The sequence below is a fragment of the Patiria miniata genome, unplaced genomic scaffold, assembly GCF_015706575.1.
Source record: "Patiria miniata isolate m_02_andy unplaced genomic scaffold, ASM1570657v1 HiC_scaffold_20, whole genome shotgun sequence".
In the NCBI taxonomy this organism is placed as follows: Eukaryota; Metazoa; Echinodermata; class Asteroidea; order Valvatida; family Asterinidae; genus Patiria; species Patiria miniata.
Genome location: NW_024037059.1, coordinates 30215296 through 30287384, shown reverse-complemented (window position 1 = coordinate 30287384; position 72089 = coordinate 30215296). Strand labels below are relative to the sequence as shown.

The 72089-nt window shown below is 40.9% G+C and overlaps 5 protein-coding genes and 1 pseudogene across 5 annotated transcripts in view; 4 read left to right on the top strand and 2 right to left on the bottom strand.

Annotated features, from left to right (window-relative positions):
* Positions 1-1079, top strand: part of LOC119728015 (tripartite motif-containing protein 3-like) — a 1920-nt gene extending 841 nt beyond the window's left edge. The window contains exon 1 of the mRNA XM_038200095.1: positions 1-1079. This exon is cut by the window's left edge and continues 841 nt beyond it. Coding sequence (XP_038056023.1) covers positions 1-1079 — 1079 coding nt within the window.
* A 7021-nt stretch (positions 1080-8100) lies between these two features.
* On the top strand, positions 8101-10026 carry LOC119728014 (tripartite motif-containing protein 2-like). The gene has a single exon (XM_038200094.1). The coding sequence runs from the start codon at positions 8101-8103 to the stop codon at positions 10024-10026; it is 1926 nt and encodes a 641-aa protein (XP_038056022.1).
* Positions 10027-13509: 3483 nt separating this feature from the next.
* LOC119728013 lies at positions 13510-24106 on the bottom strand (annotated as a pseudogene).
* Positions 24107-27447: 3341 nt separating this feature from the next.
* Positions 27448-29391, top strand: LOC119728012 (tripartite motif-containing protein 2-like). The gene has a single exon (XM_038200093.1). The coding sequence runs from the start codon at positions 27472-27474 to the stop codon at positions 29389-29391; it is 1920 nt and encodes a 639-aa protein (XP_038056021.1). The 5' UTR covers positions 27448-27471.
* Positions 29392-34198: 4807 nt separating this feature from the next.
* On the top strand, positions 34199-36193 carry LOC119728011 (E3 ubiquitin-protein ligase TRIM71-like). Its single transcript, XM_038200092.1, has one exon. The coding sequence runs from the start codon at positions 34271-34273 to the stop codon at positions 36191-36193; it is 1923 nt and encodes a 640-aa protein (XP_038056020.1). The 5' UTR covers positions 34199-34270.
* A 6349-nt stretch (positions 36194-42542) lies between these two features.
* Positions 42543-71255, bottom strand: LOC119728010 (speract receptor-like; the record flags this gene model as incomplete). Its single annotated transcript, XM_038200090.1, has 9 exons — positions 42543-42562; positions 42753-42821; positions 46689-46828; positions 49437-49522; positions 66255-66346; positions 67298-67396; positions 67897-68071; positions 68262-68330; positions 71160-71255. Coding segments are annotated over 7 exons (639 nt in total), but the record flags the coding sequence as incomplete, so codon positions are not given.
* Between the last annotated feature and the right edge of the window lie 834 nt (positions 71256-72089).

The window sequence follows — 72089 nt, the reverse complement described above, 5'->3', positions numbered from 1 at the left end:
TCGGTCAGGAGAGAGACAGTGAGTACGAAAAGGCACTCATGCACAACCGTGAACAGATGGAACGCGCAGATCAGACCATCGCGGCAGTAAATGAATTGATGAGTCAAGCCGATGATTTCGAGCTTTTAGAGCTCAAGCCGAAGGTGATGCACAACTTGGAATTCCAGAAGGAGCTCAAGTGTGAACCGGCATATCATGGGCTGTCATTCATTGGTGTCAGATGTCACGACGTTGTGAGTGATGCAGAGCTTGGGGAGGTCTGTGTCAGTGAGAAATGGCAGTTAAAGGGAGAGTTCAGCAAAGAAGGTACCGGTGACAAGGAATTCAAATTAGCCACAGCTGTTGCCTGTTTCAGAAACGGGGACATTGTAGTAACTGAAATATTTTTGAAACGGTTATCGTTGTTTAGCTCAACTGGTCAGTACAAAACATCCATTACTCAGGGAGATGCTAGGCAACAGTTGGAAGCTCCTTGGGGCGTTGCTGTGTCCCATGATGATCTGCTTTTCGTCACGGACAAAAAAAAAGTGAAGGTTTTTGATAATGAGCTCCAGTTTGTTCGCGAGTTTACACCTTCAGGTGACGATGCTGATGGGCAATCAGATAGTAACCTCCAATCTATTGTTGTTGACAATCAACGAGTAGCAGTCGCTGACAGGGGGAGAAAGGTCATCAGTGTCCACAACCTGGACGGATCATTGATTTCAAGCATCTCAAATAATATGGTCGACAATTTCTTAACAATAAGCAATTTTGGCTGTTTAGTCTTCACAAACTACGCGGGCCAAAGTGTGCAGTGTGTTAACTTAAAAGGTAAAGAGATGTTCAGGGTCAAGACATTCATAAAAGGCAAAGCTGCAAAGCCAACTGGTGTCCTGTGTGAAGATGATGAGACCATCTATGTCGCTGCTCATTCTGGCAAAACGGGCGGTGCTGAAGTGCAGCGTTACGATTCAAATGGTGCATTCGTAGCAACGGTAGCTCAAGGGTTGTACAATCCGTTAGAAATGGCATTCACCCCCGCAGGCGACGTAGTTGTCGCTGACCGACGCTCCGTTAAGATCTTTGAGCGTATGTGATTTGCTTGATTATGGCCCCTCCGAAAAACTAACCGCTGTACTTGAACCGAGGCTAACCTACTGGGATGATTTGCCTTACAAGGCCCTGCAGAACATAACCAACGTTGTAGTTGAACCAGGGCTATTTAGATCTGCTATACATTCCTGAAATTTTAATATTTATCCAGATTGTAAAATGTGTTCGAAATTGCATTAATTGGTTACGTTGGTGAGTTTTAGTTAGCCTCCCTCAACGTATTTCGGCATGCGCATTGGCGTACACCGCATTATGGGGAAGTTTTTCATTGTTAGGCAAATTAGGACCGAGTTATGGGGACTTTCTGCTATCCCCACAGCGTTTTCGGTCCCCACAACTGTGTGGGTAGGCCTATGGTGTACTCTCCAATAATAAAGTCGGCAAGAGAAATCCAATCATGAACAGTGGAGAAAGAGACAAAGCGTTGAATGTTTCTTGAACCTTGTAACAGTTTTTGCTGACAAACTATTTTGAGATTGAACTGGGACCGCAACTTCTTAACGTTCGACATTCAATTCACAAAATTGAATTTACTACTGCAATGTTGTAAAATAAGATCATCACTGTACGTAATGTTATAATAATAAAAAATCCATAAGTTTTATGATATGTCTTAAATCTTAATGAAGCGTATTTTGCCAATCTTCATTTTGTTCAAGTACATTGTATATGAAACACAATGGCACGTGACTATGTAAATATTCAATTCAAAGCTTTGTACATTTGGCATGTTTTGTTAATTCCTTGGATCGCAAAACTGACAAACTATATCACACAAATCATTTGTGCAATGTCCATTTTGTGCTTCCGTAGTCAACACGGATAGACTGCCTCATTGAACTCTAAACTTGAATCAATAGCGTTTGTATTGTTGGTACATGTCGCTGTTTTAGCGCATATATGTTCAGTGTACATGTACGTACCGGTTGTGTACAGTGAGATTTTTGCCATTAGCTATCTGAAACCAAGTATGCTTTCAAGCCAGACAGGGGAATATATTGCGATCGCGTATTCCTTCTGTGAGTCCAAGTTTGTTTGTGCGTTGAACAATAGAGGACAATAGGGTCCCCAATTCCCGAGAGGTCCCCAATTTGGATTCGTGTACAAAACATATGGGATGCCTTCCTAAAAAGTACAAACAAAAGAGGGACAAAAGGGGGTCCCTGATTACAGGCAAATACGCACTTATGCGTGTGTGTATGTTCCAGTTAACTGTATAAAGTTCAGTCATCAATTTTAACCAAACTTGAAAGGTGGTCTGTGGAGAGAAGGTTGATGTAAAACAAAGTCCTTTCCAATATGGAAGTTTACGAGGTCTCTTGGTAGCGCAGCTCAGATTCTTACTAACTGCCTGTACATGTACACAAACTGACTGACATATGTTAGATTCATTAGACCTCATAAATATCTGTGTCGGGAAAGGATTTTTTGACGTCGGCTTTCTCTTCACGGACTTGCAGTGATATTGTGGGCTTCAAGGAGATTTTGTTTTCCTTGTAGGATAATCCTGTGTGTATATAACCAAGGTTGAGTTTTGACTTATAGCTAGTGAATATTTTATCTATGTTTATGGTTTGATTCAATTTCATGCTGTAAGCACCTGTTTTACAAAAATGCTTTAGTCAGGCAGTTCTTCGCTTGTTCTTCAAGTCGTTTGTCTGTCTTGCTTGTAATATATGGACCACCTGTTGGTCGTTTCAGTTGACGCAAACATATGTACATGTGCCTATATATACACTTCTTCACAGCCCAATATTTTTGGTACCAAACACATGTACATGTACATCTTACTTGGATGACGGTCCTACATGACAGATGTCGCTAAAACAATTGACCTATCGCCGTTTGCGATTCCGCTGTGATAGGTCAATTGTCGAAACAAAATGGGCATCGCGCAAGTTTGACTTGCAGTACTTTTTTCTGTCAATCCATTTTTCAGTTACACTTTAATTTTCTCTTATTCTCCTAAAGTTTTATCCAATTGTTTATTTTACTCCTTGGCAAATTCCTTTTTGAGTTTTTTTATTCGTTGTTTGTTCCAGATTGAGATTTCTTTTGAAGTATTTGTTATTTAAATTTAGAACTGCCCATATTTCAGTACCCCACATTGTTTGAATACACCTTCTGGCTGAGGTGTGCACACACAAAATATTCTGTGTTGCTTGTGATTTTTTATTTGTCTGCTTATAAATGTAAAGGAGTTATACCAATGCATGCAGTGGTGATATTTGTGCAATGTCCGTTTTGTGCTTCAGTGAGCAGAGTTAGGTTTGAACTGTAACCAAGAATCAATAGCTTTTACAGCATTGTTCACATGTAGGTGTGTATTGAACTTGAATAAAGACCATTGTACCGTGTGACAAAAATAGCGACTGGTTTTTTCCAGTATTGAGTAAAGAGGTGAGCTGTTGTTGCACCATTCATTGCTTGAGGAAGTAGGCCTGACATGTACACGTACAAACCTAAGGCTTACAACTTACAAGTTGATGGTAGTTTTGCCATACTTTTTTTTTTTACATTTGACGGAAGTTTCACGTTTGTGGTGGAAAACTTTTGCTAACTGTTGATCCAGATAAAATAGGTGAGTTCTGGCATTTTGGCTGGATTTTAAATGGTCTTTGCTTTTTGTGTGTTTCGCTTTGTTTTTGAACATGTTAAATATAGCCTATGGGCCAACCAGGAAATTTATGCATGAGATTTGAAGGAATGTTTAGCATTTCACTGCATGTGATGCGCGAGTAGGTATGTTTGTCATAAACATGATGCTTTTAAAAAATATTGAATTCTCTTTTTGTAATCGAAGTCTGAAATCAGAGTCTATGGCTTTGGTCCTTTTTACATTATGCCAAAAAAAAAAAGTCTCCAGTTTCTGGTATGCGCACGCGTTGCCGTAGCCATGCGCGACGGCAAAATGTAAAAAGTTTTTTTTCAATGAAAGATGATGTCTCAAAACCGCCAAACTCACTGGTTTGACTGAAATTCTGCTACTGCACAATTTTAACATGTTTTTAGATTGGGTTATGGTAGAGAATAAGCTTGATGTGCACTCTTAAAAATACGTGGTTAAAAAGTAACCACGTCGTGGTCGTTTTTAACCACGTTCCCGTCGTCAAATATGCACCGACGACATCCGTGGTCAAAACGACCCCACCTGACGTGGTCAGTATAAATAACCACGTATTTTGGTCGATATTTGACCCCATTGTGGTCATATTTTTAACCCAATTCCGCGGTCAATTTAACCCCATTGCCGTGGTCAGCCATTTTGACCAATTCCCGTGGTTAAAATTTCGCAACCCGATTTCGTGTTCAAAATTAAAACAAAAAATAAAATTATGGACTAAAAAATTCTACAAGTAATCCCGAAATGGTGCACTTAAAATGAAACACCTAAAATTCAACGAAGGGAAACTTAGACATAAGAAAGAATGCTTTTAGAGTGCTTTATCTTCAATACACATTTTTCTTTAATAAATTCCGAATATCCTTATACATTTGTTAACTTTTTTTAAATGAATGCAGTTGACTCTCTTAGTACAAACAATTCTTTCATTTTTTTAGAGACAAATGAGCACCAAATGTTACAAGTACAATTTAACAGCACACAGATGTTTTTCATTAATAAATTGATGGTGTGAACAGTTAGTTTCACAAGTCTATTATATAGCTGATTATTTTAACCAACTTGCACAGGATACAGCATTCAGGTACATATACATGTATGTATTGTAATCATTGAAAATGAACTGTTAGGTTGTACATGTAGCTGCAATTATTTAATGATTGTGGTACTTTTTCAGTACATTTTAAAAATGTCAAGTATGCAAAAGCTAACACTTGTGTCACCTAATCCACATAATCAAAGGTAATGTCAGGATTAAACAAAAAATTGGTTTTCAGTTAATAAATAGAATTTCTTTAAGTATTTTCTGCTAATTTTTTTAAAAAATGAAACAAAATTTGTGAGGTCTATTTGCAGTAGAGAGTTTGGTTTGAACTGACTGAACACTGTAGGACCCGTCTATCCTTGGTTGGCATCCTCGTGTTGAAGGTTGTCGCTGACATTCACTCACTGTTTGGACACCTAAAGTAAAAAAAAAAAAAAGGGAACTTAATAAATACTTCTGGAAGTAAATTTAATGTTTTTGTTGCATCAGTTTGAAATTTGAGTTGCATGACTGATAGACAAAATTCTTTCACTCAGTAATTCACTTTCTTAATCTAAAAATTACATGTGCATTGTAAACATGTGTGTACATTTAATTTTCATATTTGTGATACAAAATTACTTAATTGATGTTCAGAATGTATCCACAGTCGTAAGACTAATTCGAAAACCTCATTGTTGTACACATGAAAAATAATTACCTTAAAGGGAATATACAACATTTGCAAACATCGAAAAATAAAACTACCAAGTTTTTGCGAAATACCTTAATAGGATGTTGGTAAATGACAGTCTAAAGCATCCTGTAAAATTATGGCACCTGGTATACTGTCATTTTCAAGAAAAGTGGTATTTTTGTATCAATTTCCAACGCTGATCGGCCGATCAGCGTTGGAAACAACTGGCTTTTTTTTCAAATACTGGCCCCAATTGACCATTGCACTTGTTTGCAATCGATTACAAACCAATGAACGGGTACGAGCCAGCTAGACTGGTTCCCTGACCTTACAATTCCCAAATGTATGTAAACTGCTCTGTTTCTTCTTATATGGAGTCAGGGAACCAGACTACAGGAAAATGATCGTTTTTCTTGGTTTTTATAGCATTTTCGAACCCAAAACCTCCAAAAAGTTAGTGTAACTATATTTGCTTTATATTTCAAACCCCCCAATTCCATCCATTTCTGAAAATTACAGCAAAAGCAAATGATGTATATTCCCTTTAAATTTAGTAGCATTAACACAAGCTGAACAGCATGCAATGGCCAGCATGACAGCTGGCCCTCTACAGGTTGTTTTCATGATGTTGGACGCATCTATCAGTCAATCATCCAGATCATTGCAGGAATGGTCACCAGTCAGCCAGGGCTGAAAATAAAAACAAACACAGTTTGTTTTTGTCAAAAATGTTATTCTTGGGACATTGGAAGACCATTTCACTGACTAAAATTACACATAAGCCTAGCCTGCATGTCCATTACTTGTGCCTGGCTCGCGTACGAGCTGGCTCGCGTACGAGCTGGCTCGCGTACGAGTACGAGCTGGCTCGCGTACGAGTACGAGCTGGCTCGCGTACGAGTACGAGCTGGCTCGCGTACGAGCTGGCTCGCGTACGAGCTGGCTCGCGTACGAGCTGGCTCGCGTACGAGTACGAGCTGGCTCGCGTACGAGCTGGCTCGCGTACGAGCTGGCTCGCGTACGAGCTGGCTCGCGTACGAGCTGGCTCGCGTACGAGCTGGCTCGCGTACGAGCTGGCTCGCGTACGAGCTGGCTCGCGTACGAGCTGGCTCGTGTACGTCAGGTCTGTGGCCAAGTAGGCTACGATGACAGTTCTTACACTTGAATTTACAACAAATTTCGGTAAACGAGGCACACCAAATGGAATAATTTGCCCGCTGATAACGTAAGTTCAACTGTCAATGCGGAGGCACATTATGCATGACGGTAACGTACGTTAAATTAATGACGAGCTAGGCCTATGTCATGTAGGCCTATGTCATGTATGTTAAATCGCTGTTGACATGGTTGACCATGATCATGAACATAGGCCTAGCCTACCCGCAGCAGCACAGAAGCGGAACTTTGAACGAATATATTTCACTTTTTTCGGTGGTACATTAAGACCTTAACGGCTCAGGCGTTTTTACTCAATGAAAAGTATTGTATTACTTCGAAATAAATATAAAAACTGACTTACATTGTTTGAAAAAGCTGATTCTGTTCCACGAAACATCGGCACATCGAGCAACAAAGATGGCGGACAATGAAGTGGAAATTTTCGCGCCGCGCACGGTGCGCATGCGTGAGTGTATGCTTTTTGACCACGGTTATATAACCCCGTTATTTCAGGGTTACTACATTGACCAAGTGGATGTCAAAATTTTGGCAAATCAACCACGAACGTGGTCAAATAAATTTGACCACGGAAAAAATAACCACGTATTTTTAAGAGTGTGGCCTCTCTTGACTTCCATATATTTGCACTAAGTTTAGTTGGGCACCATTTGCAGTCATCAGCCGACATTTGAAGCAAAAAAATCAGGTAAAAAAAAAAAAAAATATGCGTCGCCGCACCACTTTTTGGTCAAGCTCCATACCAGAAACCGGAGACTTTTTTTTTTGGTCTTAGGGCCTACTCCTATTTTATTATTTCTGCATAAAGGTATCGGCCATATATCAGTAAACTGAAGAACAGTAAACAGCCGCTGTTAAGTTTTAACTCCCAATGAGCATGCAGTCAACTAGTCAGTGTAAATAATAAATGTATCCCAGGCTGGTGTGCCATAAAAGAGATGGGTTAGGGCATAGGAGTGTACACTAACGGGTAGTAAAGGAACCGGGTACACCATTGAAAAACAACAAAGGTACCTGGGTACCCGTTAAAGAAACCCAAGCCAAACATTCAAATCTGGGAAGTTGCTGTTCAGATTGTTCATAAAGGTCTGCATGATCATACTACCACATCGGTGCAGCAATATGGCTAGATATGGTGTATACAGTGAGCTCTTTAGCTATGTGGTGAAAACTGCAACTTTTGAAAGCATCATAAAACGTGAAATTGGTTTTGGTTTTCCATGTTTCCTGTTTTACATTTGACATTTTTCCAATGACATTCGAAACATTTCTTTTTCATTGACTGAGGAGTTACCAAGTAATTTGCAAAGTTGGTTAGGAATACTCGATTGCATAATCTGGAACCGGTTCCTGACATTAACGGCCGGGTACTCGGGTACCCGGTTCTGATGCACAGCCCTATGGGGCAATCACCTATTTGTTATAATTTTGAACTTTTTTCAGACACGGAGGTTTGTTCTGTTTTGATTAGGTCACATTTGAAATATGGCGGAGGCTGCAGCCAAAACTGTGTGGAAGATCAGCAAGGGGCATCTGGAATGTCCGATCTGTTGCTGTCTTTTCAAAGATCCCAAGATGCTGGACTGTCTGCACAGCTTTTGCCTGAAGTGTCTGGAAGAGATGATGAGCAGACAGAAGCCAGAGGCAGAGAAGATAACATGTCCAGTCTGCAGGAGAGAGACACAAGTTCCTGATGGAGGATTGCAGAGTCTAGCTTCGTCTTTCTTTCTTAGTTCTGTTGTTGATGAGGTCAAACAACAGGAGGCGGTATTAGGAGAAGCATCGGCACCTACCACCACTTGTGACTGTAGAGAAGGCAAGGAGGCCACTTGGAGGTGTCTTGATTGTAGTGATAACCTCTGTCAGAAATGCCGGAAAGCCCATGGGAGGGTCAAGCCCACCAGAGACCATCAAATCATTTCATTGGGAGACTGGCAGGAATCAAAGATCCCTCCAGCAGAACATAGCAAGCCCATCACCCGAATGTGTACGATCCACCGGCACCATGACCATCCGCTGTGTTTCTTCTGTGACACCTGCAACACCTTAATCTGCTCAATGTGTGCCACATTATATCATCGGTCGGCAGAGCACAATTTGCTAAAGATTGATGATACTATCAGGTCCTTCCGCAGTGAGGTCGATAACATACTGCAGAAGTTCGAGAAGTGCAGGCAGCGCTTCAAATCTACTGAAAAGTCAATCGAACATGCACGAAATAGATTGCAAAAGAAACTGGCTCAGGCTCGTAGTGATATTGATGTAAAAGCGGAGGCAGAGATCACTAAAATCAGAAACAAAGCAAAGCTCCTCACCGACATAGTCAACAAAATCGGTCAGGAGAGAGACAGCGAGTACGAAAAGGCACTCACGCACAACCGTGACCAGATGGAACGCGCAGATCAGACCATCGCGGCAGTAAATGACTTGATGAGACAAGCCGATGATTTTGAGCTTTTGGAGCTCAAACCAAAGGTGATGCACAACTTGGAATTCCAAAAGGAGCTCAAGTTTGAACCGGCAAATCATGGTCCGTCATTCATTGGTGTCAGATGTCAAGACGTTGTGAGTGTCGCAGATCTTGGGGAGGTCTGTGTCAGCGAGAAATGCCAGTTAAAGAAAGAGTTCGGCAAAGAAGGTACCGGTGACGAGGAATTTGACTTCGCTGCGGCTGTTGCATGTTTCACAAATGGGGACATTGTAGTAGCTGACACAAGATTGAACCGGTTATCGTTGTTTAGCTCAACTGGGAGGTATAAAACATCGGTTGCCAAAGGAGATCTTAGACATCAGTTGGAAGCTCCTTTGGGTGTTGCCGGGACCCATGATGATCTGCTTTTCGTCACTGACAAAAAGAAAGTGAAGGTTTTTGACACTGAGCTCCAGATTGTTCGCGCGTTTACACCTTTGGCTGACGATGCTGATGGCCGATCAAAGAGTAAGCTCACTGCTGTTGCTGTTGACAGTCAGCGAGTAGCAGTCGCTGACACGGGGAGAAAGGTCATCAGTGTCCACAACCTGGACGGATCGTTAATTGCAAGCATCTCAAATAACATGGTTAGCGATTACTTGGCAATAAGCAATTTTGGCTGTTTAGTCTTCACAAACGGCGAGGGCCACAGTTTGCTTTGCATTAACTTTAAAGGTAAAGAGATGTTCAGTGTCAAGACATTAATGAATGGCAAAGCTGCTAAGCCAGCTGGTGTCCTGTGCGATGATGATGAGACCATCTATGTCGCTGTTCATTCTGGAATAAGGGGAGCCTCTGAAGTGCAGCGTTATGATTCAAATGGTGCATTCGTAGCAACAGTAGCTCAAGGGTTGTACAATCCGTTAGAAATGGCATTCACCCCCGCTGGCGACGTAGTTGTCGCTGACCTACACTCCGTTAAGATCTTTGAGCGGATGTGATTTGCCTGATTATGGCCCCTCTGAAAAACTAACCGCTGCACTTGAACCGGAGCTAACTTACATCCAATGATTTGCCTTACATGGCCCTGCAGAGCATTACCAACATTGCAGTTGAACCAGGACTATTAATATCTTGTACATTCCTGAAATAATAATATTTACCCAGATTGTAAAACCCATTTGAAATTGAATTAACTGGTAGTGTTGGTGTGTTAACAGTTAATCTCCCTCAATGCATTTTGGCATGTGCGTTGGCCTGGGTAGGCCTACATTGTGTTACGGGAAGTTTTTTATTGTTGGGCAAATTAGGACCGAATTATGGGGACTTTCTGCTGTCCCCACAAATGTGTGAGTAGGCCTATTGTGTACTCTCCAGTAATAAAGTCGGAAAGAGAAATCGTAGAAGAAATCGTGGCTACATAGTGGAGAAAAAGGAAAAGGGTTGAATGATTCTTGAACGTTAAACACTTTTTGCTGACAAACTTTTTTGGAGATTAAAGGGACCGTAACTTCTTAAATTTGGCATTCAATTCACAAAATTTAATTTACTACTGTAATGTTGTAAATATGGTCATCACCGTTTGTAATGTTATAATAAGAAAACTAGAGGTTCGCGTTTGTTGAGTTACAAACGCAGAGTGGTCGGGCAGGCAATAATTTCATTAAACACTGCCGAGATAAGTTATGACTATGTACGTTTATGTACGAACAAAAGATCATGAAATTAAATCCTTTCCAGTACAATCAATTAAATTGTATCTTTAAAGGTGGGATAAATTTCAGTAAACATTCCATGTACACATACAAGTTATTTCTCGCTTGATGACGTCATTATTCAAAAACGGGAAGTGATACTGATTTGTGGATAAATATTCATTGTGATGTTAAATAACTTGAATGCATGAAAATCTGGAAAATATAAGTGTATGTATTCATAACACCTAAGTTCCGGTTTGATGACGTCACAGCATTTGGAAGCAAAAGGTGAACATTGTAATGTACATGTATATCGTTATTTGGGCTACGAAGATATACAACATGGATCAAATGATAGAATTTAATTTATGATCATTTTCAAATTCTCATAGAATTAACTTCCGGTCTGATTACGTCATAAATTTGAAACCTTGCCAAGTTATCTGTGGTTAATCAGAGAATATCAATGGGCCATTTGGTAAAATTTGAACAGATGGTTTTCAAATTAAAGAAAGCAAACAATATTGTATGTGCCGCTAGGGGGCGCCCTTTTGAATGATGACGTCATCACACTGTTTTTTGTGACTGGCATTTCTCACTAAACACATTCATAATTTATATGTGTGTAGTAAAATGCTTCCGCTTTTGAGTTATATTCGGTTTTTATTGCACTTCCAGTAACACCGGAAGTGAAGGTCAAGCGGTTTTGTGTATGGACAAGAAATGTTTCTCACGGTATAGTCTACAACCTCACAAAAAAACGAACACGATACTCTATTGAGTTCAAAAGATATATCGCAAACTATTTTGTCAAAATTTGCCCTGAAATCGCTTGTAACTTGATATTTGATGACGTCATGATGACATAACAAAATTTATAACATCTCTGTAACATGGTACAAGTTCACACTAGGTTTTATGATCAGACCGTAAACCGTTCAGAAGAAATTTTGCTCTGTTTTGATTTCAGGCTAATATCTTCATTCTGAATTCGCCTAACTTTGATCTTCCGGTAGACCCGGAAGTATAGGTCAAGTGAGTTCACGTACAGGACAAAAACTGTTTAGCGATTAATGGTCTATCTGATTACAGAATACAAACATCATTGAAAGTTCAGTTCAAGAGTTATAGGTGAAAGTAATTGGTCACATTTTCAGATAAAATCACTGTAATTTGACACCCGATGATGCAATCATGACGTCAGAGTAATATGCACCACTTCGGATGAGGGTCGATATTTTTTTAAAGTTACAAGTTCATACCATATACCGTTTAAGAGAAAACCCGCGAATACGTGCCGTACGGAAAAAAAGGAAAGAAAGAAGATTTATGAGAACAAATCCAGACAGTGGTCGAGTTGTGCCCGACCACTCAAAAAATTCCATAAGTTTTATGTCAGGTAATATGAAATGTCTTAAATCTTAATGAAGCGTATTTTGCCATCTTCATTTTGTAAAAGTACACTGTATATGAAACACAATGGCACGTGACTATGTAAATATCTAATTCAAAGCTTTGTACATTTTGCATGTATAATTCCTTGGTTCACAAAACTGACGACCTATCACACAAACCATTTGTGCACTGTCCATTTTGTGCTTCCGTAGTTAACAGAGACAGACTGCCTCGTTGAACTCTAAACTTGAATTTATAGCGTTTGTATTGTTGGTACATGACGTTGGCTTAGTGCATATACATATTATATGGATATTTACGAGGTCTCTCAGGAGTACAGCTAAGATTCTTACTAACTGCCTGTACATGTACACAAACTGACTGACATGGGTTAGATTCATTAGACCTCGTAAATATCGGCCTTCTCTCCATGGACTTACGGTGATATTGTGGGTTTTCAAGGACATTCGTTTTCCTTGTACTTTATTCTGTATGTAAGGTTTAGTTTTGACTTGCTAATGAATATTTTATCTATGCTTTATGGTTTGATTTAATTTCCTTAGCACACGTTTTACAAAAATGCTTTAGTCAGGCAGTTCTTCGCTTGTTCTTCAAGTCGTTTGTCTGTGATTTCCTTGAAGTATCTGGACCACCTGGTGGTTGTTTCAGTTGACGAAAACATATGTACATGTGCCTATAAACACTTCTTCACAGCCCAATATTTTCAGTACCATACACATGTACATGTGACTTGGATGATGGTCCTACATGACAGATGTCACTAAAACAATTGTCAAAACAGCATGCCAGGGGGATCGCGCAAGTTTGACTTGCAGTATTTGTTTCTGTCAATCCACTTTTTAAACTTTAGTTGTTCTCTTATTCTCCTAAAATTGTATCCAATGTTTATTTTACTCCTTGGCAAATTCCTTTTTGTGTTTTTGTATTCGTTGTTTGATCCAGATTGAGTTTTCTTTTGAAGTATTTGAGAAAATTGTCTTTTATTCAAGGATTTTAAAAAAACAATTGGCATGTGAAGGATTATTTTTATGAGACTAAATTAAATTTTTGAGAAATTAATTTTGTTTCCTTGATTTTTTCTTTTTTGTCCAAGTTTCTAAACATAAATCACGACCTAATCATTTGAACCAGGATTTTTTTTTTGTAGTGAGCCATTTTTCGCCTTTACACACAGCCAAACAGACAATACAACAACTGAAAAGACTATTCAAGGCTGACAAAGTACTATGCATGTAGCAACCAACATAGAAACAGCAGCATATGCACATGCGTTTTGCATGTTGCGTGTTTTGTTCCCACGCGCTTCAAAGTTAAATTCAAACATTTCATGAAGGGGTAGTTCGGAAAAAGACAGTTTTCAATCACTTTCAATCACACTGAAAATGAAGAACATTTTTATGAGATTTCCGTTAAATTAATCAGTTATCCCTCAAAAGCAAGCGGTGGGGCTTTATAAAACAAATATTGACTGCTTTCAACTTGAAGTGAAACTAGCCTCCCTCGGTGATCCATGGAGCATTCTATTTCCCTGGGTGTCACTGCCGGAATATAGAACGCTGTATGGATCATCTCAGGAGGCTAGTTCTACCACACCAACCAAAGTAGTCACTACTTGTATAATATCTTCAAGTTTAGGGATTCAAACAATTATTGTTGGTCAATCAAATATAGGGTACGTTCGAGTAGCTCACCCGGATCAAGTCGGGTATATAAAAGGCAGACGGGTTAGCCACGAGAGCTGTGCTAATGAATCGCTCAAACCCAGGCCATCGAAAGCCTCACGTGATGTCCATAGCCACGGCCATTGCCACTGACAAAACACCCTTTTCAAACTAAGTTTTTTTCTTCAGATTTACTGCTTTTCCGTCAATCAAAATAAGTAAAAACGCTGGGTTGGAATTGTAGCCTCTAAAGTCGCAATGAGTTCAACAAATAATTACATCAAGACTTCAAATAAAGTTGATCTTTAGGTTCACTTGATCTTTACCACTGTCCGGCCCCATATTTGTCTGTTACTAGGGCTGAACAATGCATGCGAGTAACGTATTTCCACCACTGACTCCGCTCGACGAGCAGGGTCTGTGGTGGCTGACCCGGGTGAGCCATGAGAATGAGGTCAGAGCTAATCGAACGGCACGGGGCTAACCTGAGTCGACCCGGGTGAGCTAATCGAACGCACCCTAAGAAAGGAGCTACGCAAAGAAAATAACTGCCGTACCTTCATGGCAACGAGTCCTCTCTCTACTAGATTGTATCCTCCAAGTTCTTCCAGTACCTGTCTGCATTCGGGACTCACATGAATCTTGAGCGCTGTGAGATTGTAGGGGTGAGGGCAAAAACATTACTCAAAAGCGAAATGCCGAAGAAAATCAATTACGCTTTAATAGAAAATCAAATAAAAGCTTTTGCTCAGAAAATGTTTTTAAAAATCTTGAAAACTTTCGGTGAATAATTGAAGTTTGGTAATACATACCAGTGGCATAGCTAGGATTTTTTTAGTGGGGGGCACAGGGGGGGGGGGGGGCATCAGAATATCATATGAGGCACATATCACAAACGTTCTATTGCAGTTTTTCCCAGTTGGGCCCCATAAGGCCTCGCTATATCCACTGACATTAGAAACTGTAAAAAGTAAGCCTTTGGCTAACTGAAAAAATACAACTTACAATAACCCTTTTTGGTTGGGGAAGGAAAAGGGGCAGTATCAGTATTGTGGTGGGGTGGGGTAGGCACCCGGGGGGCACAGAAATTTTGTGGGGGGCACGTGCCCCCCTGTGGCTAGGCCACTGATACATACACCCTTTACACAGTGGAAGTGCGATGATGCATTATTTTATAGTGAATTGCGGGATAGTTTTGTGTGAAACTTCCCAGCTTTGGTGCTTGGTATTAGATGGTAGTGGAAATCACACTGTGGTACTCACTGCACAATGCCAATGCCAAACATTGACTTTAAACGACCCCCCCTCCTTTGGTGTGAAGGCGTGAGTGCTGGACACTGTTGGCAATAAGTTCAAGAGTCCCTCCGAGTGGTCTCCCCCAACCATCCATTTGTAACCATATACAGTAAGCTCCTGCCAAGTCGACATTGTACAACTCGTCAAATCGCTCAAGTCGGCCGTCTGACTAAAGTCCCGATTGTCTTAATGCATTTCCATTGAAGTTTTTATTTTCAAGTCAGCTATTATATAGTGCCATTTTGCTCAAGTCATCGTGTTACGCTTGTTCCCCTCCCCATAAAAAGCACAACAAAATCCTTTGCGTAAGTTGGCGTTAAAAAAAATCACACATTGCATCGATTCCTGTACTGTGGTGTCGAGTGAAAAGTGGTTTGGCGCGTCCTCTGATCGCTGCATTAGTACGCGGTATTGCTGCACAGCCAATCCTAGCGCAGTTTCCCACTTCATACATGCATCGCGAGCGTATCAATACCAGTACCCCCTCTAGGCCTGTACGCATGTGCTCTGTCCATTTTGGGGGTCGTTTTATTGAATGATGCAGTTAAAACCACGCACGCATTTAATTCATAAATGTACACGTACATGTGTTATTATTTTGTACACATGGTCTCCACTATCAATACCCCAGTCCGTGATGATAAAATTAAGGATTAATTCACTGGAATCAACTCAAGCATTAAGGAGATAAACGAGGGTAAATGAAAGCCAATTAGTGTAATGAATCATATGTACAAAAAGGCCATTCATGTAAGTCGGCAAAATGACGACTTTCAGCAGATGTCGGCATTCACGTAAGTCTTCACAAATTCTCGGGTCCCGAGAGTGCCGACTTAGCCGGAGTTTACTGTACATGTGCACAAAGTCCATAGTGCAAATGGAATGAAGTTTTCCAACATGAGCCGAGGCTGGTTCATACTTCATGCTTAATTACGGTTAGAAAACTTGGTTTGTTGGTGATATACACTTTTTCTCCAATAGGGCTCGCTCAATAACGGCCATCTCTGTATAGGAGAACTACAACTGCGTATCTTACGCAATAAAGCACGCATTACGCAGTGTTGAACATGTTCCAAACACGCGGGCTTGTTGCTCGAAATGTGTTCAAAATGCGACGCAGCTGATGCGCGTTATGCAAGTTGACGCTCAAAATGCCGATGCACGTGGATGGTCTGTAGGAAATGATGTCATTTGAACGAGACCCATTAATATGACAACATAATTTTAGCTGTCTTGTGTCACAAGATTCTACTTACGGAGTCCGTTAGACTCCATACGAGACGCTGTGTCATCAAAGAGGCAATACCGAGGCATGGTCAGGCTAACTACACACGCCACACAAGATCCTTGAAAAAAGTCCAAACAATGAAGAAATTATCATACATACACAACATTTTCAAGCACAAATAGCGTGAGCAGAGCTTGAAGTTGTGATTCACTTATGACCGGACTTGTGATGTACTTGTGACTGGACTTGTGATGTACTTGTGACCAGACTTGTGATGTACTTGTGACTGGACTTGTGATGTACTTGTGACTGGACTTGTGATGTACTTGTGACTGGACTTGTGATGTACTTGTGACCAGACTTGTGATGTACTTGTGACTGGACTTGTCATGTACTTGTGACTGGACTTGTGATGTACTTGTGACCAGACTTGTGATGTACTTGTGACTGGACTTGTCATGTACTTGTGACTGGACTTGTGATGTACTTGTGACCAGACTTGTGATGTACTTGTGACTGGACTTGTGATGTACTTGTGACTGGACTTGTGATGTACTTGTGACTGGACTTTTGATGTACTTGGGACTGGACTTGTGATGTACTTGCGATCCATATTGAGTACTTCGACCACAAACCAAGACAATGATCTTACCTGAGTGAATACCGATTCGGAGTTTGAGTTTCTCCTCTTGTTTTTTGCGGCATGATGAAACTACTAACACCTTCCAGCAGATGCCATGCAGCGGAGGCGATCATACCAGCATGACGGTTGCCATTACAGAGCGGTAGGCCGGAGACCAACATGTAGGCATCACCGATGGTTTCAACCTGAACAAGACATTGTTATTCATTATTGGTTAATTTTGCTTTCAGATATAATAGAAAACATGTTTGGCTTTCCTCTTTCCTGGGTTGATGAGTACATCTTTTTTTTTTTAGTCTTAATGTAACTTGGAACTATTAGCTAATAACACATTCTAACGTCCTGCGATTTAAATGTTGTTGCAAGTTTGGTTTTAAAACAATCTGGGTTATAAGGAATGTTTACCTTGTAGACGTCATAGTTGGAAATGATGGCGTCGAACAGCGTGTACAAGGCGTTCAACAAGTTAACGACCTGGCAAGTTGAGAACAAGACGTTAATGGTGAAAATGCAGGGATAGGTTTGGTTTGCAGTAATTTGAGATGACAATTTGAAAAAAATTTAAATAAATTTGAATACATTAAGCTGCTTTTCAATTTGGTTTGTATATCGGTACCTATAAAACTATACATACAACTAAATTTACGCAATGGACGATGAAAAGGCGTATATGAAAAGGCTGTTTAAGAATAAATTTAGACCTTTTAAGTCAAAACCTTAAATGAAATTGCCACACAATTGAAGCCCCAAATCTGACTGAAGAAATCTCATATGTTTCTCATACAAAAAGGCCTTAAGTGCATGCTGAGCCAGGCCTGATCATAAACCTATGGACTCCGTTCACGAACACAGAGGGTGCTTTTTGACAACTTTCGGGAGCCCTAGTTGGAGAGACGCATCACGTGCACGTAGTCTGGTGCACGCGCATATGGCGCAAAATACGCAAGATTAATTTTATTCTGGATTTGCACAAATCCATAGCTTCTTCGCGTGAGCGTCAGCTGCAATGCATTCAAATGTAAAAATAATAATGCGGTGCTTAGCACTTTATACCAAAGGTCTAAAAGCGCTTCACAATTATTACCCCTGTTCATCAGGCCATGAGACCAGTTTTTACAGCAGCTCGAGATCAGCGCCTTCTGGTCTCTACCCTCACAGGTACCCATTTATACTCCTGGGTGGAGAGAGGCAATAATTGTCTTACCCAAAAACACGAGCACCATGTTTCCTGTCAGGGTTCGAACCCAGTACCATGGCACACGAGTTGAACACTGTAACCATTGGCAGGGGCGTAGCAAAGTCATTTTTATTGGGGGGGGGGGGGGTAAAAATGTCTTGAAAAGGGCACTTGTACGTCCGTGCTAAAATGTAGACAGGTATTTGATCCCGACAATTGGCCTCTGTGAAATCACATGGGGGGGGGGGCCATGGTATGGGGGTGCTTGTCCAGAAAAAAACGGGCACTTGTTAACAAAAGAAGGGCACTCTTCACAAAAATGGGGGGGGGGGTAGGCGCTGGTGAAAAAATGGCATTTGGATGGAAAAGGGCAGTCTTTACAAAATATTGGGGGGTTTATATCCCCCTTACTCCCCCCCCCCACCCCACTGGCTACGCCTATGATTGGCCAACAGCTCTCCACAATGTCCCTCCCAGTGGTCTTCCCCAACTTTCCCTTTGTAACCGTCGAGGGGTACCTGTACACGAAGTATAGGCTGGGGCTGGCATGTGACGACAGCATATGTTTTGAATTTCTGCTGCAGCCAGGCTTTTTGTCAAACTTCATCATCGGGGTAAGATTTTGGTGGCACGGAGGTTGAAAACCTCACACAAATACAGGGTGAGTCCAAAAAAGTGGAACCCAAACCCAAAAAATTATATTTCATGCAGTGTCCGTCTAAAATGTGCATGTTCGGGAAGCGCAATTTGCTTTGCCGCTGGTATTGGTTGCATGCTTGCAGGGTTTTTGAGAACAGCTCGTGCGAACAAGGCACGCGATTCAATGGTGTTGTTTTGACAGGTTGAACGCAGTACACTCACGTCAAAGTTTGTGCCAAGTTTGAAGTTGTTTGGGCGATTGGTTCTCGAAAAAGCTGAAAAAAATAGCGCAGATATTCACCCCTACTGGACATTGGTATCGCCCTGCAGTAAGGCTACAATGGTCGCTCAGTCGACTGCAAAAACATAATGTGCCCGTGCAGCCACCACGTATGTGTACATACGGAAACATATGGTATGCAGTGCTATATACTGGACAATGGTATCGCCCTACAATGCATGTGCCCATAATGGACAATGGTATCGCCCTACAATGCATGTGCCCTTCCTTTTTCCAGTGTTGCATCATATTGAGCAAGCACGCTTTCACTTAACCCTAAAAGGGCCGGGGGGGGGGGGGGGCGGAATCCCCCTCAACTTTTTCTGTGATAACCTTGAAAAATATTTTTGTCGCGACCCTGTTATGACTTTTAGCCTCAAGCCTTGCGCATCTTTTGATATGAAAAACGTAAAAATTTGACCACAGGTTGCCGCGCAGCGAAAACTGAATTTTCCCATATACGTCGTGTACACAGAGTAGAATTGCCATTTGTACATAAGTACTATGAATAATTAATTAGCCATAAAACAAATTCAAACTTGGCACTGCACACTCTGGAGTCCCGAGCGATTTTCAACTTCATACGGTGTCCGTTTCTGAAGATAATCGAAATACAGACAGACAGACAGAGATTAATTATAGTTAGATATATACTTTTGCTGTAATTTTCAGAAATGGATGGATTTGGGGGTTAGTATTTTTAGCAAATATTGTTACACTGACCTGTTTAAAGTTTTTGTGTTCTTAGATACTGGGGGGAAAAACAAGAAAAAATGCTGTTCTTGTAGTCTGGTTGCCTGACCCTATTTATATGAAACGGACCAATTTATAGATGTCGAGGAATTGTCAGATCAGGGAACCAGACTAGCTGGCTTGTGGACTAACTAAATTTGGTGAATTAGGGGCAGTATTTAAAAAAATAAAAGTCATTTTTTCCCCAAGCCGACCATCGTTGGAAATGGATTCAAAAATTCCACTTTTCTTAAAAATGACATCACACCTAAATGGTTTCATAGGATGCTTGAGAAAATATTATTCACTTTCAGTCAAGTTAGGTATTTCATAATAATTTGGCAGTTTTGTTTTTGGATGTTTGCAAATGTTGTATATAATGAGCTAAGATATCATCACTTCATTTACAATAAGCCAATTATAGCACGCAGTGGTTCCGGAAGTCATGAATAATCATTTAGTTATCACCAGCGACCTGATTTAACCGCATTCAACAAATGACGATTAGCCAGTCAGCATGCAGGACTGTACGTGAAGAGCTAGCTAGCGGCGAGTTGCACGTGCGAGCGCCCCGCGTACACACAAGCCAAAATTGGGTCGTCAGTCGATTATACAGTCGATCAATCCTTCAGATTGATAAATGGTTCATGAATATTGCATAGGTACATACAGCAACATTTTGAGAATTTCATTATAAATTTGGTTTGAGTATTCACTAGAGTTGACAGCAACTAGCTGCGCAGTTACTTAATGAATAAGCTTCATGAGTGACAGGTAAATAGACCGCCCCGGAGGCCATCTGGCCGAGCGACTCAGCCGCCGCAAAAGCATGTATTGTTAATGGATGTCTGACATAGTCAGTGAGCCGAAATGCAAAAGTTGTCGCTGTTTTAATTTGTTGGGTACATACATCAAATTTTTCCACAATCGGAAATATTTGGTTTCTTCAGCAAGCAGACATACTAAATTTACATGGTGTACAGATATTATGTTAACTTCAGTACCCGTTTCTTTTAGGAGTTGTAGTTTCAGAAAGTAGAGGGTGTATGCATTAGCCTATATACATGTACCCATCTGTGTGTGAGTACAGCGCATATTTCAATGCTGGTCGTATGTATGGAGGATGGCAATTTACTTTGTAATGATTTGTAATGAAGGCCCCGCAGAACATTACCTGTTGTAGTTGAACCAGGGCTATTTAGATCTGCTACATTCCTGAAATTATAATATCTACCCAGATTGTAAAACCCGTTCGAAATTGGATTAACTGGTAACATTGGTGTGTTATCAGTTAATCTCCCTCATTGCATTTCGGCATGTGCGTTGGCCCCATAGAGCTATATTAAATTACTAGAGCGCTAACTCGTCATTCTGCGCGCGGAGACGCTTTGAAGCCGTCCTGGGACCAGACATTTTGAATTCATGTGCGTGTTTGTAGAACATAATGAAATTAGATAGATTGAAGTTTGAAAGTGTACTCTACATGCAAAGGGCAAGTAGAACATACACAAACAACTTAAGCACGTCATGACAGTTAAAAAAATGTCACGGCAAAAAGCATCTGTAGCGAATACGCGCACGCGTTGCACTGTTTGCGTAGAGCAAAATGACAACGCTCATTTGCTGATCGTGCGTGTCGGTTTTGGGCATATTGGCTTCGATAACGCACCTGCAGGGAATACAAACGCAGATATGCAAATAGCCGTACAAAAGCCGTACAAAATTTCTAGGTCTCCATAGATTTATGCACAAACATGGATGCGCCCAGCAGGCATTACTTTGTACGCAAAGTTAGCGCTCTAGTAATTTAATATAGCTCTGTGGTTTGCCTACACAACGTTATGGGAAGTTTTTTATTGTTAGGCAAATTAGGACCGAGTTATGGGCACTTTCTGCTGTCCCAACAGCGTTTTCGGTCCCCACAAATGTGTAAGTAAGCCTATGGTGTACTCTCCAGTAATAAAGTCAGAAAGAGAAATCGTGGAAGAAATCGTGGATAAAAAGTTGAGAAAAAGAAAAGGGTTGAATGTTTCTTGAAAAAAAACAGTATTACCTGTTTTTGCTAAAAATCTATTTTAAGATTAAAGGGACCATAACTTCTTAAAATTCGGTATTCAATTCACAAAATTGAATTTACTACTGTAACGTTGTAAATATGGTCATCACTGTTTGGCATGTCATAATAATAAAAAAAGTCCATAAGTTTTATATTAGGTAATATCAAATGTCTTAAATCTTAATGAAGCAAATTTTTTCCAATTTTCATTTTGTAAAAGTTCACTGTATATGAAACACAATGGCATGTGACTATGTAAATATTCAATTCAAAGCTTTGCACTTTTTGCATGTTTTGTTAATTCCTTGGATCACAAACTATCGACCTATCACACAAATCATTTGTGCAATGTCCATTTTGAGCTTCCGTAGTAAACACGGACAGACTGCCTCGTTGAACTCTAAACTTGAATCAATAGCGTTTGTATTGTTGGTACTGGAATAGTGTACATAATGACGTTGGCTTATAGCCTACATAACGATATGTACATAAAAGTGTACATGTATTGTACGTACCAGTCGTGTACAGTGAGATTAGAAACGCAACTGCTTTTTCCCATGATGAGTTATTGCCATTACTATCTTTAAACCAAGTATGCATAAAATATAATTTTGTCAGTTACTTTTTGGATAGCTGCAAATGATCTACTCTTCCTTTAATTACATTTGGCGAGCAAGTTCCTGGTCTTGTTCAGGAGTTTACCTATTACCTTCATCAGCCGGTCAGTATAGAGTTCCAAAGTCTGATGTCAGCTAAATTTGTTCTGATTCACGCGCTGGTTTGTGCGCTGATGTCTCCACACACTTTAGCTATGCGCAACACCCAGAATACGCGGCACACTTCGGTACTCTATGCTCTTTGAGGTATGGTGGACCCAACTCGAGGGCGCTTACCTAGTTAGTCTTGGTAAACGCTTTTGTATTTACCCAAATTTTACCACAACCGTAAAGCATCCACCTGATGTGTCTGTCTTGTCTCATTAAGGCTAATATTGTCTACACATTTTTTTTTTAAATCTATATGCAGATTGAAGGTACTCAATGTTAATGGACCTAAGGTTTCAAAATTTCAAAATTTCTTATATGTCATCCCCAGATTCTGTCTCTGGCATTCACTATTTTTACTGTCTTGCCACATGCACATGCGGCACGGCCAAGTTGCACTTGGGATTTTTCTGAGTGTATTAAATAGGAGTAGCTCCCCCCCCCCTTAGAAAAGAAAATCATTTTAGTCGAAGTTTAGATGTCCCCCCCCCCCTTTCTTGGTAGTGTGTCCCCCTGTTTGTTTACTTTAGCAAACATGTTCCCCCTATATAAGATGCCACATGTTGAAGCCTCATTTAATTTAGTTCAGCAGACCAGCAGAGAGACAAGTTAACATTTTAGTCATTTATTTTCCTCCTACCTGCAGAGTAGTTTCCCTGCTTGGGTTTGTCTGCTTGTCTATTCATTGTTTTTTTTAGTTCATTTTTGTGCTTTTAGGGTCATTTTCCAATAGTGCTGCGAGGGGTTTTTGGTTCCCTTGGTTTAATTTTTTTCTATCAATCAATTTTTTCATACCATGGTTTTTTCTCTTATTCTCCTAAAATTTTATCCAATTGTTTATTTTACTCCTTGTAAATTCCTTTTTGAGTTTGTTTTTTACGTACGTTGTTTGATCCAGATTGAGATGTCTTTTGAAGTATTTGAGAAAAATTGTCTGTTTTATTGAAGGATTTAATAAAAAAATTTGCATGTCAAGGATTTTTTTTTAATAATGAGACTAAATTGAATTTTTGAGAAGTTTCTTTTGTTTCCTTGATTCCTTTTTTGTTTGTCCCAGTTTCTAAACGTAAATCGCAACCTCATCATTTGAACCAGGATTTTTAGTAAGTTATTTTCGCTGTTACACACAGCCCCCCCCCCCCAAGACTATTCAAGGCTGATCAACATAGCAACAGCAGTGTGTGCAGATGCACATGTGTTTTTGTTCCAATGTGCTTCAAAGTTAGGTTCAAACATTTCACGAAGGGGTAGTTTGGAAAAGTGCAAGAAAATTTTCAGTTACGTTCATATTGAAATTGATGTACGTTTGCAAGAGATTTGGATTAAATTATTAAGTTTTCTCTCAAAAACAAGCAGAATCTGTGGCTGAGGCGTTATAAAACTAATATTTACTGCTTCAAACTTGTAGTGAAACTAGCCTCCCTCGGTGATCCATGGAGCATTCCATCTCCCTGGGTGTCACCTCAGGAATAAAGAACGCTGCATGGATCATCTCAGGAGGCTTGTTTTACCATTCCAACCAGTCATTTGTTCCTTTTTTTTCGCTTGAAGCAACACAAGTGCTTAAAATTTAAGGACGGGTGCTTAACAACAAACTTGATGAAGTTTTAGCTCTGTGAATGCTGTGTATTCAGAAGAATCAATCTTCTAGGATCTCAATTTCAATTCAAAAACTGCCGGGTCATATGTTGAATTGCACCCAAAATCAGCATCCGAGGCAAGTTCTCATTCAGCTGATTGCAGCTATGTGATGTCACACAATCCCCCATGAATGATAGCAACCTCGCACGTGTGTGTGTCGTGTAAACGCTTGTGCGTATCCATTCACAGATTTGCCAAATTACAAACCAACTACTAGCGGAAATTTCCAGAAATGTGTCATTTGACATATATTTGGAAACGGCCTTCTTATATTGTTTTCTTCACAATGACAGCATGTAATGCCAGAAAGAATAACTTCACAGGCAGTCCGACCAGCTTTACTAAGGGTTGCTTTTCTATTTTTATGGTAATATTCCTACTTGGGCCTCGATCATTTGTGGATGGACTCTGATGTTCTTTAAATAATGGGCTATTCTTGTGGCCAAGATTTAACAAAAAGCCAAGCCACCTTACCCCTACCATCTGCTAGGTTTTCTACTACAACTGGTAACAGTCATTCCTATTGTAGGCGTGCATGAAACGTAGGGTATTTTTCCTAATTTTTAGCTTTGTATCCTTGGGCATCACCAGGATTTTTTTCTAGAGGGGGGCAAAAAATAATTTTCCCAAAAAACTCTTGTATTTCTCAACATATTCTTGATTGATCAATTTTAGTCGGGGGCAGAGACATTCCCCCCCCCAACCAATTAAATTTTCACCGCTATGACTTCATGCCTCCTTTTTTTCTTTTGATTTGGGGGGGGGGGGGGGGGCGCCCCCCCCCCCCTCGCGACGCCCATGTTTGTATTGTGGATACCTTAATACATCCTACTTTCAGTTTTTATTTTCAACCCTCCTTTTTCCATTTTCATATCTTTAAAAGTATAAAATCGAAGGCCTATTTGTAGGCATTTTTAACAGTTATACATGCATAAGGAGTTATAAAAATGCACGCAGTGGTGATATTTGTGCAACGTCCATTTTGTGCTTCTGTAGACAGAGTTAGGTTGCCTGTTTGAACTGTGGACTTTAATTTCAATATCATTTGCAGCATTGTTAGTGTGTAGGCCTATATTAAACTTGAATAAAGATCATTATCATAGTGTTGCTATTTTTACGGTACTGTATGACAAAAATAGCAACTGGTTTTTCCAGTGTTGAGTAAAGGAGTGAATTAACTAGCTGTTGTTGCACCATTCATTGCTTGAAGAGGCCTGACATGTACACGTATAAACCTAAGCTTACAGAACTTTACAACTTGCAAGTTAATTGATGGTAGTTTTGCCATCCTTTTCTTTTTTTTACATTTGACGGAAGTTTCACGTTTGTGGTGGGAAACTGTGGCTAACTGTTGATCCAGATAAAGTAGGTGAGTTTTGGCGTTTTGGCTGGATTTTACATGGTCTTTGCTTTTCGTGCGTTTCGCTTTGTTTTTGAACATGTCAAATGTAGCCTATAGGCCTACCAGGAAAATTATGCATGAGATTTGCACGAATGTTTAGCATTTCAGTGCAAGTGATGCGCGAGTAAGTATGTTTGTTGTAAACATGATGCTTTAAGAAAAATATTAAGTTCTCTTTTTGTAATCGAAGTCTCAAAACTGAGTCTATGTCTTTGGTCTTTTTTACATTAAGGCCTACTCCTATTTTATTATTTCTGCATAAAGGTATCGACCATATATCAGTGAACTGAAGAACAGTAAACGGCCGCCGTTAATTTGTAACTCCCCATGAGTTAGCGGGCAGTCAATTAGTGAGAGTCAATACAAATGTATCCCAGGCTGGTGTGCGGTAAAAGAGATGGGTTGGGGCATAGGGGTGTGCACTTATGGGTAGTACAGGAACCGGGTACCCTATTGAAAACAATATGGGTACCCATTTGAAAAAAATATATGGGTACCTGGGTACAGTGGCGTAGCCACCAGGGGGGGAGCGACCCCCCCCCCCCCCCCCCCCCCCCGTGAAACCTTGTCGCCCCCCCCCCCCCCCCCCCACTGAGATTTTGAGTTTCTTGAAAAAATTATCATTGATCTACATGACGTCATGGGCCCTATTATCTACTACAATGTATCTTTTGCTTAGAAAATATTGGTTAAAGTGGTCAGAAATTGCCTCAGATAGCACCACAGAGCATTTAGAATCTAAAATTCTGGTAACTGATTCAATGACTCCAACCTCGAAAACAATGTTCACAAAATTTTCTTATGCCTTCAGCTGAGGAAACCTCGAAAATTATGTTTAAATTATTATCTTTTGTGCTAAGATAATTATTGGTTAAAGTGGTAAGAAATTGCCTCAGATCACACCACAGAGCATCGAAAATCCAATTTTTTTTCGGGGCCCGCTTAAGGGCCCCGAACCCCCCGCCAATAGCTCAGAATACCGATAGCTGATTCAATGTCTTCAACCTCGAAAAAGATGTTCAAATAATTATCTTTTGCCAAGAAAATATAAGTTAAAACATGGAGGAAAGTCGTAAGAAATTGCTTCAAATCACACCACAGAACATCTAGAATCCAATTTTTTCGGGGCCCTTAAGCGGGCCCCGAACCCCACGCCGTAAGGGCTTCGCGCTTCCCGCTTCCCGCTTCGCGCTTGCATCAGTTATGATCAAGGTATGTCCCCCCCCCCCCCCCACTTTTGAGAAACGATTGACGCCCCTGCTTGACACACCCCCCTCCATGAAATGTTCCAGCCCCCCCAGCCCCCCCCCCCCCCCCAACTGAAAAAATCCTGGATATGCCACTGCCTGGGTACCCGTTAAAGAAACCCAAGCCAAAAATTCAAATCTGCGAAGTTGCTGTTCAGATTGTTCATAAAGGTCCGCATGATAATACTACCACATCGGAGCGGCAATACGGCTAGATAGGGTGTATACAGTGAGCTCTTTAGCTATGTGGTGAAAACTGCAACTTTTGTAAGCATCATAAAATGTGAAATTGGTTTTGGTTTTCCATGTATCCTGCTTTTTTTAATTTTGAAATGTTCCCAGTGACATTTGAAACACTTATTTTTCATTGACTGAATAGTTACCAAGAAATTTGCAAATACAGATACTCGATTCCATAATCTGGAACCGGTTCCTGACATTAACGGTCGGGTACTCGAGTACCCAGTTCCGATGCACAGCTCTATGGGGCAATCACCTGTTAGTTATAATTTTGAGCTTTTTCAGACACGGATGTTTGTTCTGTTTTGATTAGGTCACACTTGAAATATGGCGGAGGCTGCAGCCAAACCTGTGTGGAAGATCAGCCAGGGGCATCTGGAATGTCCGATCTGTTGCTGTCTTTTCAAGGATCCCAAGATGCTGGACTGTCTCCACAGCTTCTGCCTGAAGTGTCTGGAAGAGATGATGAGCAAACAGAAGCCAGAGGCAGAGAAGATAACATGTCCAGTCTGCAGGAGAGAGACACAATTTCCTGATGGAGGATTGCAGAGTCTAGCTTCATCTTTCTTTCTTAGTTCTCTTGTCGATGAGGTCAAACAACAGGAGGCGGTACTAGGAGAAGCATCGGCACCTACCGCCACATGTGACTGTGGAGAAGGCAAGGAGGCCACTTGGAGGTGTCTTGATTGTAGTGATAACTTCTGCCAAGAATGTTGGAAAGCCCATGGGAGGTTCAAGTCCACCAAAGACCATCAAATCATTTCATTGGGAGATTGGCAAGAATCAAAAATGCCTCCAGCAGAACATAGCAAACCCATCACCCGAATGTGTACGGTCCACACAGACCAGACGTTGTGTTTCTACTGTGACACCTGCGATACCTTAATCTGCCCCATGTGTGCCGCATTAGATCATCGGTCGGCAGAGCACAATTTCGTAAAGATTGACGACAGTATCAGGTCCTTCCGCAGTGAGGTCGACAACACACTGCAGGAGTTCGAGAAGTGTAGGCAGTGCTTCAAATCTACTGAAAAGTCAATCGAACATGCACGAAATAGATTGCAAAAGAAACTGGCTCAGGTTCATAGTGATATTGATGCAAAAGCGGAGGCAGAGATCACTAAAATCAGAAACAAAGCAAAGCTTCTCACCGACAAGGTCAACAAAATCGGTCAGGAGAGAGACAGTGAGTACGAAAAGGCGCTCATGCACAACCGTGAACAGATGGAACGCGCAGATCAGACCATCGCAGCAGTAAATGACTTGATGAGTCAAGCCGATGATGTCGAGCTTTTGGATCTCAAGCAAAAGGTGATGCACAACTTGGAATTCCAGAAGGAGCTCAAGTTTGAAATTGTGAATCACGGTCCGTCGTTCATCGGTGTCAGATGTCAAGACGTTGTGATTGATGCAGATCTTGGGGAGGTCTGCGTCAGCGAGAAATGGCAGTTAAAGGAAAAGCTCGGCAAAGAAGGTTCCGGTGACGGGGAATTCAAATTGGCCAGGGCTGTTGCATGTTTCACAAACGGGGACATCGTAGTAACTGACATAGGTTTGAAACGGTTATCGTTGTTTACCTCAACTGGGAGGTATAAAACATCGGTTGCTAAAGGAGATGCTAGGCATCAGTTGGAAGCTCCTTTTGGCGTTGCTGTGACCCATGATGATCTGCTTTTTGTCACGGACCAAAAGAAAGTGAAGGTTTTTAACACTGAGCTCCACTTTGTTCGCGAGTTTACACCTTCAGCTGACGATGCCGATGGGCGATCAGAGAGTTTTCTCACTGCTGTTGCTGTTGACAGTCAACGAGTAGCAGTCGCTGACTGGGGGAGAAACGTCATCAGTGTCCACAAACTGGACGGATCGTTGATTACAAGCATCTCAAATAACATGGAAAGCGATTACTTGGCAATAAGCAATTTCGGCTGTTTAGTCTTCCCAAACTACGAGGGCCAAAGTTTGCTATGCGTTAACTTTAGAGGTAAAGAGATGTTCAGTGTCAAGACATTCATGAATGGCAAAGCTGCAAAGCCAACTGGTGTCCTGTGCGATGATGATGAGACCATCTATGTTGTTGTTAATTCTGAAAATCAGGGAGACTCTGAAGTGCAGCGATACGATTCAAATGGTGCATATGTAGCAACAGTAGCTCAAGGGTTGTACAATCCGTTAGGAATGGCATTCACCCCCGCTGGCGACGTAGTTGTTGCTGACTTACACTCTGTTAAGATCTTTGAGCGGATGTGATTTGCCTGATGGCCCTCCGAAAAACTAACTGCTATATTTGAACCGGGGTTAACCTGCATCTCATGATTTGCTTTACAAGGCCTAGCAGAACATGACCTGTTGTAGTTGAACCAGCTAAATTCATGAAACTATAATATTTACCCACGTTGTAAAACCCATTTGAAATTGAATTTACTGGCAACGTTGTTGTGTTTCAGTTAATCTCCCTCAACGTATTTTGGCATGTGCGTTGGCCTGAGTGGGCCTACACCGCGTTATGGGGAAGTTTTTTAATGTTAGGAAAATACTGACCGAGTTGTAGGGACTTTCTGCTGTCCCCACAGCATTTTCGGTCCCCACAAATATGAGTAGGCCTGTGGTGTACTCTCCAGTAATAAAGTCGGAAAGAGAAATCTAATCAGAGGAGAGAGAGAAAAAGCATTTCTTGAACCGTAAAACAGTTTTTGCTGACAAAATATATTAAGATTGAAGGGACCGCTACTTCTTAACATTTGACATTCAACTCACAAAATTGAAAATATATAGTCATCACTGTTCGTAATGTTATAATAATAAAAAAAAAGTCCATAAGTTTCATATAAGGTAATATGAAATGTCTTAAATCTTAATGAAGCATATGTGACTATGTAGATATTCAATTTAAAGCTTTGTACATTTTGCATGTTTTGTTAATTCCTTGGATCACAAAACTGACGGCTTATTACACAAACAATTTGTACCATGTCCATGTTGTGCTTCCGTAGTTAATTTGGACAGACTGCACGTTTGAACTCCCAGCTTGAATCAATAGTGTTTGTATTGTTGGTACTGGAACAGTTATGTATGACATTTGCTTTTTTCCCTTGGTGATATTGTTTCTTGTCAATCCAGTTTGTTATACCTTAGTTTTTCTCATAATATTCTCCTTAAATTGTATCCAATTGTTTATTTTCTCCCGGGCGAATTCCTTTTGGAGTTTTTTATTCGTTGTTTGATCCAGATTGAGACTTCTTTGGAAGTGTTTGTTATTTAAGGATTTAAATTGGTTTTGCCTGTGAATTTGTCTTTTTAATGAGACTAAATTAAATTTTTGAGAAGTTTATTTTGTTTTCTTGATTCTTTTTTTTTCTTTGTCCCAGTTTCTAAAAGTTGTCCCAGTTTCTAAAAGTAATTCGCAACCTAATCATTTGAACCAGGATTTTTGCTCAGTGAGCCAGTTTCAGTCTTTACACCGCACAGCCAAAAAGACATCACGACTAAAAGACTATTCAAGGCTGACAAACCTAGCAACAGCAGTGTGTGCAGATGTACATGTGTTTTGCGTGTTCGCGTTTTGTTCCCATGCGTTTCAAAGTTAGGTTCAAACATTTCATGAAGGGGTAGTTTGGAAAAGTGCCAGGAAATTTTCAATTACTTTTGTACTGAAATTGAAGAATGTTTTTATGACATTTCGGGTATATTATTCAGTTATGTCTCAAAAGCAAGCAGAATCTGTGGGTGGGGCGTTATAAAACAAACACTGATTGCTTTAAACTTGTAGTGTAGTAAAACTAGCCTCCCTCGGTGATCCATGGAGCATTCTATTTCCCTGGGTGTCACCTCTGGAATAACTTAGAACGCTGAATGGATCATCTCAGGGGGCTACTTTTACCAAACCAACAGTCATTTGTGCATTATTCCCATTTGAAGCAACAAAAGTGCTCAAAATCTAAAGACGAGTGTATAACAACAACCTGATGAAGTTTTAGCTCTAAACGCTGTGTATTCAGAGGAAACACTAATATAGGATCTCAATTTCATTTCAAAAATTACTGGGTCTTGCGGGGTGATTAAAAAAAAAAAATTGTGAGCCCCCCAAAAAAGCCAAATCCTGGGTGCGCCACTGCCTATTTGTAGGCATTGTAACAGTTATACTCAATTTTATTACTAAAAGATCAAATTATTTATAAGTAGCAAAATTTGCAATGGATCTGCTCCTGTGGTTATATTATACGTGTTGTACAAAAAGAAGGCTAACTCCATGCAAACATCTCACTGTAAATGCATTACATACTTTACTTTCTTATGGAGAACTTTGTACATGAAACCCCATAGACAAATTGGTGAGAAAAGTGGGATCCTGTAAACAGGAGAATAGCCAATCAATAGCCACAAATTTTAACCAATTGCTGAGAAGGCTTGGAGGGGCATCCAGCCGATGAGAAGTAGGGTTGGTTCTTTACATCCTAGAAGTAGAAAGTTTAGGTGGGAAGGAAAAATTGCTGGGCAGTCACTTTTGTCTCAGCCTCTGAAGAAACAACTTGTATAGCCAATTTTACCTCACAATTTTTAATTCTACTACTCATTAAATTACCTACATAATGTTGCACACTGTGCTTTGTCTAACCTAAGTATTATTTACAAAATCGTAATGGCAGGAGTAAAAAAATATTAATGAACCATGGGGTGTTTTATCCGCTTAAAAAAAATGCCACAAGCGCAGGGCCTTTGTGGGTGCCCAAAAACCTGGAGAGCTATGGTCTCCGAGTCAAATGGTGCTTTGATGAGCTATTGGTGCTCTGGGCCTTTGTGGTGCCCACAATTTTGAAATTAATAATAATAATAATAATGTGCTGCATGCATGCATGATGGGTCGGCTGCCCAGATTTCGGTACGCGATATTTGTTGAACAAAAACCTTCTGGCTGAGGCGTGCACACACACAATTTTCTGTGTTGCTTGTGAATTTTTATTTGTCTGCTTATAAATGTAAAGGACTTATACCAATGCATGCAGTGGTGATATTTGTGCAATGTCTGTTTTGTGCTTCAGTAAGCAGAGGTAGGTTTGAACTGTTACCAAGAATCAATAGCATTTACAGCATTGTTCACATGTATAGACATGTATTGAACTTGAATAAAGATCACAGTACTGTGTGACACAAATAGTGACTGGTTTTTCCTGTGTTGAGTAAAGGAGTGAGTTGTTGTTGCACCATTCATTGCATGAGGAAGTAGGCCTGACATGTACACGTACAAACCTAAGGCTTACAACTTACAAGTTGATGGTAGTTTTGCCATACTTTTTTTTTTTTTACATTTGACGGAAGTTTCACGTTTGTGGTGTAAAACTTTGGCTAACTGTTGATCCAGATAAAATAGGTGAGTTCTGGCATTTTGGCTGGAATTTACACGGTCTTTGCTTTTTGTGCATTTCGCTTTATTCTGGAACATGTCAAATGTAGCCTATAGGCATGGGCGCTTTTTTCTGGAACATGTCAAATGTAGCCTATAGGCATGGGCGTTGCCAGGATTTTTTCTAGAGGGGGGCAAAACATATTTCCCCCCCCCCCCAAAAAACCTGTATTTCTCAACAAATTCTTGATTGACCAGTTTAAGAGGGGGCAGGAACATTTTGTCCCCCCCACTGACTTCCCGCCTCTTTTTTTTTTTGCTTTTCCGGGGGGGGGGGGGGGGGGGGCAAGCGCCCCCCCTTGCCCCCCCCCCCCTTGCCCCCCTCGCAACGCCCATGCCTATAGGCCTACCAGGAAAATTATGCATGAGATTTGCACAAATGTTTAGCATTTCAGTGCATGTGATGCGCAAATAGGTATGTTTGTCATAAACATGATGCTTTTAAAAAATATCGAATTCTCTTTTTGTAATCTAAGTCTGAAATTTGAGTCTATGTCTTTGGTCCTTTTTACATTAAAGGGAAAATACAACATTTGCAAACATCACAAATAAAACAACCAAATCATTTTGAAATACCTTGCTGGACTGTTAGTGTATGACAGTGTAAAGCATCCTGTATTATCATGGCACCTGGTATACTTTCATTTTCAAGAAAAGTGGTATTTTTGTATCAATTTCCAACGCTGGTTGGCCGACCAGCGTTGGAAAAAACTGGCTTTTTTTCAAATACTGGCCCCAATTGACCATCACATTTGTTTGCAATCGATTACACACCTATGAACGGGTACAAGCCAGCTAGACTGGTTCCCTGACCTTACAATTCCCCAATGTATGTAAACTGCTCTGTTTCTTCTTATATGGAGTCGAGGAACCAGACTACAGGAAAATGATTGTTTTTCTTGGTTTTTATAGCATTTTCGAACCCAAAACCTCAAAAAAGTCAGTGTAACTATATTTGCTATATATTTCCAACCCCCCAATTCCATCCATTTCTGAGAATTACAGCAAAAGCAAATGATGTATATTCCCTTTAAGGCCTACTCCCATTTTATTATTTCTGCATAAAGGTATCAGCCATATATCAGTATATAGAAGAACAGTAAACGGCCGCTATTAATTTGTAACTCCCAATGAGTTAGCATGCAGTCAATTAGTCAGTGTCAATACAAATGAATCCCAGGCTGATGTGCCGTAAAAGAGATGGGTTAGGGCATAGGGGTGTACACTAACGGGTAGTAAAGGAACTGGGTACCGTATCGAAAAACAATAAAGGTACCCGGGTACCCGTTAAAGAAACCCAAGCCAAACATTCAAATCTGGGAAGTTGCTGTTCAGATTGTTCATAAAGGTCCGCATGATAATACTATCACATCGGTGTGGCAATACGGCTAGATAGGTTGCATACAGTGAGCTCTTTAGCTATGTGGTGAAAACTGCAACTTTAGCAAGCATCATAAAATGTGAAATTGGTTTCGGTTTTCCATATATCCTGATTCCTCTGACATTCAAAACATTTCTTTTTCATTGACTGAGAAGTTAGTAAGTAATTTGCAAAGTTGGTTACAGATACTCGATTCCAAAATCTGGAACCGGTTCCTGAAATTAACAGTCGGGTACTAGGGTACCCAACGGATGCACAGCCATACGGGGCAATCACCTGTTTGTTATAATTTTGAGCTTTTTCAGACACGGAGGTTTGTTCTGTTTTGATTAGGTCACACTTGAAATATGGCGGAGGCTGCAGCCAAAACTGTCTTGGACAAGATCAGTCAGGGGCATCTGGAATGTCCAATCTGTTGCTGCCTTTTCAAGGATCCCAAGATGCTGGACTGTCTCCACAGCTTCTGCCTGAAGTGTCTGGAAGAGATGATGAGCAAACAGAAGCCAGAGGCAGAGAAGATAACATGTCCAGTCTGCAGGAGAGAGACGCAAGTTCCTGAGGGAGGATTGCAGAGTCTTTCTTCGTCTTTCTTTCTTAGTTCTCTTGTCGATGAGGTCAAACAACAGGAGGCAGTAATAGGAGAAGCATCGGCACCTATCGCCACTTGTGACTGTGGAGAAGGCAAGGAGGCCACTTGGAGGTGTCTTGAATGTACTGATAACCTTTGTCAGGAATGCCGGAAAGCCCATGGGAGGGTCAAGTCCACCAAAGACCATCAAATCATTTCATTGGGAGATTGGCAGAAATCAGAGATGCCTCCAGCCGAACATAGAAAACCCATCACCCGAATGTGTACGATCCACACTGACCATCCTCTGTGTTTCTTCTGTGACACATGCGACACCTTGATCTGCTCAATGTGTGTCGCATTAGATCATCGGTCGGCAGAGCACAATTTACTAAAGATTGATGACACTATCAGGTCCTTCCGCAGTGAGGTCGACAACATACTGCAGAAGTTCGAGAAGAGCAGGCAGCACTTCAAATCTACTGAAAAGTCAATCGAACATGCACGAAATAGATTACAAAAGAAACTGGCTCAGGCTCGTAGTGATATTGATGTAAAAGCGGAGGCAGAGATCAGTAAAATCAGGAACAAAGCTAAGCTTCTCACTGACAAGGTCAACAAAATCGGTCAGGAGAGAGACAGTGAGTACGAAAAGGCGCTCCTGCACAACCGTGACCAGATGGAACGCGCAGATCAGACCATCGCCGCAGTAAATGACTTGATGAGTCAAGCCGATGATTTTGAGCTTTTGGAGCTCAAGCCGAAGGTGATGCACAACTTGGAATTCCAGAAGGAGCTCAATTTTGAACCGGTGAATCATGGTCCGTCGTTCGTCGGTGTCAGCTGTCAAGTCGTTGTGAGTGGTGCAGAGCTCGGGGAAGTCTGTGTCAGCGAGAAATGGCAGTTAAAGGAAGTGTTCGGCAAAAAAGGTACCGGTGATGGGGAATTCGACTTTGCCAGGGCTGTTGCAAGTGTCACAAACGGGGACATCGTAGTAACTGACACACATTTGAAACGGGTATCGCTGTTTAGCTCCACTGGTCGATATAAAACATCGGTTGCTCAGGGAGATGCTAGGCATCAGTTGGAAGCTCCTTATGGCATTGCCGTGACCCATGATGATCTGCTTTTCGTCACGGACAAAAAGAAAGTGAAGGTTTTTGACACCGAGCTCCACTTTGTGCATGAGTTTACACCTTCGGCTGACGATGCCGATGAGCTATCAGAGAGTGACCTCAAGGCTGTTGCTGTTGACAGTCAACGAGTAGCAGTCGTTGACAGGGGGAGAAAGGTCATCAGTGTCCACAACTTGGATGGATCGTTGATTGCAAGCATCTCAAATAGCATGGTTGACTTTGACTTGGCAATAAGCAATTTCGGCTGTTTAGTCTTCACAAACTACGAGGGCCAAAGTTTGCTGTGCATCGACTTTAAAGGTAAAGAGATGTTCAGGGTCAAGACATTCATGAATGGCAAAGCTGCTAATCCAACTGGTGTCCTGTGCGATGATGATGAGACCATCTATGTTGCTGTTCATTACGGAAATACAGGAGGCTTTGAAGTGCAGCGATACGATTCAAATGGTGCATTCATAGCAACAGTAGCTCGAGGGTTGTACAATCCGTTAGAAATGGCATTCACTCCCGCTGGCGACGTAGTTATCGCTGACGCACACTCCGTTAAGATCTTTGAGCGGATGTGAATTGCCTGATATGGCCCTCCAAAACACTAACTGAACCGGGGCTAACCTACATCCAATGATTTGCCTTTACACATTACATTAAGTACGCACGGGCTAGGTGACAAACTTTAATGAGCTATGATGTTAACAATTCATTTACATACAGCAAATGACAGCGCACAGTGGTTCAGGAAGTAATGAATAACCAATTTGCGATCACGCGGCGACCTGATTTAACCGTGTGCATACGCAGTAAACAAATGACATATTAGCCAATCGGCACGCAGTACTGTGCGAGAAGAGCTAGCTAGCGGCGAGTTGCACACGGGAACGCGCCGCCTATAAACAATCCAAAATACAGTCGATCAACCCTTCAGATTGATTAATGGTTTATGAATATTGCATAGTTATATACAGTAAAATTTTGAGAATTTCATTCAAATTTGGTTTGAGTATTCACTAGAGTTGACAGCAACTAGCTGTGCAGTTACTTTATGAATAAACTTCGTGAGTGACAGGCAAATAGACCGCCCCGGAGGCCATCTGGCCAAGCGACTCAGCCGCCTCAAAAGCATGTATTGTTAATGGATGTCTGACAGAGTCAGTGTGCCGAAGTGCAAAAGTTGTCGCTTTTTTAGTTTGATGGGTACCTACATAAAATTTTTCCACAATCGGAAATATTTGGTTTCTACAGCAAGTAGACATACTAAATTTACATGGGGTACAGTTACTGTGTTCAGTACCCGTTTCTTTCAGGAGTTGTGGTTTGAGTAAGTAGAGAATGTATGCATTAGCCTGTACCCATCTGTGTGTGAGTACAGCGTGTATTTCAATGCTGGTCGTTTGTATGGAGGATGGCAATTTACTTATTGTAATGAAGACCTGCAGAACATTACCTGTTGTAGTTGAACCAGGGCTATTTACATCTGCTACATTCCTGAAATTATAATATTTACCCAGATTGTAAAACCCGTTCCAAAATCGAATTAACTGGTAACGTTGGTGTGTTATCAGTTAATCTCCCTCAATGTATTTCGGCATGTGCGTGGGCCTATACAGCAGCGTATCCACCTTTTGATGTCAGTGGGGCAACCGCACATCCGCGCCGAAATGTAGGTTTTTTTTCTCCGGACACTTGCCCTCCGTAAAATAAAAAAGTGGGGGGGGGGGGCGGTTGTTGAGCGGCTTTTCTTTGGTGGGATTGATGTCAGAATAACTCTATAAACACTTCAAATCATTGCTGACAAAAAAAAATTGTCAAAAAAATCCGCCAGGAGGGGCAAAGTGCCCCTCCTGCCACCCCACTGGATACGCCACTGGGCCTATAGCATCTTCCAAATGGGGGCGCTCTTCAAAACTTACCATTATTGTGTATACTATATTATTATCTGGACAATTTCCCGGTGCATTGTAATGGTTGTTGAGCGGGTTTTCTTTGGTGGGATTGATTTCAGAAGAACTCTATAAACAATTCAAATCATCGCTGACAAAAAAAATTGTCAAATAAATCCGCCAGTAGGGGCAAAGTGCCCCCCCCCCCACCCCCCCCCCCCCCCCCCCCCCACTGGATACGGCTTTGGGCCTATATCACGTTATGGGGAAGTTTTTTATTGTTAGGCAAATTAGGACTGAGTTATAGGGACTTTCTGATGTCCCCACAGCGTTTTCGGTCCCCACAAATGTGTGAGTCTATGGTGTATTCTCCAGTACTAAAGCTGGAAAGAGAAATCTAGTTATTAACAGTGGAGAAGAGAAAAAGCATTGAATGATTCTTGAACCGTATAACAGTTTTTGCTGACAAACTATTCTAAGATCGAAGGCACCGTAAATTCTTAACATTCAGCATTCAATTCACTAAATGCTAGTTACTAATGCAATGTTGTAAAATAAGGTCGTCACTGTAAGGTAATGTTAAACAATAAAAAATAAGTCCATAACTTCCATGTTAGGTAATATGAAATGTCTTAAATCTAAAATAAAATGTCTTTTAAGACATTTAAGATGTACAAATCTTAATGAACTGTATTTTGCCAATATTCGCTTTTTAGAAGTAAATTGTATATGAAACACAATGGCATGTGACTATGTAAATATTCAATTCAAAGCTTTGTACATTTTGCATGTTTTGTTAACTCCTTGGGTCACAAAACTGATGACCATCACACAAAACATTAATGCAATGTCCATTTTGTGCTTCCGTAGTTAACATGGACGGACTGGTATAGATTGACTTACCACGGCCTTATTTTATTATCAATATTTTCAGTTGGAAATGGTTGATTTACTTGCAGAGACATCAAAGTTTGCTGATTTTTTTCTGTGTACGTCCGGACAAACACATTTAACAGCTAGGCGTGAGTGGGTCTGTATATTGGTCTGACTGGGCCTGGGACATTTATGCACAATGAACCATTTGCCGTATGGCTGTATTCGGAAATAGAAGTACTCGTACTCGGAATACAAGTACTTGTACTCGTACTTAGAAGTACAAATACTCGTACTCGGAGACCTGAACTTGTAATCAGAAGAAAAAGTACTCGTGCTCAGTAACCGAAGGACTGGGCAGTATTCTGTACTTGGAAAAAAGTACTCAACTACAATAATGATCAATAGCGTTTGTATTGTTGGTACTGGAACAGTTATGTATGACATTGGCTTTTTCCCCCTGGTCAAATTTTTTCTGTCAATCCATTTTTTTAATACCTTAGTTGTTAAGGCCAAAAAAAAAAGTCTCCGGTTTCTGGTTTGTGCGCCCGTCGCCATAGCCATGCGCATCGGCAAAATGAAAAAGTTTTTTTTCCAATGAAAGATGATGTCTCAAAACCGCCAAACTCACTGGTTTGACTGGAATCCTGCTGCTGCACAATTTTAACGTGTTTTTAGATGGGGTTATGATCGAGAATAAGCTTTATGTGGCCTCTCTGGTCTCCCATAATATTTGCACTAAGTTTAGTCGGGCACCATTTGCAGTCACCAGCCGACATTTGAAGCAAAAAAAACAGGTAAAAAAGAAAAAAAGCCGCGTCGCCGCACCACTTTTTGGGCAAGCTCCGTACCAGAAACCGGAGCCTTTTTTTTGGGCCTAATATTCTCCTAAAATTTAATCCAATTGTTAATTTAACACCTTGACAAATTCCTTTTTGAGTTTTTAATTCGTTATGTGATCCAGATTGACATTTTCTTTTAAACTAGTTCGTTAATTCAGGATTTAAATTGGTTTTTTTTGCATGTGAAGGATATTTTTTAATAAGACTAAATTACATTTTTGAGAAGTTAATTTTGTTTCCTTGATTTTCTATTTGTTTTGTCCCAGTTTCTAAAAGTAAATCGCAACCTAATCATTTCAACCAGTTGTTTTCTTAGTGAGCCATTTTTTCCCCCCGTTACACACAGCCCAAAAGACAATACAACCACTAAAAAGACTATTCAAGGCTGACAAAGTTCTATGCATGTAGCAACCAACATAGCAACAGCAGTGTATGCACATGCATATTACAGATTTTGCATGATGTGCGTTTCGTTCCCACGCGCTTCACAGTTAGGTTCAAACATTTCATGAAGGGTTAATTTGGAAAAGTGCGAGGAAATTTTCAATCACTTTCAAACAGAAATTAAAGAATACTTTTATGGGATCTCGGTTAAATTAATCAGTGATCTCTAAAAAATAAGCAGAATGTTTGGGTGGGGCGTTATAAAACAAATATTGACTGCTTTGAACTTGTAGTGCAGTGACACTTGTAGTTTCAACTTGTAGTGTAGTAAAACTGGCCTCCCTTGGATCGTCTCAGGAGGCTAGTTTTACCACACCAACCAAAGTAGTCAATACTTGTATAATATCTTCAAGTTCGGGGATTCAAACAAATTTGTTTGTCATTCAATTATAGGGTGCATTCGAGCAGCTCACCCAGATCGACTCAGCTAAAGGCAGATGGGTTTGCCAAGAGAGCTGTGCTAATGAAATGCTCAAAAGTGGGCCATCACGATCCTCACGTGACGTCCGTAGCCGCGGCCGTAGCCACTGACAAAATGCCCTTTTCAAACCGAGTCTTATTTTCAGATTTTCTGCTTTTCCATCAATCGAAATAAGTAGAAATGCCGGGCTGAAATTGTAGCTTCTAAAGTCGCAATGAGATAATAAATAATTATGTTTAGGCTTCAAATAAAGTTGATTTTTGGGTCCACTTGATCTTTTCTGCCATATTAGTCCATTTTGTGGAATTGAACAGCGCATGTGTGTAACGTATTTCCATCAGTGACTCTGCTCCATGAGCAGGGTCTGTGGTGGCTGACCCGGGTGAGCCTCGAGAATGACGTCAGAGCTAATCGAACGGCACGGTGCTACCCTGGGTCGACCTGGTTGAGCTAATCGAACGCACCCTAAGAAAGGAGCCACGCAATGAAAATAAATGCCGTACCTTCATGGCAACGAGTCCTCTCTCTACTAGATTGTATCCTCCGAGTTCTTCCAGTACCTGTCTGCATTCAGGACTCACATGAATCTTGAGCGCTGTTAGATTGTTGGGGGGAGGGGAAATAAATTGTTAAAAAAAGCAAAATGAAAATTGGCGAAGAAAAAAATCCATTTGTTATGCTAAGAAAATCAAATAAAAGCTTCTGCTCAAAAATTCATGAAATTTTTTGTATGATTAATTGAAATTGGGTGCTACCATAGAGATGTAATAAATTACTAGAGCGCTAACTCATGTACAAGGTAATGCCTGCTGGGCACATCCATGTTTGTGCACAAACCTATGGAAAACTCAACATTTTGTACAGCTTTTATACGGCTATTTGCATATCTGCATTTGATTCTATATTGAAGCCGATACATGCAAAACCGAAACACACAATCAGTAACTGAGCATTTCACTTTGCTCTGCGCAAGTTTACACAAATGCGTCTTAATCACAGAAACCATCAAAATCACAGAAAACATGCTTATGCTGTTTACTTATGTTGTAATTGCACCTTGCATTTAGAGTATACATTATCCTAAATCCATTCTGTGTGATTTATTAGGCTCCACAAACATGCACATATGAATTCCAAATGTCTGTACCTTGGATGGCTTCAAAATATCTCCACAATGGGGAATGAGTTAGCACTCTAGTAATGTAATATAGCTCTATGGGTGTTACATACACCCTTTGCCCGATGCAAGTGCGCTGTTGCATTATGTTATTGTTTATTGTAGGATAGATCGGTGTGCAACAAGCACCAGCTTTGGTGCTTGATAATGCAAAAACATCAATTTCAATGAATGCAGGATACCTCTGTTTCTGTGGGCTCCGTGCACCCACTAAGAGGGCGCCCTTTTACCTAGCAACGACGTCCCATGGGCGGGACCACTGATCTCTATTTAAAGACTGGATAGCTAATAAAGAGCCGCACAATGAATGAATTTGACGCCATATTGGTGAGACCAGCTGGTGATCTACAAAGGACAAGTTGCCGTCTTATATAGACAGCATGATTTCTTTTGTAACGTCGCGGCGCGGTTCACTTGACTTATACTTTGACCACCACCACTGACCAAGGCTTACTACAATTTTTCTAACGTCGTGGTTACTTTTATAATGCTGCAGATCACTTTTTCGGCGTTTTTGAAATAATAATCACTACGGAAATGTGTCCCTTTTAGAACATCATAATATGTGTACGTGACCAAAATGCGCGTCAACTGTTGATACAACGTGCGCGTATTTACGCGTAGAACATTCGAATTATACGCGGCCATCTTCGTGAGACCGGGGCAAATTGGTCAATATGCACAGTCTACCGTGTGAATGTTGTATGCATTTCCACTATCCAGTCTTTATATAGAGATCAGTGGGCGGGACACATACATTTGATGCGCGCACACCGTTCGTTGTGTGTGACGCAAGTACACCAGGGGACTATGTGTACACGCAGTGGCCGGGCAATGTACTAGCTTGTGACTAGACTTGTGATGTACTTGTGACTGGACTTGTGATGTACTTGTGAATGGACTTGTGATGTACTTGTGACTGGACTTGTGATGTACTTGTGACTGGGCTTGTGATGTACTTGTGACTGGGCTTGTGATGTACTTGTGACTGGGCTTGTGATGTACTTGTGACTGGACTTGTGATGTACTTGTGACTACACTTGTGATGTACTTGTGACTATAGACTTGTGATGTAGTTGCGATCCATCATGAGTATCTCGACTACAAGCAAAGACAATGATCTTACCTGAGTGAATACCGATTCGGAGTTTGAGTTTCTCCTCTTCTTTGTGCGGCACGATGAAACTACTAAAGCCCTCCAGCAGATGCCATGCACCGGAGGCGATCATACCGGCATGACGGTTGCCATTACGGAGCGGTAGGCCGGAGACCAGCATGTAGGCATCGCCAATGGTTTCAACCTTTGTAAGACGTTATCATTCATTATTGGTTAATTTTGCTTTCAGATATAATAGAAAACATGTTTACATCTTTTTTTTGTCTTAATGTAACTTGGAACTATTAGCTAATAGCACATTTTAACGTCCTGTGATTTAAATTTTGTTGCAAGTTTGGTTTTAAACAATCTGCTTGGTTATATGGAATATTTACCTTGTAGACGTCATAGTTGGAAATGATGGCGTCGAACAGCGTGTACAAGGCATTCAACAAGTTAACGACCTGGCAAGTTGAGAACAAGACGTTAATGGTGAAAATGCGGGGATAGGTTTGGTTTGCAGTAATTTGAGATGACAATTTGAAAAAAATTGAATACACTATGCTGCTTTTCAATTTTGTATTTGTATATTGGTACCTATAAAACTATACATGCAACTATATTTATGCAATGGAAAGGCGTATATGAAAAGGTGGTTTAAGAATACATTTAGACCTTTAAGTCAAAACCATAGACGAAATTGCCACACAATTGAAGCCCCAAATCTAACTGAAGAAATCTCATGCATCTCATACATGTACTTGGCCTTAAAGCTACAGTCCATCATTTGCAGCTATCCAAAAAGTAACTGATGTAATTATTGTTGAAAAACATACTCAGTTGAAAGATAGTAAGGGGACTAAACTCCCTGTGAGATTCTTCTTTCTGGCAAGCTGTCATTTTGAAGAAAACAACAAAAGAAGACCTTTCCAACGGTGTGTCTAAAGATGCACCGTTGGAAATTTCCGTTAGTAGTTCGTTTTTTTTTATGCGGCGAAGTGCGTGCAAGCGTTGACACAACGCACACACGCGCGCGCGCGGTTGCTACACGACATCGTGTAGCTGCAATCGGCTCAGTGAGAACATGTCTCGGACACTGCATTCAGGCCCAATTCAAAACATGATTCAGCAACTTTTCATTTGAAATTGAGATCCTAGAATGCTGTTTTTCTCGGAATATACAGCTGAAGCTGAGCTGAAACTTCATCAAGTTAGTTGTTTAGCACCCTTCTTTAGATTTTGAGCACATTTGTTGCTTCAAACGAACAAAATGCACAAATTACAAATGATGGACTGCACCTTTAAGTGCATGCTTAGCCAGGCCCGATCATAAACCTATGGACTCCATCCATGAACACAGAGGGCGCTTTTTGACAACTTTCGTGAGTCCTAGTTGGCGAGCCACATCGCGTGCACATACTGCTGCGTGGGCATATGGCGCGAAATACGCAAGATAATTTTTTTTCTGTATTTGCACCAACCCGTAGCTTTTTCACGCGAGCGTCAGCTGCAATGCGTTTGAATGTAACAATAATAATGTGGTGCTTAGCGCTTTATATCAAAGGTCTCAAAGCGCTTCACAATTATTACACCTGTTCGTCAGGCCATGAGACCAGTTTTTGCAGCAGCTTGAGATCAGCGCCTTCTGGTCTCTACCTTCATAGGTACCCATTTATACTCCTGAGTGGAGAGAGGCAATTGTAGAAAAGTGTCTTGCCCACGAACACAAGCACCATGTTCCCCATCAGGGTTCGAAACCACGCAGTACAGCACGAGTCGAACACCGTACCATTGGACCACAGCGCTCCACAATGTCCCTCCCATTGGTCTCCCCCAACTCTCCCGTTATAAGCGTCGAGGGGTACCTGTGCACAAAGTCTATAGGCTGGGGCTGGCATGTGATGACAGCATACGTTGTGGATTTTCGCTGCAGTTGGACTTTTAGTCAAACTTCATGTAAAGATTTTAGTGGCGCGGAGGTTGAAAACCTGACACAAATACAGGGCGAGTCAAAAAAGTGGAACCAACCCCAAAAAAGTGCATTTCAGAATTGAAAAAAAATGTGCAGTGCCCGTCTAAAATGTGCATGTTCGGGAAGCGCAAATTGCTATGCCGCTGGTATTGGTTGCATGCTTGCAGGGTTTTTGATAGCAGCTCGTGCGAACAACGCACGCGATTCAATGGTGTTGTTTTGACAGGATGAACGCACACTCATGTCAAAGTTTGTGCCAAGTTTGAAGTTGTTTGGGCGATTGGTTCTCGAAAAAGCTGCAAAAATAGCACAGATATTCACCCCTACTGGACAATGGTATCACCCTGCAGAAAGGTTGCTCAGTCGACCGCCTACAATGGTCGCTCAGTCGACTGCAAAAAATAATGTGCCCGTGCAGCCACCACGTACGTGTACATAAACGGAAACATATGGTATGCAGTGCTATTCACCCATACTGGACAATGGTATCTCCCTACAATGCATGTGCCCTTCCTTTTTCCAGTGTTGCGTCATATTGAGCATGCACGCTTTCACTTAACCCTAAAAGGGCCGGGGGGGGGGCGGAATCCCCCTCAACAATTTTTCTTGCGACCCGAGCCGTTATGACTTTTAGCCTCGAGCCTTGCGCATCTTTTGATACATAAAAATGTTCCAGCGCTATGCACCGTGCAAATTGAATTTTCCCGTATACGTCGTGTACACAGAGTAGAATTGCCATTCGTACATATGAATAGTTAATTAGCCATAATTCCAAAACCCTTTGACCTATAGACATGAAATTTCTTGGGTATGTTTATGAAGAGTTGCTCTATGCATGTACTGAGTTTCAATTTTTCGTCACTCCGATGGCCGAGATCTTGGGGGGGGGGGGAATCTGCCCCCCCCACCTCCCGCCCCTGAAATATGGTAAAAATAACCCGGCCCTTTTAGGGTTAAACATGACGTAACAATTCCAAAGGCTGGCAGTGCGCGCGTGGTGGTCTAGGCTATAAATACTGCCGCATTTGCCTCAGAAAATCTTGCTTTTTTGCAGCTTTTTCGAGAACCACTCATCCAAACAAATTCAAACTCGGCACTGCACACTCTGGAGTCCCGAGCAATACCATTGGCGGATCCGGGGGGGGGGGGGGGGGGGGGGGGGGTTGCTACGGGGCGTGCCCCCCCCCCCCCCCCCCCCGCCAGGACCAAAATTTTGTAAAATAAGGCCATTTTTCACTCGAATGAGCCGTTGCGCCTCCCCGGCATGAACCTCTCCGGATCCGCCACTGAATACACCGGCCGATTTTCAACTTCATACCGTGTCCCAGGCGCGGTTCTACGGGGGGGCTGGGGGGGGGGGGGCCTGTAGCCCCCCCCCCCAAATTTTGTCTAGCCCTCCAAAAATAAATGCCGTAAAAAAGTTGCATTAGCAAAAAAGAAGGATTGTGATTTACATGCAAACAGTCTCCCCCTAAAAGAAGAAATAGCCGTGACAAGGGTGCATTCGTTAATATAGTGTGAATAGGATTTTATTGGTGCTGCCCATTGAAAATATGGCATGAGCCCCCCCCCCCCCCCCCCCCCCCCCCCCCCCCCCCCCCCCCCCCCCCCCCCCCCCCCCCCCCCCCTATTGATTTTCGGAGGCCTAAGTGTCAAAAAAAAATAACCGGTCCACATTTCAGCACACTTCCCTGAAAAAAATTCTGGATCCACTGTGCTAGCCCCCCAAAAATATTTGTTCTAGAACCGCGCCTGCCGTGTCCGGTTCTGAAGATAATCAAAATACAGACAGACAGACATTTCCGGAATTATAGTTAGATATACAACATTTTGCTTTTGCTGTAATTTTCAGAAATGGATGGATTTCGGGGTTAGTATTTTTAGCAAATATTGTTACACTGAGCGGTTTAAAGTTTTATGTTCATAGATGCTGGGGGGAAAAAACAAGAAAAAATGCTGTTCTTGTAGTCTGGTTCCCTGACCCTACTTTATATGAAACGGACCAATTTATAGATGTCGAGGAATGTTCAGGTCAGGGAACCAGACTAGCTGGTTTGTGGACTAACTCAATTTGGTGAATTAGGGGCAGTATTTTTTTTTAAAAAGTCATTTTTTTTCCCCCAACGATGTTCAGCCGACCATTGTTGGAAATGGATTCAAAAATTCCACTTTTCTTAATGACATCACACCTAAATGGTTTCATAGGATGCTCGAGAGAATATTATTCACTTACACATTACAGTCAAGTGATATATTTCGTAATAATATGGCAGTTTTTGTTTTTGGATGTTTGCAAATGTTGTATAATTACCTTTAATTTAATTTCATCAAGCTAGTTTGTATAGTTTCTTTGACTTACGTATCTGCCAGTTCCGAAGAATTGAGCGAGTTGAACAGTATCCTTGACGTTCCATGCCCAGTTCTTGTACACATAGGTCTTCTTGACCGCCTCGTATGCCTTGATGGCCTTCTCGTCTTCATAGGTAGCCCAGCCGAGAACTATGACAAACAAAAACCCACAAGGACGAAAAAAACAACAACCGTACAATAAATAACGGCAATACTGGTGTAGTTTAGAAAGTCTACAAGAGTTCGAAGTTTTGGCGATCATGTAACTTGAGAAACTCTAGCTTGGGAAACCCCCTAGCTTGAGTAACTCCAGCTCCAATGCTCATCAGGAATTCGACATAGAGCTGGAGCTCAAACTATGTTGTAGATACTAGATTCTAAGAGGCTTTAACAAAAGGGGCTTTCTGTATCTGCATCACGACAAAAAAAATCCCAAACCAGATTCCATTAAACACAATAAAACATCATTAAACACAACATTAAACACTGGAATCGCCATCTGTACCTCTACGGGCGACTATTAATCACCCTATACATGCTCGAATCGTCATCAGTACCTCTAGGGGCGACTATTAATATCCAAATATCCCTAATATCCTTTTTAAAAGCTTAATTATCTGTCCAGAAATCAAACTGGAATGCGTTCTAGGGTCCTTCAGGCATCTTTCCAGCAAATTTGAAGCAATTGCATAGTTTTTTGGCCAAAATTTAAAAAAAAAAACCAAGAAGGGGTTAGCCTTACTTTTCTACTAAAATTTGGCCCCCCAAAAGACTTTTCTCCAAACTATGCAGACATTCTTTTCAAAGTAAGAGGAGTATCAATAAACATTCAAATACCCAATATCTTAACGCTTTTGGGCAAAAATCATAGATTTTGAAGAAAAGCAATAACATTTTTGACTGATTTCACCTCCAATTTTTGTCAAAATATTCTTTTTAAAAGCTTATCTGTCCAGAAATCGAATTGGAATGTGTTCTAGGTTCCTTTAGGCATTTTTCCAGCAAATTTGAAGCGATTTCATTTTTTTTTGGCCCAAATTGAAAAAAAAAAACAGCAAGAGGTTAGCCTTACCTTTTTAATGAAATTTGGTCCAAAAAAAATACTTTTCTCTAAACCATGGAGAAATTCTTTTAAAGGTAAGAGGAGCATCAATCAACATTCAAACACCCAATATATTAGAGATTTTGGGCAAAAATCATCGAGTTTTGGATAAAAACAACATTTTTGACTGATTTTATCGGAAACTTTTGTCAAAATATCCTGTTTAAAAGCTTATCTGTCCAGAAATCGAATTGGAATGTATTCTAGGGTCCTTTAGGCATCTTTCCTGCCAAATTGAAGCAATTTCTTTTATGGCCAAAATTGAAAAAAAAGACCCACTTTTTTTAAATAAAATTTGGCCGAAAAATGACTTTTCTCCAAACTATGCAGAAATTCTATTAAAGGTAGGAGGAGCATCAATTAACATTCAAACACCCAATAATTATATTAAAGATTTTGGGCAAAAATCATCGATTTTTTGAAATAAAAAACAATAAAATTTTTGACTGATTTCACTGCGAACTTTGTCAAAATATTCTTTTTAAAAGCTGATCTTCATAGAAATCGAATTGGAATCCATCTGGCAACTTTGAATTCCGAATGTGAATAAACCAAAACAAAACAACAAAATGGCTTCGTAAAAGGATGCTGTGCATGTTAATGGTGCAAATCGAGGACGAACACGTGCAATATCATCGATGCATTGAGGACAGAAACCAAATCGAGGACTCCTCGGTTTGTTGGAAAACGTGTACAAAACCAATGAGAGCTGTTGCGAAAAAGTTCAGGTAAAAACAAAGGAAAAGTAAAGAGGAACAATTGAAAATCCTCCATTTACACCAGTGTCTGATTAAGTTTTATTTTTTGCTGTATACATTCTCACGTTACACATCTTACTTCTATGCCAATTTATAAAAATCTGTGCGTCCAAAATTGCTAAAGCTTTATTTATAAAAGTGAATAATACCCGAGTCCTCACATTCTACTATTTGCGTTTGGCAGCTGCACACCTCATATTGCATTAGTTAACACGGGTCAATTTAAAGTTCGTGTCTAGTCACGCTTTTTTGTATAATAACAATGCTGATTTTGTTCTTATCAACACCATAACAATTCAAGTGTCATCTTTGTTACAAATCTATAAAAGCCTTGCTTCTTCTTTCAACTTTGGATTCTTGAACTAGACTGATATATTATAGTTTACATAGTAATTTTCGATGTTGTATACATTTCTTTTTTGGGGGTGAAGTTTGAATACAAGTTAATACCAAAGTAGCGACTCTCAACAGCTTGAACTCAAAGTGTGTTTGTTTGATGAAAACATTTTTTAGATTGTTTGATGTCATTTTTGTTAGAACTTCTACATGGTAATAGATTATCATACGACTTCAAAATACTTCAGTCTTTGTAAATAAGTGACTTGATCAAAGTTAATTATTGTACAAGTGCGATTAAACCTTTTTTTTCTTAAAGTTGCTAAATAAAAGCTGTTCTCGTGAACAACAAAACTGTTGGTGAACACAAAACTGTGTGCTAATTTGAATTTGTTGTTAGCTTTTTCAAATAGACCTACACACACTGTGGTATAATTTCTGGCTCAGATTGATTGCTGGTTATGGTTTTTGCCTCTTTACAAATAATTACTGATCTAAATGCTATTTAGTGGACTTTGTAACTTCCGTTGCAGATGATGTTGGGATAATGCTAGATATTTACAAGTTTTGTTTGGGTGGTTTGATTCTGTCGATCTTGTAACTTGGATCCTGTCCCTCAAGCCAGTATGTCAGGATTTCACCTTTGCCCTGAAAAAAAAGAGAAAGGCACAGGTCAGAGATTGATTGAAACAGTTGTCTCTTGTTTCCTTTGAAATATGATGGAATTGATAATTTGCATCGGTGAAAACTAAAGGTAGGGTAGATCATTTGTCATATGTGCATTTTTGTTCGTTTGAAGCTGAACAAAAGTGCTCAATATCTAAAGACGGTAGCGTAACAACTTGATGAAGATTTAGCTCTGTGAATGCTGTGTATTCTTCAGCAGAAACAATATTCTAGGGTCTCGATTTCAATTCAAAAGTTATACTTTGAATTGTGCCCAAAATCAGCATCCGAGACACATTCTCATTCAGCTGATTGCAGCTACCCAATGTCACGCACTGAACCAATGAATGATATGTATGCACGCATGTGTTCGTCGTGTCAACACTTGCACGCACCCATTCAGGGATTCGCCCAATTACAAACCAACTACCTTACCCCTAACATGTGCTATTTCTCTACTGCAATCGGTAACAGTCACTTCAATTGTACGCATGAATGAAACGTGGGGTATATATTTCCTGATTTTTAGCTTTATATCTTGGATACTTTAACACATCCTCGTTTCCAGTTCTTATTTTTAACCCTCCTTTTTTTATTTTCATAACTTTCAAAATGTAAAATCGTATTGGTAGGCATCTTAACATGTATACATGTATACATGCATCAGGAGTTATAAAAACACATGCAGTGTTGATATTTGTGCAATGTCCATTTTGTGCTTCCGTAGACAGAGTTGCCTGTTTGAACTGTGACCTTGAATCAATGTCATTTTCAGTGCTTGTTCGTATTGTTCGTATGTGGGTCTATATTGAACTTGAATAAAGACCATGATCGTAGTGTTCCTTTGTTATGGTACTGTGTGACACAAATAGCGACTGGTTTTGCTTGTGTTGGGTAAAGGAATGTAGCTGTTGTTGCACCATTCATCTCATGAGGATAAAGTATAGGCCTGACATGTACACATTATAAGCCTAAGGTTTACAACTTACAAGTTGATGGTAGTTTTGCCATACTTTTTTTACATTTGGCGGAAGTATTATGTTTGTGGTGGAAAACTTCAGCTAACTGTTGATCCAGTTGAAGTAGGTGAGTTCATTACATACAGCATTTTGGCTGGATTTTGCACAAGTCTTTTCTTTTCGTGCGTTCGCTTTGTTTTTGAACATGTTAAATATAGCCTAAAGGCCTACCAGGAAAATTATGCATGAGATTTGAAGGAATGTTCAGCATTTCAGTGCATGTGATGAGTGAGTAGGTGATGTTCCTTCCCACCTAGTCCGAGTAACTTAGATCCAACTTATCGCCTTTTTTAACATTTGGACATGGTCTGGTGATCGCCAGACCATGTCCAAATGTTACAAAGGTGATAAGTTGGGTCCAAGTTACTCGGACTACTTCCCACCAACGTTTGAAATAAACATATGCTTTTAGAGAAAAACATACTGAATTCTCTTTTCTGAATCGAAGTCTGAAATCTAAGTCTATATCTAAGGTCCTGTTTTACATTAGGGCCTATAGTCCCATTTTATTATTTTTAACTCCCAATGAGTTAGCATGCAGTCAATATATACAAATGAATCTCCTGTTACATTCAGATTTCCAGGCTGGTACGGTGTGCGGTAAAAGAAATGGGGGCATAGGGGTGTGCACTTACGAGCAGTAAAGGAACCGGGTACCCTATTGAAAAAAATACGGGTTTTCGGATACCCGTTAAAGAAACCCAAGCCAAACATTCATATCAGGGAAGTTGTCCAGTCTGCAGGGGAGAGACGCAAGTTCCTGATGGAGGATTGCAGAGTCTAGCTTCGTCTTTCTTTCTAAGTTCTCTTGTCGATGAAGTCAAACAACAGGAGGCGGTATTAGGAGAAGCATCAGCACCTACCGCCACATGTGACTGTGGAGAAGGCAAGGAGGCCACTTGGAGGTGTCTTGATTGTAGTGATAACCTCTGTCAGGAATGCCGGAAAGCGCATGGGATGGTCAAGTCCACCAAAGACCATCAAATCGTTTCATTGGGAGATTGGCAGGAATCTAAGATGCCTTCAGCAGAGCAAAGCAAACCCATCACCCGAATGTGTACGATCCACCATGACCAGAAGTTGTGTTTCTTCTGTGACACATGCAACACCTTGATCTGCTCAATGTGTGTCGCATTAGATCATCGGTCGACAGAGCACAATTTGCTAAAGATTGATGATACTATCAGGTCCTTCCGCAGTGAGGTCGATAACATACTGCAGAAGTTTGAGAAGTGCAGGCAACACTTCAGATCTACTGAAAACTCAATCAAACATGCACAAAAAAGATTACAAAAGAAACTGGCTCAGGCTTGTAGTGATATTGATGCAAAAGCAGAGGCGGAGATCACTAAAATCAGAATCAAAGCGAAGCTTCTCACCGACAAGGTAAAAAAAAATTGTCAGGAGAGAGACAGTGACTACGAAAAGGCACTCTTGCACAACCGTGACCAGATGGAACGCGCAGATCAGACCATCACAGCAGTAAATGACTTGATGAGTCAAGCCGATGATTTAGAGCTTTTGGAGCTCAAGCCGAAGGTGATGCACAACCAGAGTTGTAACGAGTCACTGATTTTTGTGACTCGAGTCGAGTCGAGTCATTTTAAAGAAGTGACTCGAGTCGAGTCGAGTCATTAGGTCAACAAGGTCGAGTCGAGTCGAGTCGAGTCACAGAGTGTGGTCGAGTCGAGTCGAGTCGAGTCAAGTATTTAGCTCGAGTCAATTCGAGTCACAAATATTTGAACACTTAATTACAATAAAAAGCAACAAACACAAGAGAGAAAGAATACAAGTCACCAGTCTATTACGGAAATCCAAAGACATAAAGTATGCTGTATGGTACCCAACCAACAGTTTCCATTGCTAGCTCACGTCACAGATAAGAAGATGTGAAACTTCGGTCTTATAACTGGTTTGGCTTCGGGTCTAGATTTTGTTGTTCGCTGATCGCTGACAATGTTAAAACCTAATTGCATTATACAAAACTGTTTCTGATTATTTAAAGGTGGGCCCGTCCGTATCCATTTTTGTGTGTGAAATCGGGACATGAATTTAGCCAGCGTTCCACCAAGAACTTCAAAATCGCCCGAAACCAATGATGAAACCACGGATTGAGAAATGCGTTTTAAGTCTGGTTCCGGGTTTAGCATTACATGCTATAGAACCACAAGGTGGGAGTCCGCGACACGGTGTATGTTTGTTGTTTCATTATGGAGGAAGGAAACAGACTGCCGCTGTATATAAACGTACATTATTCGCGAACATTAACGTGATGTGAACAAAAACTGGCAACGGGAACGGCGCAGCGTAAGTCATTGCAAATATTTTTTGCAAGTAAATTTTGCTTTTATTTTGGGACTCGAGTCTTATTAGCCTTCCTCGAGTCGAGTCGAGTCATTCTGATGAGGGACTCGAGTCGAGTCGAGTCATTTGCTCGCAGTGACTCGAGTCGAGTCGAGTCATTTACCCGTCGGGACTCGAGTCGAGTCGAGTCGCCAAAAAATGTGACTCGAGTCGGACTCGAGTCGAGTCATTGACTCGAGTCATTACAACTCTGTGCACAACTTGGAATTCCAGAAGGAGCTCAAGTGTGAACCAGCGAATCATGGTCCGTCGTTCATCGGTGTCAGATGTCACGACGTTGTGAATGATGCAGAGCTTGGGGAGGTCTGTGTCAGCGAAAAATGGCAGTTAAAGGAAGAGTTCGGCAAAGTAGGTACCGGTGACAAGGAATTCAAATTAGCCACAGCTGTTGCATGTTTCAGAAACGGGGACATCGTAGTAACTGACATAATTTTGAAACGGTTATCATTGTTTAGCTCAACTGGGAGGTATAAAACATCGGTTGCTAAAGGAGATGCTAGGCATCAGTTGGAAGCTCCTTTGGGCGTTGCCGTGACCCATGATGATCTGCTTTTCGTCACGGACAAAAAGAAAGTGAAGGTTTTTGACACTGAGCTCCACTTTGTTCGCGAGTTTACACCTTCTGCTGACGATGCCGATGGGCAATCAGAGAGTAACCTCCTTGGTATTGCTGTTGACAGTCAACGAGTAGCAGTCGCTGACAGGGGGAGAAAGGTCATCAGTGTCCACAACCTGGACGGATCGTTGATTGCAAGCATCTCAAATAGCATGGTTGACATTTACTTGGCAATAAGCAATTTCGGCTGTTTAGTCTTCACAAAGCACGAGGGCCAAAGTTTGTTGTGCGTTGACTTTAAAGGTAAAGAGATGTTCAGGGTCAAGACATTAGTGAATGGCAAAGCTGCTAAGCCAACTGGTGTCCTGTGCGATGATGATGAGACCATCTATGTCGCTGTTCATTCTGGCAAATTCGGAGGTGCTGAAGTGCAACGTTACGATTCAAATGGTGCATTCGTAGCAACGGTAGCTCAAGGGTTGTTCAATCCGTTAGGAATGGCATTCACACCCACTGGTGACGTAGTTGTCGCTGACGCATACTCCATTAAGATATTTGAGCGGATGTGATTTGCCTGACCGCTGTACTTGAACCGGGGCCAACTAATACATCCTATGATTTGCCATACAAGGCCCCGCAGAACATGACATGTTGTAGTTGAACCAGGGCTATTTACATCTGCTACATTCCTGAAATTATAATATTTACCCAGATTGTAAAACCCGTTTGAAATTGAATTAACTGGTAAAGTTGGTGTGTTTCAGTTAATCTCCCTCAATGTATTTTGGCATGTGCGTTGGCCTGAGTGGGCCTATGGTGTACCTCCATGGGCGTAGCAAGGTTATGTTTTTTATTGGGGGGGGGGGGGGTTTAACAATTTCTTGAAAAGACACTTGGACATCTGAAACGTCATTTTTTTTCTCCGGACACGGAGAGCATCTGTAAAATCAAATAGTTGGGGGTGGGGGGGGGGGGGGGGTGGCAACATCTGTCGATGGGGCCGCTGTTGAATACCGACAATTATGCACTCTTAGGTCAATGTATCATGCTTTTCAGTGCGTTACAATCGCGAAATTCAAAAAAAGGCACCCGTAATGGCCAATGGCACATAAAAGGGCAAACTTTTTTTAAAAGGGCAGTTGTTCAGACAAAATGGAATTGTTAACAACAGAAGGCCACTCTTTACAAATATTGGGGGGGGGGGGGTTAAGGGCTGGTGAAAAAGGGCATTTGAATAAAAAGAGCTGTCGTTACAAAATTGGGGGGGGGGGGGTAAATGTTTACCCCCTTTCCCCCACCGGCTATGCCTATGCTCTCCAATAATAAAGTCAGAAAGAAAAATCCAATTATAAACAGTGTAGAAAGAGGAAAAATGTTAAATGTTTCTTTAACCATATGGCAGTTTTTGCTGACAAACTTTTTGAGATTGAAGGGACCATAACTTTTTAACATTCAGCATCCAATTCACAAAATTGATTTTACTACTGCAATGTTGTAAATTATGTTCATCACTGTACGTAATGCTATAATAATAAAAAAGTCCATAACTTTTATGTTATGTAATATGAAATGTCTTAATCTTAATTCATTTTGTAGAAGTACATTGTATATGAAATAATGATGTGCAAACCCGACCCGAAACCGAAACCGACCCGACCCGAAACCGACTTCGGGTCGGGTCAGGTCGGTTTGTCCATCTTTTCAGTCGGGTCGGGTCGGTTTCGGTTTTGCATTTTCATTTTCGGGTCGGGTCGGTTTAGCCATCTTTTGAAAAAAAAAACGAAATAAACCGAAATAAACCGAAACGTTGAGAAATTTAGGTGATGCAATATTATTGACAGTCACTGTGACCGCAGCCCATTGTGGTGTGGCCAACGTGCGCACTATCAAGTTCCTAAGGTATTAATTTCTCCAGTCGAATGGGACTGACAGTGAAATAGATACATTGTAACAGTTTTCATGATACTGCGTGAGGATACTCTGCGTTTGTCCAGTAAGCGGAGTTACTCTCGATCAACCCACTGAGTATGACATAGAGAGACGATGGTTTTGCAAAAGAATTCATGCCACGTGGGTAAGGGCAGGCACAAAAAAAGTGATCATTTTGTCCAAGCATTTAAGGTATTCGTTTTTTTTTTGGTTTTTATCGGGTCGGGTCGGGTCGGTTTTACCTTATTTTTTGTCGGGTCGGGTCGGGTCGGTTTGAGGGAGTTAAGATCGGTTTCGGTTCGGATTCGGTTTATATCTCTAACGTTTCAGGTCGGTTTGGCCTGGTCAACCCGACCCGATGCACATCATTAATATGAAACACAACGGCACGTGACTATGTAAATATTTGATTTGCATGTATAAATCCTTGGATCACAAAACTGACGACCTATCACACAAACCATTTGTGCAATGTCTGTTTTGTACTTCCATAGTTAATGCAGACAGACTGCATGATTGAACTCTGAACTTGAATCAATAGCGTTTGTATTGTTGGTACTGGAACAGTTATGACATAGGCTTTTTTCCCCCTTGTTTAATTTTTTTCTGTCAATCCATTTTTGTATACCTTAGTTTTTCTCATAATATTCTCCTAAAATGTTATCCTATTGTTGATTTTCTCCTTGGCAAATTCCTATTTGAGATTTTTACTTCGTTGTTTGATCCTGTTTAAGATTTCTTTTGAAGAATATGTTATTTAAGGATTTAAATTGTTTTTTGTATGTAATTGATTTTTTGTAGGATTTTTTTTTCTTCTAATGAGACTAAATTAAATTGAGAAGTTTATTTTGTTTCCTTGATTCTGTTTCTTCTTTGTCCAAGTTTCTAAAAGTAAATCGTGACCTAATAATCATTTGAACCAGGATTTTTGCTCAGTGAGCCATTTTTCGCCTTTATACACAGCCAAAAAGACAATACAACGACTAAAAAGACTAGCATGTAGCAACCAACATAACAACAGCAGTGTGTGCATATGCACATGTGTTTTGCCTGTTGCGCGTTTTGTTCCCTCATATGCTACAAAGTTAGGTTCAAACATTTCATGAATAGGTAGTTTGGGAAAAGTGCAAGGAAATTTTCAGTTACATTCATATTGAAGTTGATGTACGTTTGCAAGAGATTTGGATTAGATTATTAAGTTTTCTCTCAAAAACAAGCAGAATCTGTGGGTGGGGCACTATAAAAAAAAATATAGACTGCTTTAAACTTGAAGTGTTTGGCCTCCCTCGGTGATCCATGGAGCATTCTATCTCCCTGGGTGTCACCTCAGGAATAAAGAACGCTGTATGGATCATCTCAGGAGGCTAGTTTTACCACACCAACAGTCATTTGTGCATTTTCCCATTTGAAGCAACAAAAGTGCTCAAAATCTAAAGAGGAGTGCTTAATAATGACCTAATTAAGTTTTAGCTCTGTTAATGCTGTGTAAAAATCAGAGGAAATAATATTCTAGGATCTCAATTTTAATTCAAAAGTTGCGGGTCACATTTTGAATTGGGCCCAAAACCAGCATCCGGGACACATTCTCATTCAGCCGATTGCCGCAGAGCTATGTGTGTCAAACATTGAACTTACAAATGATAGCAATGGCGTACGCGTGTGCATCGTGTCAATGCTTGCACGCACCAATTCACGGTTTCGCCTAATTACAAACCAACTACTAGCGGAAATTTCCAAAAATGTGTCATTTGACATATTTTTGGAAATGGCCTTCTTTTATTCATGTCTTCACAATAACAGCGTAATGTCAGATAAAGAATAATTTCACAGGCTGTCCGACCAGTTGTACTAAGGGTTGCTTTTCTGTTTTTTATTTTTGCTGTAATGAACCTACTTGGGTCTCGATCATTTGTGCCTGGACTCTGATGTTCTTTAAATATTGGGCTATTCTTGTGTCCAAGATTTAACAAAAAGCCAAGCCACCTTACCCCTACCATGTGCTATTTTTCAAGTGCAGCCAGTAACAGTCACTTCAATAGTACGCATGCATAAAACGTAGGGTATATATTTCCTGATTTGTAGCTTTGTATCGTGGATACTTTAATACATCCTCGTTTTCAATTCATATTTGTAACCCTCCTTTTTCCACTTTCATATCTTTCAAAGTATAAAATCAGAGGCCTATTTGCAGTGGCGCACCCAGGAAGGAGGGGGGGGGGGACTTTTTCCCTCACGATTTGACCTTGATAATAAGTTATTGGCCATTTTTCGAGTAGTATAATAGGGGTGAAAGTGGCGCCACAAACGTCAAAAAAGTCCCCCATCCCCAAAACCCAATTTTTTTAGAAAAAAAAAAATTGTGAGCCCCCCAAAAGCCAAATCATGGGTGCACCACTGCCTATTTGTAGGCATTTGTCCAGCGGATATGTGAAAAAATTGTGCACTTTTGCATAAAAGCGAGAAACTTGGCACAGATGTTCATATTCATACGAGAAAATGTTTTAGATGTGGAGCCATCGCAAATTCACACTTGTAGGGGCGTGGCATCACTTTAAAAAAGGGGGTGGGACTCATCATGCCCGCAGTGAAAACGGTTGTTCCCACTTGTCAAAAAGCAGGAAACTTCACAAAGACATAATTATATAGCCTATAAGTGTTTCAGATTCGGAGCCACCACAAAAGTATCTTTTTGGGGGCGTGGCAGCCATGTAAAAAAAGGGGGGTAAATATTATGTCCACCTTGGGAAAAATTGTGCTCATATTTCATGAACGAATAAAACGTCCCACAGACATTTATACTCATGAGGGGAAAAAATCGAGATGTGGAGCCATCTCGAACACACCCTTTTAGGGGCGTGCCAACAATATTAGAAAAAAAAGGGGGCAGGATTTTCGTTATGCCCACCATGGAACCACTGTTCCCACATTCATAGAGAAATGGAACTTTTCCACAGCCATTGACATTCATGAGAAAAAAGGTCCAGATGTGGAGCCATCGCAAACACACCGTTTTAGGGGCGTGGCAGCCATATTGAAAAAAAGGGGCGGGGTTCTCATTATGCCCACCATGGCAAAAATGTGCCCACATCTTATAAACGAACGAAGCTAATTCCCACAGACGTTAATATTCGCGATAAAAAATTTTCAGACGTGGAACCATCGCAAACACACCCTTTTAGGGGCATGGCAGCCATAGCAAAATGGGGGGGGGGTGAGAAGTCATGATTCCCCTATACAAAAGGTGTGCCTCCCTTTTATAAACAGATTAAACTCCACACAGACAATATATTCATGAAAATCTTTCTTTTTTCGAATGTGAAGCCATCACAAACTTACCCTTTTAGAGGCGTGGCATCCATTTTTGAAATGGGGGGTACTCAATATGCCCACCGTGGAAAATTTTTACCGCTTTTCGTATAATAAAATCCAAAAAAGGTGAATTTGCAATGGCTCCACATCTAAAAAATTTTCTCGTATGAATATGAACATCTGTGCCAAGTTTCACGCTTTTATCCAAAAGTGAACAATTCATCGATATTTTGTCACATATCCGCTGGACTATTAATAATAGGAGTTATAAAAATGCATGCAGTAGGTTGCCTGTTTGAACTGTAAACTTTAATCAATAGCATTTACAGCATTGTTCACGTGTAGGCCTATATTGAACTTGTGTGACAAAAACAGCAACTGGTTTTTCCCAGATTGAGTAAAGGGAGTTGGGCTGTTGTTGCACCATAAACTGCATGAGGAATAGGCCTGACATGTACACGTACAAGCCTAAGGCTTACAACTTACAAGTTGATGGTAGTTTTGCAATACTTTTTTTTTACATTTGGTGGAAGTATCACGTTTGCTGTGGAAAACTGTGGCTAACTGTTAATCCAGTTGAAGTAGGTGAGTTTTGGCGTTTTGGCTGGATTTACATGGTATTTGCTTTTTGTGCATTTCGCTTTGTTTTTGAACATGTCAAATATAGCCTATAGGCCTACCAGGAAAATTATGCATGAGATTTGCACGAATGTTTAGCATTTCAGTGCATGTGATGCGCGAGTAGGTATGTTTGTTATAAACATGATGCTTTTGAAAAATATCAATAATTCTATTTTCTGAGTCGAAGTCTGAAATCAGAGTCTATGGGCGTTTTTGAAACAACTGGATTCGGCTTAAGGAGATTTTAGGCTCCACCTTCTGGAAAACCAGCTACATTTTGGTGCCTGTTATGCTTCAGGAACATTCAATCGGTTGATGTGAAGCCAAAAGCAGAAAAGAGGATTTGTCCAAAATGTTTGATCTGCTTTTCTGATAGCAGAAAATTAGAAAAATGCATTTTACAAAAACGTCTGATCTGCTTTTCTGCTATTTTGATAGCAGAAAAGCAGATGTCCACTTTTGAACCGCCAGTGAAGGGCAACAAGTAAAACTTGCTTTTCTGGTAGCAGAAAAGCTGAAAACTTAAAAATGCGTTTTAGCAAAACGTTTAAATCTGCTTTTCTGGTAGCAGAAAAGCAGAAATGTAGAAAAATGCATTCAAACAAAACGTTCAATCTGCTTTCCTGCTATTCTGTTAGCAGAAAAGTAGATGTCTACTTTTGAACCTCCATACCATATATCCATGTATTAAAGAACAGTAAACAGCGGCTGTTAATTTGTAACTCCTAATGAGTTAGTGTGCAGCCAATAAGTCAGTGTAAATACAAATGTATCTCTTGTTACATTTAGGCTGGTGTGCCGTAAAAGAGATGGGTTAGGTCATAGGGTTGTGCACTAACGGGTAGTAAAAGAACCGGGTACCCTATTGAAAAAAAAATAGGGGTAGCCTATTGAAAAAAACTTATGGGTACCCACGTACCCGTTATAGAAACCAAAGCCAAAAATTCAAATCTGGGATGTTGCTGTACAGATTGTTCATAAAGGTTCTCATGATAATACTACCACATCGGTGCGGCAAATGAGAACTGCAACTTTCACAAGCATCGTAAAATGTGAAATTGGTTTTGGCTTTCCATGTATCCTGTTTTTTCCAACATACATTCGGAACTTTTTTCAATGATTGAGAAGTTATGTAATTTGCAGAGTTGGTTACAGGTACTCGATTCCATGATCTGGAACCAGTTCCTGACATTAATGGTCGGGTACTTGGGTACCCAGTTCCGATGCACAGCACTAAGGGAAAATCACCTGTTTGTTGTAATTTTGAACTTTTTCAGACACAAAGATTTGTTCTGTTTTGATTAGATCACATTTGAAATATGGCAGAGGCTGCAGCCAAAACTGTGTGTAAGATCAGCCAGGGGCATCTGGAATGTCCGATCTGTTGCTGTCTTTTCAAGGATCCCAAGATGCTGGACTGTCTGCACAGCTTCTGCCTGAAGTGTCTGGAAGAGATGACGAGCAAACAGAGGCCAGGGGCAGAGAAGATAACTTGTCCAGTCTGCAGGAGAGAGATGCAAGTTCCTGGTGGAGGATTGCAGAGCCTTTCTTCGTCTTTCTTTCTAAGTTCTCTTGTTGATGAGGTCAAACAACAAGAGGAGGTATTAGGAGAGGCATCAGCACCTACCGCCACATGTGACTGTGGAGAAGGCAAGGAGGCCACTTGGAGGTGTCTTGATTGTAGTGATAACCTCTGTCATGAATGCCGGAAAGCGCATGAGAGGGTCAAGCACACTAAAGACCATCAAATCACTTCATTGGGAGATTGGCAGAAATCTAAGATGCCTCCAGCAGAGCATAGCAAACCCATCACCCGAATGTGTATGATCCACACTGACCAGAAGTTATGTTTCTTCTGTGACACCTGCGACACCTTAATCTGCTTAATGTGTGTCGCATTAGATCATCGGTCGGCAGAGCACAATTTGCTAAAGATTGATGACACTATCAGGTCCTTCCGCAGTGAGGTCGAAAACATACTGCAGAAGTTTGAGAAGTGTAGGCAACACTTCAAATCTACTGAAAAGTCAATCGACCATGCACGAAAAAGATTGCAAAAGAAACTGGCTCAGGCTCGTAGTGATATTGATGCAAAAGCGGAGGCAGAGATCACTAAAATCAGAAACAAAGCAAAGCTTCTCACCGACAAGGTCAACGAAATCGGTCAGGAGAGAGACAGTAAGTACGAAAAGGCGCTCATGCACAACCATGAACAGATGAAACGCACAGATCAGACCATCGCGGCAGTAAATGACTTGATGAGTCAAGCCGATGATTTCGAGCTTTTGGAGTTCAAGCCGAAGGTGATGCACAACTTGGAATTCCAGAAGGAGCTCAAGTGTGAACCGGTGAATCATGGTCCATCGTTCATTGGTGTCAAATGTAACGATGTTGTGAGTGATGCAGAACTTGGGGATGTCTGTGTCAGCGAGAAATGGCAGTTGAAGGAAGAGTTCGGCAAAGAAGGTACCGGTGACGGGAAATTTCAATTCGCCACGGCTGTTACATGTTTCGTAAATGGGGACATTGTAGTAACTGACACATATTTGAAACGGTTATCATTGTTTAGCTCCACTGGTCGATATAAAACAGCGGTTGCTAAAGGAGGTCTTATGCATCAGTTGGAATCTCCACGGGGCGTTGCGGTGTCCCATGATGATCTGCTTTTTGTCACGGACAAACAGAAAGTGAAGGTTTTTGACACTGACCTCCACTTTGTTCGCGAATTTACACCTTCATGTGACGATGTGGATGGGCGATCAGAGAGTGACCTCCTTGGTATTGCTGTTGACAGTCAGCGAGTAGCAGTCGCTGACAGGGGGAGAAATGTCATCAGTGTCCACAACCTGGACGGATCGTTGATTGCAAGCATCTCAAATAACAAGGTTACCTTTACTTGGCAATAAGCAATTTTGGCTGTTTAGTCTTCACAAACTTTTTGGACCAAAGTTTGCTGTGCATTGACTTTAAGGGTAAAGAGATGTTCAGTGTCAAGACATTAATGAATGGCAGAGCTGCTAAGGCAACTGGTGTCCTGTGTGATGATGATGAGACCATCTATGTTGTTGTTCATTCTGGAAATCAGGGAGACTGTGCAGTGCAGCGATACGATTCAAATGGTGCACTCGTAGCAACAGTAGCTCAAGGGTTGTACAATCCATTTGAAATGGCATTCACCCCCGCTGGCGACGTAGTTGTAGCTGAAAACACTCCATTAAGATCTTTGAGCGGATGTGATTTGCCTGATATGGCCCTCCGAAAAACTAACCACTGTACTTGAACCGGGGCTAACCTGCATCCAATGATTTGACTTACAAGGCCTGGTAAAACATTACTATTGTAGTTGAACGATGGCTATTTACATCTGCTACATTCCCAAAATAATATTTACCCAGATTGTAAAACCCGTTCGAAATTAAAATAACTGGTAACGTTTGTGTGTTATCAGTAAAAATCTCCCTCAATACATTTCGGCATGTGCGTAGGCCTCATAGAGCTTATTTAAATTGCTAGAGCGCTAACTCGATATACAAAGAGATGCCTGATGGGTGCATCCATGTTTTTACACAAACCTATGGAGAACTACACATTTTGTACGCATTTTGTACGTCTATTTGCATATCAGCGTTTGTATTCCAGACCGGTGCGTTATCGAAGCCAATACGCCCAAAACCGAAACCCATGATCAGCAAATGAGTGTGTCATTTTGCTCTATGCAAACAGGGCAAAGCGAGCGCGTATTCGCTGCAGATGCTTTTTGCTGTAACGTTTTTTGAATTGTCATGACGCGCTTCAGTTGTTTGCGTATGTTTTACTTGCGCGTTGCATGTAGAGTACACTTTCAAAATTCAATCCATCTAATTTCATTATGTTCTACAAATACGCACATGAATTCAAAATGTCTGCGCCCAGGACGGCTTCAAAGCGTCTCCGTGCGCAAGAATGAGGAGTTAGCGCTCTAGTAATTTAATATAGCTCTATGTTAGGCCTACATCCAGGTGCGGTTCTACGGGGGGGCTAGGGGGGGGGCTGTAGCCCCCCCAAAATTTTGCCTAGCCCCCCCCAAAATAAATTCCGTAAAAAAAAATTGCATTAGCAAAAAGAAGGATTGTGATGTACATGCGAACGGTCTCCCCCTAAAGAAGAAATAGCCGTGACAAGGGTGCATCAGTTAATATATTGTGAATGATTTTAGGATTTTATTGGCGCTCCCCATTGAAAAAATGGCATGAGCCCCCCCCCCCCCCCCCCCCCCCTCCCACCCCACCTATTGATTTTCGGAGGCCTAAGTGTCTGGAAAAAATAACCGGTCAACATTTCAGCACGCCTCCCTAAAAAAATTCTGGATCCACCGTGCTAGCCCCCCCCCCCCAAATATTGGTTCTAGAACCGCGCCTGCCTACATCCCGTTATGGAGATGTTTTTTTTTATTGTTAGGCAAATTAGGACCGAGTTATGGGGACTTTCTGCTATCCCACAGCGTTTTCGGTCCCCACAAATGTGTGAGTAGGCCTATGGTGTACTCTCTAGTAATAAAGTCATCAAGAGAAATCGTGGAAGAAATCATGGAAGAAAAGGGTTGAATGTTTCTTGAACCGTACAACAGTTTTTGCTGACAAACTTTTTTAAGATTGAAGGGACCGTACCTCCTTAAATTTGGCACTCAATTCACAAAATTAACTTTACTACTGTAATGTTGTAAAATATGGTCATCACTGTGAGGTAATGTTAAAAGTACAATAGGTCCATAACTTAATAGGTAATATGAAATGTCTTAACTCCTAATGAAGCAAATTGTGCCAATCTTCATTTTGTAGAAGTACATTGTATATGAAACACAATGGCACGTGACTATGTAAATATTCGATTTAAAGCTTTGTACATTTTGCATATTTAGTTAATTTCTTGGATCACCAAACTGACGACCTTTCACAAAAAAACATTTGTGCAATGTCCATTTTGAGATTCCGTAGTTAATGTGGACAGACTGCATGTTTGAAATCTGAACTTGAATCAACAGCAGTGTTGTAGTACTCGTACTCGTACTGGATTGTCAAACTACTCATACTCGAAATGACGGTACTCATACTCGGGCAGCAAAGTACTCGTACTCGACATGATGAATTTGTACTTGCTTATCAAAGTACTTGTACTCGAAAAAAAAAAAAGGTATAGATTGACTTACCACGGCCTTATTTTATTATCGATATTTTCAGTTGGAAATGGTTGATTTACTTGCAGAGACATCAAAGTTTGCTGAATTTTTTCTGTGTACATCCAGAAAAACACATTTAACAGCTAGCCATGAGTGGGTCTGTATATTGGTCTGACTGTGCCTGGGACAATTATGCACAATGAACCATTTGCCGTATGGCTGTATTCGGAAATAGAAGTACTCGTACTCAGATTACAAGTACTTCTACTCGTACTTAGAAGTACAAATACTCTTACTTAGAGACCTGAACTTGTACTCAGAAGAAAAAGTACTTGTACTCAGTAACTTAAGGACTGGGCAGTACTTGGTACTTGGAAAAAAGTACTCAACTACAATACTGATCAATAGCGTTTGTATTGTTGGTACTGGAACAGTTATGTATGACATTGGCTTTTTCCCCTTGGTTAAATTTTTTTCTGTCAATCCATTTTTTTAATACCTTAGTTGTTAATATTCTCCTAAAATTTAATCCAATTGTTAATTTGTTAATGACAAATTCCTTTATGAGTTTTTAATTCGTTGTTTGATCCAGATTGAGATTTCTTTTAAACTAGTTTGTTCATTCAGGATTTAAATAGGTTTTTTTGCATGTGAAGGATATTCTTTAATAATAAGACTAAATTACATTTTTGAGAAGTTTATTTTGTTTCCTTGATTTTCTATCTTTTTTGTCCCAGTTTCTAAAAGTACATTGCAACCTAATCATTTCAACCATTTGTTTTCTTAGCCTTTTTTTTCCCCCGTTACACACAGCCCAAAAGACAATACAACCACTGAAAAGACTATTCAAGGCTGACAAAGTTCTATGCACGTAGCAACCAACATAGCAACAGCAGTGTATGCATATTATAGGTTTTGCATGTTGCGCGTTTTGTTCCAACGCTTCATGAAGGGGTAGTTTGGAAAACTACGAGGAAATTTTCAATTACTTTCATATTGAAATTGAGGTACGTTTTTATGACATTTCGGGTAAATTATCTCGCAAAAACAAGTAGTATAGATGGGTGGGGCATAATAAAACGAAAATTAACTGATAGTGTAGTAAAACTAGCCTCCCTCGGAGATCCATGGAGCATTCAGTTTCCCTGGGTGCTACCTCGGAAATAAAGAACGCTGCATGGATCATCTCAGGAGGCTAGTTTTATCACAACAACCAAAGTAGTCAATACTTCTTTTAAGTTCGGGGATTTAAACAGTTATAGTTGGTCAATCAAATATAAGGTGCATTCGAGTAGCTCACCCGGATCAACTCGGTTAAAGGCAGACGGATAGCCAAGAAAGCTGTGCTAATGAAATGTTCAAATGCAGAATGCAGGCTATCATGATCCTCACGCGACATCCGTAGCCCCGGCCGTAGCCACTGACAAAAAGCCCTTTTCAAACTGAGTTTTTTCTTCAGATTTACTGCTTTTCCGTCAATTGAAATAAGTAAAAATGCTAAGCTGGAATTATAGCCTCTAAAATCGCAATGAGATCAATAAATAATTATGTTTCAACTTCAAATAAAGCTGATAAAATTGCGTGTGACGTATTTCCATCAGTGACTCTGCTCCATGAGCAGGGTCTGTGGTGGCTGACCCGGTGAGCCCCAAGAATGACGTCAGAGCTAATCGAACGGCACGGGGCTAATCCGAGTCAACCCGGGTGAGCTAATCGAACGACCCTAAGAAAGGATCTATGCAGTCAAAATAAATGCCGTACCTTCATGGCAACCAGTCCTCTCTCTACTAGATTGTATCCTCCGAGTTCCTCCAGTACCTGTCTGCATTCAGGACTCACGTGAATCTTGAGCGCTGTTAAATTGATGGGGGAGGGGAAATAAATTATTCGGCTCACAAATATAAAATATCATGAACATTTTCCATGAATAATTGAAGTTGGGTTATACCATAGAGCTATAATAAATTACTAGAGCACTAACTCGCTGTACACATGAAGCCTGCATGGCCCAAATTTATGGTTCTGCTTACCACAAAATTCCAAGCTTACGATCATCATTTTGTGCTCACCACGCTAGCACAATTCTGCACTAACCCTATAAGCACAGAATCCTAGTACAGGACATACGCATGCGCACAAGCCAAAATTCCTCGCTAACCCGTGAAATACGCTTATCGCCAGCAGGGAATTTTTCGCTAAAGTAAGCACGGATTTTTGCTAACGGTATTAGAGCCATGAAATTGAGCCCAGTTGGGCGCATCCATATTTGTGCACAAACCTAGGAAAACTCGAAATTTAGTATGGCTTTAGTACGGCTATTTACATATCTGCATTTGTATTCTATACCAGTGCGTTATCGCAGCCGATACGCCCACAACCAAAAAGCACAATTAGTACATGAGCGTTTCATTTTGCTCTGCGCAAACCTACGCAAACTCAAACTCATAGGCGCTGCAGATGACATTTGCCGTAACATTTTTTTACCGTCACACTCACAGAAAACGCACTTACGTTGTTCGCGTAATGTACTTGCGCCTTGCCTTTTAATAGAGTACATTAATATCTGAAATCCATTCCGTGTGATTTTATTATTTTCCAAAAACGCGCACATGAATTCAAAATGTCTGCGCCCAGGACGGCTTCAAAGTATCATGCATGGGGTCCACAGCGCCAATGGAATGAAGCTTTCCAACATGAGGTGAGGCTGGTTCACACTTCATTCTTAATTACGTTTGTGTGTTTACTTTCTCGAATCCATATATAAGCATAATTTGAGCTGTCTAGTGTAACAAGATTCTACTTACCGAGTCCATTAGACTCCATACGAGATGCTGTGTTGACCGTGTCACCGAAGAGGCAATACCGAGGCATGGTCAGGCCAACTACACCCGCCACACAAGATCCTTGAAACAAGTCCAAAACAATGAAGAAATTGTCATACATACATCATTATCAAGCACAAATAGCTTGAGCAGAGCTTGAAGTTGTGATTCACTTGTGACTGGACTTGTGATGTACTTGTGACTGGACTTGTGATGTACTTGTGACTGGACTTGTGATGTACTTGTGACTGGACTTGTGATGTACTTGTGACTGGACTTGTGATGTACTTGTGACTGGACTTGTGATGTACTTGTGACTGGACTTGTGATGTACTTGTGACTGGACTTGTGATTTACTTGTGACTGGACTTGAGATGTACTTGTAACTGGACTTGTGATATACTAGCTTGTGACTAGACTTGTGATGTACGTCTGACTGGACTTGTGATGGACTTGTGACCGGACTTGTGACTAGACTTGTGATGTACTTGTGACTTGTGATGTACTTGTGACTACAGACTTGTGATGTAGTTGCGATCCATCATGAGTACCTCGACTACAAGCAAAGACAACGATCTTACCTGAGTGAATACCGATTCGGAGTTTGAGTTTCTCCTCTTGTTTGTGCGGCATGATGAAACTAATAAAGCCCTCCAGCAGATGCCATGCAGCGGAGGCGATCATACCGGCATGACGGTTACCATTACGGAGCGGTAGGCCGGAGACCAGCATGTAGGCATCGCCAATGGTTTCAACCTTTGTAAGACGTTATCATTCATTATTGGTTAATTTTGCTTTCAGATATAATAGAAAACATGTTTACATCTTTTTTTTGTCTTAATGTAACTTGGAACTATTAGCTAATAGCACATTTTAACGTCCTGTGATTTAAATTTTGTTGCAAGTTTGGTTTTAAACAATCTGCTTGGTTATATGGAATATTTACCTTGTAGACGTCATAGTTGGAAATGATGGCGTCGAACAGCGTGTACAAGGCATTCAACAAGTTAACGACCTGGCAAGTTGAGAACAAGACGTTAATGGTGAAAATGTGGGCATAGGTTTGGTTTGCAGTAATTTGAGATGACAATTTGAAAAAATTTGAATACACTATGCTGCTTTTCAATTTTGTATTTATATATTGGTACCTATAAAACTATACATGCAACTATATTTATGCAATGGAAAGGCGTATATGAAAAGGTGGTTTAAGAATAAATTTAGACCTTTAAGTCAAAACCATAGACGAAATTGCCACACAATTGAAGCCCCAAATCTACCTGAAGAAATCTCATGTATCTCATACATGTACTTGGCCTTAAAGCTACAGTCCATCATTTGCAGCTATCCAAAAAGTAACTGATGTAATTATTGCTGAAAAACATACTCAGTTGAAAGATAGTAAGGGGACTAAACTCCCTGTGAAATTCTTCTTTCTGGCAAGCTGTCATTTTGAAGAAATCAACAAAAGAAGACCTTTCCAACAGTGTGTCTAAAGATGTACAGTTGGAAATTTCCGTTAGTAGTTCGTTTTTTTTATGCGGCGAAGTGCGCCCAAGCGTTGACACAACGCACACACGCATGTGGTTGCTACACGACATCGTGTAGCTGCAATCGGCTCAGTGAGAACATGTCTCGGACACTGCATTCAGGCCCAATTCAAAACATGATTCAGCAACTTTTCATTTGAAATTGAGATCCTAGAATGCTGTTTTTCTCGGAATATACAGCTGAAGCTCAGCTGAAACTTCATCAAGTTAGTTGTTTAGCGCCCTTCTTTAGATTTTGAGCACTTTTGTTGCTTCAAACGAACAAAATGCACAAATTACAAATGATGGACTGTACCTTTTAATGCATGCTTAGCCAGGCCCGATCATAAACCTATGGACTCCATCCAGGAACACAGAGGGCGCTTTTTGACAACTTTCGAGAGCCCTAGTTGGAGAGACGCATCACGTGCACGTAGTCTGGTGCGCGCACATATGGCGCGAAATACGCAAGATTAATTTTATTCTGGAATTGCACAAATCCATAGCTTTTTCACGTGAGCATCAGGTACAATGCGTTCAAATGTAAAAATAATAGTGTGGTGCTTAGCGCTTTATACCAAAGGTCTCAAAGCGCTTCACAATTATTACCCCTGTTCATCAGGCCATGAGACCAGTTTTTGCAGCAGCTCGAGATCAGTGCCTTGTGGTCTCTACCCTCACAGGTACCCATTTATACTCCTGGGTGGAGAGAGGCAATCGTAGTAAAGTGTCTTGCCCAAGAACACAAGCACCGTGTCCCCCATCAGGGTTCGAAGCCACGCAGTACAGCACGAGTCGAACACCGTACCATTGGACCACAGCGCTCCACAAGTCCCTCCCAATGGTCTTCCCCAACTCTCCTGTTACAACCGTCGAGGGGAACCTGTGCACAAAGTCTATAGGCTGGGGCTGGCTTGTGATGACAGCATACGTTGTGGATTTCCGCTGCAGTTGGGCTTTTAGTCAAACTTCATGTTAAGATTTTAGTGGCACGGAGGTTGAAAACCTGACACAAATACAGGGCGAGTCAAAAAAGTGGAACCCAAACCCCAAAAAGTGCATTTCAATTGAAAAAAAACTAGTGCAGTGCCCGTCTAAAATGTGCATGTTCGGGAAGCGCAAATTGCTTTGCCGCTGGTATTGGTTGCATGCATGCTTGCAGAGTTTTTGAGAACAGCTCGTGCGAACAACGCACGCGATTCAATGGTGTTGTTTTGACAGGTTGAACGCACACTCACGTCAAAGTTTGTGCCAAGTTTGAAGTTGTTTGGGCGATTGGTTCTCGCAAAAGCTGCAGATATTCACCCCTTCTGGACAATGGTATTGCCCTGCCGTAACGTTGCTCAGTAGACCGCCTACAATGGTCGCTCAGTCGACTGCAAAAAATAATGTTCCCGTGCAGCCACCACGTACGTGTACATACAGAAACATATGGTATGCAGTGCTATTCACCCATACTGGACAATGGTATTGCCCTACAATGCATGTGCCCGTCCTTTTTCCAGTGGTGCATCATATTGAGCACGCACGCTTTCACTTAAACATGATGTAAACAATTGAAAAGGACGGCAGTGCCCGCGTGGTGAGGCTATAAATACTGCCACATTTGCCTCAGAAAATGTTGCTTTTTTGCAGCTTTTTCAAGAACCACTCATCCAAACAAATTCAAACTTGGCACTACACACTCTGGAGTCCCAAGCAATACACCCGCTGATTTTCAACTTCATACCATGTCTGGTTCTGAAGATAATCAAAATACAGACAGACAGAGATTTCCGGAATTATAGTTAAACAACATCTTTTGCTGTAACATCATCTTTTGCTGTAATTTTCAGAAATGGATGGATTGAGGGGTTAGTATTTAAAAAAAATAAAATATTGTTCCACTGACCTGTTTAAAGTTTTGTGTTCATAGATGCTGGGGGGAGAAAACAAGAAAAAATGCTTTTCTTGTAGTCTTGTTCCCTGACCCTACTTTATATGAAACGGACCAATTTATAGATGTCGAGGAATTTTCAGCTCAGGGAACCAGACTAGCTGGCTTGTGGACAAACTAAATTTGGTGAATTAGGGGCAGTATTTTTAAAAAAAAAAAGTCTACCATCGTTGGAAATGGATTCAAAAATTCCACTTTTCTTAAAAATGACATAACACCTAAATGGTTTCATAGGATGCTTGAGAGAATATTATTTACTTTCAGTCATGTTAGGTATTTCATAATAATTTGGCAGTTTTGTTTTTGGATGTTTGCAAATGTTGCATATTACCATTAATTTAATTTCATCAAGCTAGTTTGTATATTTTTTTTGACTTACGTATCTGCCAGTTCCGAAGAATGGAGCGAGTAGAACAGTATCCTTGACGTCCCACGCCCAGTCCTTGTACACATAGGTATTCTTGCCGGGTCTTAGGCGTTAAGATCATGACCGCCTCGTATGCCTGAGTGGCCTTCTCGTCTTCATAGGTACCCAAGCCAAGAACTATGACAAACAAAAACCACAAGGACAAAAAACAACAACCATACAATAAATAACGGCAATACTGGTGTAGTTTAGAACTACAAGAGTTCAAAGTTTTGGCGATCGTGTAGCTTGAGAAACTCTAGCTTGGGAAACCCCCTAGCTTGAGTAACTCCAGCTCCAATGCTCATCAGGAATTCGACATAGAGCTGGAGCTAAAACTATGTTGTAGATGCTAGATTCTAAGTAGCCCCATAAATGTGGCCAATTTACTGGACTACCTCTGTAAACATAAGTAGGCCACACATCCACATTTACAAAAACGTGTCGCACTTTTCCAAATTTTGATTTTCACATTTAGGCTTAGTTTGTAGGTTTTGTTTGGCTTTAGAAGCATACTCACCCTCTTTATAGCCTAATCAGAAAGTGCTGCCTTTTTCAGATGTCTAATTTTTGTGAAATTTCATGTTGAAATTTTGATACGCAAACGTGTGCAAATGAATCTGTCCAGAAATCTAATTGGAATGCGTTCTAGGGTCCCTCAGGCATCTTTCCAGCAAATTTGAAGCAATTTCATTTTTTTTGGCCAAAAACAACCCCAGAAGGTGTTAGCCTTACGTTTTTAATAAAATTTGGCCCAAAAAAGAGACTTTTCTCCAAACTATGCAGACATTCTTTTCAAGGTATTAGAGGAGCATCAATCAACATTCAAACACCCAATATTTTAACGCTTTTTGGGCAAAATCATAGATTTTGAAGTAAAGCAATAACATTTTTGTCTGATTT

Excerpts from the sequence above, each read along its gene's own strand:
- LOC119728014 (XM_038200094.1), top strand. The coding sequence starts at position 8,101 with ATGGCGGAGGCTGCAGCCAAAACTGTGTGGAAGATCAGCAAGGGGCAT.
- LOC119728012 (XM_038200093.1), top strand. The coding sequence starts at position 27,472 with ATGGCGGAGGCTGCAGCCAAACCTGTGTGGAAGATCAGCCAGGGGCAT.
- LOC119728011 (XM_038200092.1), top strand. The coding sequence starts at position 34,271 with ATGGCGGAGGCTGCAGCCAAAACTGTCTTGGACAAGATCAGTCAGGGG.